At 36.7% G+C, this 72,089-nt stretch overlaps 2 protein-coding genes across 2 annotated transcripts; both read right to left on the reverse strand.

The window, feature by feature from the left end:
* Window positions 1–29,212: 29,212 nt before the first annotated feature.
* On the reverse strand, window positions 29,213–42,786 carry OR2M4 (olfactory receptor family 2 subfamily M member 4). The gene is made up of 2 exons (XM_055381279.2): window positions 42,623–42,786; window positions 29,213–34,992 (listed from the first exon to the last, which is right to left on the reverse strand). The coding sequence occupies exon 2, from the start codon at window positions 34,971–34,973 to the stop codon at window positions 34,038–34,040; it is 936 nt and encodes a 311-aa protein (XP_055237254.1). The 5' UTR covers window positions 34,974–34,992; window positions 42,623–42,786; the 3' UTR covers window positions 29,213–34,037.
* A 27,364-nt stretch (window positions 42,787–70,150) lies between these two features.
* On the reverse strand, window positions 70,151–71,089 carry LOC101136923 (olfactory receptor 2M3). The gene has a single exon (XM_004028736.3). It carries the CDS (start codon window positions 71,087–71,089, stop codon window positions 70,151–70,153), a length of 939 nt encoding a protein of 312 aa, XP_004028785.2.
* Window positions 71,090–72,089: the final 1,000 nt, after the last annotated feature.

The following is a 72,089-nucleotide window of genomic DNA, read 5'->3' on the forward strand; positions in this document are numbered from 1 at the left end:
GGTGAGAGACAATGAGAAACCACCTACTGGGTACTGTGCTTATTACCTGGGTATATCAAACCCCTGTGTCTTAACTGTATGACAAATGTACACATGTACCCCAGAAACTAGAAGTTTTAAAAAAAAATCCTCAATAAACAAGAGGGTTCAGGGAGTTTGTGTGTCAGCAAACACATTTGCATACCCTGAGAGTGGCACACTCCCAGTCCACAGAGATGTTGCCAAACGAAACGTACGTCAGCCTGCCTGATACAGCAAAGTCAAATGCCGACATGCAGATTGCCGCAAAAGAACAGGAGGAATTTATTACAGGGGGCCAAGCAAGGAGAAGTGGGCAGCTAATGCTTAAGATCTGAACTCTCTGATGGATGGCTTACAGGTAAGTTTTTAAAGGCAGGGAGACAGAGGTTACAGGCAAAGTCATAAATCAGTATATGGACATTGTATATGGGCTTAACCTGAAAAAATGGGACATCTCAAAGTGAGGGCCCACACATCTTACGTAGAGTCAAACATTTTCTGATTTGTGATTGGTTAACGAGGCAAAGTTTTGTCTAAAAAATTGGAATCAGCAGAAAAGAATGTTAGCTCTCATCCATGGGTGTGACTTCCTCCAGGCCTCTCAGGAAGAAATTCAGAAGAAAAAGTGGTGGTCTGAGTTCTGTCCTCAGTTCCTCCTTATCTGAGGTCTATGTGCCAGTAGAGCTATTTAGTGGGGTTCCAGGTTTCTGAAAAACAACTCATGAACATATGGAAAGATGTTATTTTAGTTTTTATAATGGAACTAAACATTCTGTGATTTATCTATGCATTCTGCATTAATAAAAGGAGTCTGACAGTGGTTTAAAGTTATAATGGAGGCAATGGAGGCCTGTGGTCAAGGAGTCAGTGGGCTGTGGCAATCACATGAGAAAGATTATTTAAATAGTATGTAAAATAAAGGGACTGCATACACTACATAGGAAGACAGTAATGCAACCAACAAGGCTTGGCACAGGCTTGGCACATGTTAGAGTCTTTGCCTATTTTGCCTGTTTTATTGTCCTATAATCTTTGTTATTCTCTCCCTTTAGCAATTCATGAAGAGAAAATTAAGTTTTTGCATTGATATAATAGGATATTTTTAAGAATTAAGTGAGCTAATTGTATTGAGAGATACCATTTTTAGCATTTATGTACTTTTCTTCAAGTGAAGTAGTATCTATGGATTACTTTGTATCCTACAACAATCCCATGATATAAGTACTGTTGTTTATTTCCCTGATAGCCAATGCTTAAATAAGCCATCTCAAAGACACTGGTGTTACTGTGTGTTTGTGTCTGCTCACATCTGAATGCTCGTATAGTGGATGTAGTAATTTAACCAGTCATTGGCACTGCCTTTGTGAAGGCCCTGAATGAGACCATCTGTGTGTGAGATGAGGTCTAAAATCCTGCAAATATACAAAGGCATGGCATTTGTGAATATTCTATGAATAAAAGTGGGAAATTAGCTCTTTGCGTCTTTGTGCTCTTCTCTTCATGAGTTGACAAGTTTTCTTCTTTGTATGGAGTTTCAAAAGGGTAAACACTAAAAAACTTTTTTTATGTTCAATATGTAACAGTCCTCAACCTGCAAAAGCTTTCTAAATGAAGTTGTTGACAATATCTCCTACTTTCTAAAAAAAGAAATTAATGCATGGAAAGGTAAATATTAAGGTTACCTTGACTTATTGACATACCTCCATTGATATGAACTCTGAATTGCATAAATCATGCTGAATCTTGACAGTTACTAACAATGAATGATCAAAACTGAGTAACACTCAACAACCTTATACATTATTGTGTCACCACCTTACTCCTGCCAAGACATAGGTAATTAGAGATATTTCTGTTGAAAAATTTGGGACACCTTCTAAAGATCTGGGGTTTGCAAAACAAAAAAAGAAGACTATTCTATTAATAAAGACACAAGCTAGATAGTGATGGCAGAAAGCTGTGGTTATCAAAGCCAAACTGTAACCAGAGACTGGATATCAAATTGTCTTAGAGAGTTTTATGATAAAGGCTATATTTCCCTTATGTAAAACACACTTAAGAAATAATATAAGTTTTAAACACACAGTGGGACATAACTAAGAGCTTCCAGGGACAGTGTATCTTCAGTATAAGTGTCTGAAAGTTAACCTGCCATTTCTGGCCATCCTGAATTTCAAAAGGGACTTGTTTTAGAACAAATGAAAGGAGTTTTCTGCTTCATCTGGAGCTTCAGGTTCCAAAGCAGTAATATATTTAAGATAGTACCTTAACCAGTGCATGCAGATCCTGAGCCCATGTCTCAAGAGAAGGTTATTGAGTAAACTGTTTTCTCCTTGGAAGACTCGAGGATGAAAGGAGAGAGTGTCATCTGTTTGAGACTAAGAGTTTGCTACTCTTGTTAATTATCTCCTTACCCAGTGTTAGGGTGAGAAAGGAGCAGAACTGCACAAATTCTGTCACTTATACCATCTAAAAAAATCTTCTCTTAGAATGGGTGAAATTTACACAAGTAAATGTAGTCATGGAAATTGCATTACTCATACCAGGTTCATTCACCATCAGAGAAATTATTTTAGAACATGTTGAGCTAAAAATGGTAAACTAAGCCTATAAAATTTTCTAACCAGAAAATTAAGCCTAATATACAGGAGAAAACTAAAACAACTAGCATTTGGCGTTTGAATATTTTTAATTTTAACCCTTCTAGTGGTGGTATCTTCACGTCATTTTAAAATATGCCATTACCTAGAGAATAATCAAGTTCAGTGCCTTCTTAGATGCTGACCAGTCATTGATATATGCAATTTTAAGAAGAGTATCTTTATATCTTTGGCCAAAATGTTTTTGTTTTTATTTATTTTACTCAGTTTTAAATTTTTTATTTATTCTGGACAAAAGTATTTTGTCAAACATCTATACTATAAATATTTTTTCCTGCTTTTTGGCTAGCCTGTTTGTTATTTTAATGGTATATTTTTCAGAGCAGAGATTTTGATTTTCGTAAAGTCCAATATATAATTTCGTTTTCTACAGTTAGTGGGTGTTTCTTATGTATTATCTCTATAAAAAATTATATACTTCAAGAATTAAAGGATGGCATCTATTTCTTTTAACATGAAATTAAGCATTTTAATGTGAACAACTCAGTGGCATTTAGTACATTTGCAATGTTGTACGACCATCATCACTAATTCCAAAACACTTCCATCACTCCAAAGTAAAAACCCTCATCCATTAAGCAGTTTTTCTCCCCATTTCAGCCCCTAGCAACTGCCAATCTGCATTTTCTCTCTCTGGATTTATCTATTGTAGATATTTTATGTAAATGGAATCATAAAAGATATGAGCTTTTATGTCTGGCTTCTTTCACTTTTTTTTTAAATTATTCTTTAAGTTCTAGGGTACATGTGCACAACGTGCAGGTTTGTTACATATGTATACATGTGTCATGTTGGTGTGCTGCACTCATTAACTCGTCATTTACATTAGGTATATCTCCTAGTGCTATCCCTCCCCGCTTCCCCCACCCCACAACAGGCCCCGGTGTGTGATGTTCCCCTTTCTGTGTCCAAGTGTTCTCATTGTTCAATTCCCACCTATGAGTGAGAACATGCTGTGTTTGGTTTTTTTGTCCTTGCGATAGTTTGCTGAGAATGATGGTTTCCAGCTTCATCCGTGTCCCTACAAAGGACATGAACTCATCCTTTTTTATGGCTGCATAGTATTCCATGGTATATATGTGCCACATTATTTTAATCCAGTCTATCATTGCTGGAAATTTGGGTTGGTTCCAAGTCTTTGCTATTGGAGGCAGTAGCCTCCATAAACATATGTGTGCATGTGTCTTTATAGCAGCCTCAATAAACATATGTGTGCATGTGTCTTTATAGCAGCATGACTTATAATCCTTGGGTATATAGGTGCTGGGAAAACTGGCTAGCCATATGTAGAAAGCTGAAACTGGATCCCTTCTTTACACCTTATACAAAAATTAATTCAAGATAGAGACTTAAATGTTAGACCTAAAACCATAGAAACCCTAGAAGAAAATCTAGGCAATACCATTCAGGACATAGGCATGGGCAAGGACTTCATGTCTAAAACACCAAAAGCAATGGTAACAAAAGCCAAAATTGACAAATGGGATCTAATTAAGCTAAAGAGCTTTTGCACAGCAAAAGAAACTACCATCAGAGTGAATAGGCAACCTGCAGAACGGGAAAAAAATTTTGCAATTTACTCATCTGACAAAGGGCTAATATCCAGAATCTACAAAGAACTCAAACAAATTTACAAAAAACAAAGAAACAACCCCATCAAAAAGTGGGCGAAGGATATGAAGAGACACTTCTTAAAGGAAGACATTTATGCAGCCAAAAGACACATGAAAAAATGCTCATCATCACCGGCCATCAGAGAAACGCAAATCAAAACCACAATGAGATACCATCTCACACCAGTTAGAATAGCGATCATTAAAAAGTCAGGAAACAACAGGTGCTGGTGAGGATGTGGAGAAATAGGAACACTTTTACACTGTTGGTGGGACTGTAAACTAGTTCAACCATTGTGGAAGACAGTGTGGCGATTCCTCAAGGATCTAGAACTAGAAATACCATTTGACCCAGCCATCCCATTACTAGGTATGTACCCAAAGGATTATAAGGCATCTTCTTTTTTAGAGCTTTATAGATTTAATATTTATATTAGACCACAGATCAATTTAGAGACATTTGTGGTTTTTAAGTGTATTATGTTTCAGTCAAAACATGTTATTTATCTACATATTAATTTTTCTATAATATTTCTAAGCAAATTTTATGGAATCAAGCATAAACATCTTGTATAGATTTTCATATATTTATTTTTATTTATTTTGTTATTTGGTTTAAGCAAAATGTTTATTTAAAAATTTTTAAATATAATTGTAGAATTAAGTGCAATGTATTTTGTTTTGGACTGTACTGTATGTTCTTTTTCACTTTTCCAGACTTGTTTACTTTTTCCATTAACTTTGAGTTTTTTTTTTCAATTAGGCTAAAAACTTCTAGATAAAAAGAAGAGAAAAAGAAAAAAATAACAATGAAAAGCCTAAAACAAACACACAAAAAATAATGATAATAATCACGTAATTTATCAAAATATTTAGTAACAAAAAAACTTGGTCTGTATGGTTTCAGTAGTATACTCAATCAGTTATATAATGGAAAATAAAACTACTGCTATTACACAACCATTTAAGAACATGGAATAGGAAGGAACATATCCCAACTCATGTTATTTAACTAAAAAAAATTGATATCATGGTATGAGAAATTACACTAAATAATACATATCAGTGTCCATTATTAATATACATGCTTCATTCCCCACTGGTTGGTTAAAAGGCTACCTCTAGAAGTGTGAGTGGAGACCATCTGAGGAACAGTTGTGAGGTGCCTCTCTGCCACAAGGTGTCAAATGAGACCGGGTGGAAAACCTGGGCTTGCATTCCTGCCAGGCTGTAACCATGTGACAGCTCTCTTCCTCCACCAGTAAGGTGTCAGAGAAGACTGAGTAAAATAGAAGGTTTAAATAAGATCCAAAGTTAGAAGCGCAATAACTGAAATGCTCAGAATACAATTGAAAATAGCTTCTTATACAAATAATAAGAAAATGACAACCTGAAAATCATGACTAAGAGAGGTTGATAGTGAAAACATAGGTGTTCAATTCATCTGACAAGGATTTTAATAGAGATATCATAAAAATGACAAAGTGATTAATTTTAAACACAGCTGAAATAAATAAATAGGAAGCCTCAACAAAGAAATAAAGCATGCCAATAAAGAAATAAAAGGTTGAAAACAGAATGAAATGGATATCTTAGAACTGCAAGATACATCACCCAAAATTAAAGATTTATATATTGGCTGAGCTAAACTACTAAATGGTAATAATATAGAAAATAATCAGTGAACATGAAGATAGCACAATAGGTATTTTTTCTTTCATTAATCAATAAAAGAAAGATAAAAAGTAAACTGAAGAAACAAATGAACAGAGACTCAGAAGTTTTGTGGAACTAAAACAAAAGACCTCATATCCATGTCATCAGAGCCTCAAAAAAGAATAGAAATAGTAGAGGCTAAAAAAGTCAAAAGTAATTTAAGAAAATAATGGCTGACAACTTCTCAAATTTAGTTAAGTGTAAATAAATAAACCTATAGATTCAACAAGGTAGCCACCAAACTAGAGAACATCAAACAAGAAAACACCTGGGAAATCTACACTACGACATATCATAATCAAATTTCTAAAAACTAAATACAACAAAGAAAGTAACAACAAAAAAAGTGACACTTTATATAAAGGGGATAAATTGCTTAACAGTGGATTTCATGAAAACAGTGGGAACTATGGAAATCATGGAAACCAGGAAGAACTGACACCACATCTCTCAAGTGTAGAAATAAAAGAAATGTAAATCTTGATTTTGATTCCAGAGCACATATTATTGAAGAATAAAGAGGAATTAAAGACATCTTAAATAAAGAAAAATTAATACAATTTAGTACAAGCCACACAAATTGACAAGGAAGAAGTGTTACTTTATAATTATATACATTGAAATATATATGTGATATTAGAGATATTTAATGATTGAGTTAAAATTTTAAATAAGTAATATTAGCAGTAAAAAATTAAATTTTCATTTACATTTGTATCAAAAATAGATAAAATACTTAGTATTTTTTTCATGTTGTATATGATTTCTATACCAAAAATTATAAAAGTTAGCTGATAGAAATTTAAGAAGTACATGAATTGAATGAATTTCAATTTAACCTTTATATATTCAATTTAGCAATATATTCAATTTAACAATCTATAGATTTAACCAATTCCAATTTAATTTCAGTACACTACTTAATAAAAATTAACAAAAAGTATTTTAAGATTTATTTGACACACATCCTAAGTAATTTCATCAGGAGAATTAAGATATTTTTTAAACCAATGATGATGGAACCACAATATAGTCATATACAATTTGTATCTTGCCCTCTACCTAATAACATTCACAAACTTAATTTGAGGTAAGTTATGCATCTAATTCAAGAGTTAAAGTCTACGTATTTTATAAAACAAACAAAAACATAGGGGACTGTCTTCATGATGTGGGGTAGGAAAAATATCTGTCCAACAAGGCAAAGAAAAGAAAGCCATAAATAAAAAGGTGATAAATTAAACATTATTTTAAAAGACTAGTAGAAAGAGTTAACAAGTAATGGAATGACAATAAAATAAAAATGAATGAATGTCTCACACGATCCCTTAACAAATGTAATGAAGATATATAAACGGCCCACAAGCACATGCAAAACATAGTCAACAGCATTCCTCATTAGGAACATGCAAATCGAAACCAAGTTGATATTTAATTCCACATAACCACAATAGCTAATACTTTAAAAATAATAATAGCAAATATTGTTAAAATGTAGAGAAGCCAGGGTTCTCACATATATTCCCAGGTAAGGTAAATTGTACAATCAATTTGAAAAATAGTCTGCTGATTTCTTATAAGTTAAATATAGGTCTTTCCTTTGAGCAATTCAACTCTTAGACAATGAAAAACATAAAAAATAGACAACATGTTGACAAAAGTACTTAAAAAAAGAATTTTTATAGGAGGTTCATTCATAATAGCTCCAAACTGGAAACAGCTCACCAACATGAGAATGAACTGATCAATATAATTATATTCATAGAACACTGTTCACAAATAAAGATAAAAATCTTTGTTTTGCACATTTCCCTCTCTCCAATCGTCTTCTTATATGAAAGAGTTCTTCTGATTTTTATCAGCATGAATTGGTATTGTGGAGAGATATGAAAGACATGTTGAAATACCAAAGGCAAGAAGACAAATTAATAAGTTTTGGAGTAGCTAAAAGAGAAATGAGGATATCAACCAAGTGCCAATAAAAAAATTAAAAGAAATAAAAAATAAATCCGGAGAGACTGGATGGAACTCAAACCAGAGAGTATAAGATGTTGAGTGTTTTGTTAAAAAAAGAGAGAGACATTTTGCCCACGATTCATACCTGTAAAACATGATACAGATATCCCTATGTGATAAAATATTCTTATGTCAGTAGAAAATATTTTTTTTTTGACTTGAGTATTTAAGATCTCTTGATCCTGCCTTTGTCTTTGTTGATAAATAAAGCTCATGTGTAATGTGGTTATGGGAAGTGAGTGCAAAATTGTACTTTTGGGCAAGAGATTGATTACCCAGATGATAGACTGGTTAGTAAATTGTTTTAACCAGATGATAGACTGGTTAGTAAAGTATCATTACTTTGTAAATATTTCTGAAAATATTTAATTTCTTTTCAGTTTCTGAAACTATCTGAACAAAACTCAGAATGTATCTTAACATCAGAAAGAAATACTCTGGGCTAAAAGAAGTAATATTGCTAGTGGTCAGAAAAGACATTGATTTCTCTTGGAGGAAATGAGATTTGAATATAGACATTTAGCAAGTAAGACAACAAAACAAAGTATTGAGAACATTTTAAAGAGGGAAAAGAACAGATAAAATACCTTTACAAAAGACATGAACAGACACTTCTCAAGAAGACTTACAAATGAAAAATTTCTAAACATCACTAATTTTCAGAGAAATGTATATCAAACCCACAATGAGATACCATCTCACACCAGTGAGAATGGCCATCACTAAAAAGTCAAAAAATACCAGATGCTGGGAAGGTTTCAGTGAAAAGGAAATACTTCTTATACATCGTTGGTGGGAATGCCATTACCAGCAATCCCATAATTAGGTGTATACCCAAAGGAAAATATATCATTTTACCAAAAAGACACATGCACATGTATGCTCATTGCAGCACTATTTACATTAGCAAAGCCAAAGAATCGATCTAGGGGCCCATCAATGGTGGATTGAATAAAGAAAATATGGTGCTTGTACACCATGGAATACTATGCCTCAGGGTATCCACAAATAAAGATCCTATAGTAAACACACAAAAAATATTTTTAGAAAGGATTCCAAGCATATCACTGTAGAAAACTATCAAAACACAGAGGAAGAAAGCAAGAGAGGAGGAAAGGAACAAAGAATCTGCAGAGCATCCCCCTTCCAAATGAATAAAATGGCACTAGTTTTGCTTATCAATAATTAATTTGAATGTAAATGGATTAAAGTTTCCAACAAAAAGACAAAAAGTGGCTGAATGAATCTTACCAAAAAAAGACCTAACTATGTATTATTTCAAAAGGCTTACTTCAACTTTAAAGATACATATGGAATGGAACTGAAGATATGAAGAGATATCCTATGCAACTGATATTAAGACAAAAATGGAAAAGGAGATAAAGGTCATTGCAATATGATAAAGAGTCAATTCATTAAGAGGATATAACAATTGTAAATATATATGCACTCAACATTGTAGCATTTAAATAGATAAAGCAAATATTTCAGAGAATCAGACTGCAGTACAACAATAGTAGGAGACTTTTAATACCCCAATTTTAATAATGGGCAACTCATCAAGATATAAAATCAGTAAGAAAATACTGGACTTGAATTACACTTTAGAACAAATGAAACTAATTGAGATATACACATACCAAAATGTATGTGTTGCAACAAACATAATTCTTAGAGGAAAGTTTATGAAAATAAATGCCTACATTTAATAAAATATCTCTAATAAACAAAATAATGTTAGACAACTAGAAAAAGAACAAACCAAGCCCAAAGTTAGCCAAAAGAAGAAAAGAACAAAGATCAGAGCAGAAATTATTGAAATAGAGAAAAAACAAAAACAATAGAAAATTTTAAAATAGAGTTAATTTTTTGAAAAGATAAACAAAATTTATAGACATTCAGCTAGACTAAGAAAAAAAGAGAGAGGATTCAAATGAAATGAGAAATGAAAGAGGAGACATTACAACTGATACCACAGAAATACAAAGCATCACAAGAAATTACTGTGGAAAATTATGTACCCACAAACTGGATAATCTGGAAGAAAGGGATGAATTCCCAGACACATGTCTTCTAACCAGAACTAAATGAGGAAGAAATAGAAAATCAAAAAAGACCAAAAACGAGTAAGAAGATTAAATCAGTAATTAAAAATTCTTCCAACAAGAAGCAGCTCAGAACTGATGTTTTTGTGGTAGAATTCCACCAAACATCTAAAAAAGAATTAACATCGGTTCTTCTCAAACTCTTCAAAAAACAGAAGAGGATAAAATATTTTCAAAGTCATGCTCTGAGGACACCTTTATTCTGACACCAAAGCCAAAAAAGAACACTTTAAAACTAGAAAATCCGATTTTAATATTCATCATGAACATAAATTCAAAAGTGCTTAATGAATTACTAGGAAACCAAATTCAACAGAAAATTAAGAGGATCATTCACTATGGTCAAGTGAGATTTTTCCTTGTGATCCAAGGCTGATTCAGAATATGCATGTATATAAATGTAATTGCCACATTAACAGAACAAAGGTTAAAAAACTATATTATATGATTATCTCAATAGTTGCAGGAAAAGAATTTGAAAAATTCAATATCCTTTCATAATAAAATATTCAAAAAATAGGCCAAGAAGGAAGGTATCTACATATAATTCAAGTCATATATAAAAAGCTGAGAGCCTCTATTGTATTGAAAGGTTAAAAAGTGAAAGTGTTTCCTCTAGTGTCAGGAAAAGACAAAGAGACAAAGATGCCCACTCTCACCACTTGTATTCAACATAGTCCTGGAGGTCTTAGCAAAAGCAATTAAGCAGAAGAAAGAAACAAAAAGCATCCAAATAAGAAAGAAGTAATTTTTTTTTGCTGTTTGCTAATGATGTCATTTTACCCATAGAATATTCTAAAGACGCCGCCAGCAAATTTTTAGAACTTAGAATACAGTGAACTTTCTCGTTACAAAAGCAACAGAAAAAAAATAATTTGTATACACTAACAGTGAACTATCTGAAAAACATATGAAGAAAACAATCCCCTTTGCAACAACATCAAAAAAGCTAAGGGTAAATGGACACTAAGATGGAAGAATAGACACCGGGGATTATCAGAGGGGCAAGGGAGGGAGGTGAGCAAAGACTGGGTACTATGCTCAGCACCTGGGTTACGGGATCAGTTGTACCCCCAAACCTCAGCATCATGCAATATACCAATGCAACAAACAAGCACATGTACCCCAAATCTAAAATAAAAGTTGAAATAAAAATAGGAATACATTTAAGCAGGGAAGATCTGTATGTTGAGAACTAAAAAACACTGATAAAGGAAATTGTAGATGATACAAGTAAATAGAAAGATATCTCATATTCATGTATTGGAATAATTAATATTTTTAAGTGCTCCATCAAACCACCCAACCAACGTGATCTACAGATTTAATGCAATCCCTATGAAAATTCCAATGACATTTTCTTTTCACAGAAATAGAGAATACTATGAAACTTGTATGGAACCAAAAAATCTTAATAGACAAAGCAATCTTCAGCAAAAGAAAGCTGGAGGCCTCACACTACCTGAACTTTAAAAATTCTACAAAGCAATGGTAACAAACAGAGCATGGTACTGGCATAAAAACAGCCAGCAACCAAAAGAATGTGACAGACAGGGCAGAATTAAACCTACACATTTACAGCCAATTGATATCAACAAAGTGTCCAAAGGAAAGGATAATCTTTTTTAAAAAAAGTTTTAATGTATTTTAAGTTCAGGGGTACCTGCGCAGGTTTGTTACATGGGACTTGTTTCATGGGGGTTCGTTGTACACATTATTTCATCATTATCATAACTAGTCCCCATTAGTTATTTTTCCTGACATCTCCCTCCTCCCACACTCCACCCTTTAAGAGGCCCCAGTGTGTGTTGTTTCCCTCTGTGTGTCCATGTGTTTCCATCATTCAGCTCTCACTTATAAGTGATGACATGTAGTATTTGGTTTTCTGTTCCTGTGTTCATTTGCTAAGGATAATAGCCTCCAGCTCCATCTATGTTGCTGTAAAGAACATGATTTTGTTTTTTGTGGCTGTACAGTACTCCATGGTGTATATGTACCACATTTTCTTTAACAAGTCTGTCACTGTTGGGCGTTTAGGTTGATTCCATGTCTTCGCTATTGGGAATAGTGCTGTGATGAACATACAAATGAAGCAGGTGAGTTCACTGTAGAACAATTTACACTCCTTTGGGTATACACCTAATATAGAGATGGCTAGGTGGAATGCTATTTCTGTTTTTAGGTCTTTGAGGAATGCCACACTGTTTTCCACAATGGTTGAACTAATTTACCATTACCTACCAACAGTGTATAATCGGTGCTTTTTCTCTGCAACCTTGCTAGCATCTGTAATTTTTTGACTTTTTAATAATAGCCATTCTAACTGGTGTTAGATGGTGTCTCATTGTGTTTTGATTTGCATTTCTCTAATGATCAGTGATGCTGAGCTTTATTAAATATGATTGTCAGCTGCATGTACGTCTTCTTTTGAAAAGCATCTGTTCTTGTCCTTTGCCTACATTTTTATGGGGTTATTTGTTGTTTTCTTGTAAATTTGTTTTCAGTTCTTTATAGATGCTGGATATTAGACCTTTGTCAGATGCATAGTTTGCAGAAATGTTCTCCCATTTCGTAGGTTGTGTGTTTATTCTGCTGAGAGTTTATTTTGCTGTGCAGATGCTCGTTAGTTCAATTAGGTTCCATTTGTCAATTTTTGCTTTTGTTGCAAATACTTTTCACATCTTCATCATGAAATATTTGCTCATTCCTATGTCCTGAATGGTATTACCTAGGTTGTTTTCCAGGGTGTTTTTGGGTTTTACATTTAAGTCTTTGATCCATCTTGCATTAATTTTTATATATGGTGTAAGAAATGGGTCCAGTTTTAATCTTCTGCATATAGCTAGCCAGTTATCCCAGCACTATTTATTGAATAGGGAATCCTTTACTCATTGTTTGTTTTTGTCAGGTTTGCCAAAGAGCAGATAGTTGTAGTGTCTGGTCTAATTTCTGGGTTCTCTGTTCTGTTCCATTGTTCTATGTGTTTGTTTTTGTACCACTACCATGCTCTTTTGGTTACTGTAACCATGCAATGTAGTTTGAAGTCAGGTAGCATGATACCTCCAGCTTTGTTCTTTTTGCTTAGGATTGTCTTGAGTATATGGGCTCTTTTTCGGTTTTATTTGAATTTTCTGCATATCTCTAGCCAGTTCTCCCAGCACCAATTATTAAACAGGGAATATTTTTCCCATTGCTTCTTTTTGTCAGGTTTGTCAAAGATCAGATGATTTTAGGTGTATGGTCTTATTTCTGGGTTCTCTATTCTGTTCCATTGGTCTATGCCTCTGTTTTTGTAACAGGATCTATGCTGTTTTGGTTACTGTAGCCCAGTACCATAGTTTGAAGTTAGATCGCGTGATGCCTCCAGCTTTTTTCTTTTTTCTTAGGATTGCCTTGGCCTTTTGAGCTTCTATTTGGGTTCCATATAATTTTTTAAATAGTTAGTTTTGTTTTTTTAGTCCTGTGAAGAATGTCAATGGTAGCACTGACTCTGTAAATTGCTTTGGGCAATATGGTAATTTTAATTATTTTGATTCTTACTATTCATGAGCATGGAATTTTTTTTCATTTGCTTGTGTCATCTATAATTCCTTTAAGCAGTGGTTTGTAGTTCTCTTTGTTGAGTCTTTCACCTCCCTTGTTAGCTCTATCCCTAGGTATTTTCTTCTTTTTGTGGCAATTGTGAATGGAAATGCATTCCTGATTTGGCTCTCGGCTTGACTGTTGTTGGTGTATTAAAATGCTGGTGACTTCTGCATACTGAGTTTCTATCCTGAGACTTTGCTGAAGTTGTTTATCAATGTAAGAAGATTTTAGGCTGAGGCTATGGAGTTTTCTAGATACAAGATCATGCCATCTGCAAACAGAGATAGTTTGACTTCCTCTCTTCCTATTTAGATGCCCTTTATTTCTTTCTCTTGCCTGATTGTTTGGGACAGAACTTCCCAAACAATCTCCTATGTTGAATAGGAGTGGTGAGAGAGGGCGTCTTTGTCTTGTTCCAGTTTTTAAGGAGAATACTAACAGCTTTAGACCCTTTAGTATGATATTGGCTGTGGGTTTGTCATAGATGGCTCTTATTATTTTGAGCTATGTTTCTTCAATACCTAGTTTATTGAGAGTTTTTAACATGAATGGATGTTGAATTTTATTGAATGCCTTTTCTGCATCTATTGAGATAATCATGTGGTTTTTGTCTTTAGTTCCATCTGTGTGATGAATCACATTTATTGATCTGTGTATGTTGATCCAACCTTGCATTCCAGGGATAATGCCTACTTGACCATGATGAATGAACTTTTTGATGTGCTACTGGATTCAGTTTGCCAGTACTTTGTTAAAAATTTATAAACACCTCTATGCACATAAACTAGAAAATCTAGAAGAAATGGATGAATTCCTGGACACATACCCACCCCCAAGACTGAACCAGGAAAAAAATTGAATCCCTGAACAGACCAAAAATGAGTTCTGAAATTGAGGCATTAATAGATAGCCTACTTCAACAAAATAGAGGGCATATATACCAAGCCCAGAGGTAACATCATATGTAATGGTGGAAAGCTGAAATATTTTCTTCTAAGATCAGGAACAAGAGAATGATGTTTGCTCTTGCCACTTCTATTTAACACAGTACTATAAGTCCTAGTTAGAGGCTAGGAAAAAATAGGAAATAAAAATCATCAAAATCTGAAAGGAAGACATAAAATTGTCTCTGTTTGCAGATGACATGTATATAGAAAAACCTCAAAGAATCCATTAATAAAACTGTTAGAGCTAGGAAATGAATTCAGTAAAAAGAAAAAATCAACATGCAAAAATTAGTTCTCTTTTTTTTTAATTTTCTTTTTTTTATTTCTCTTTTATTATTATACTTTAAGTTTTAGGGTACATGTGCACAATGTGCAGGTTAGTTACATATGTATACATGTGACATGCTGGTGCGCTGCACCCACTAACTCGTCATCTAACATTAGGTATATCTCCCAATGCTATCCCTTCCCCCTCCCCCCACCCCACAACAGTCCCCAGAGTGTGATGTTCCCCTTCCTGTGTCCATGTGTTCTCATTGTTCAATTCCCACCTATGAGTGAGAATATGTGGTGTTTGGTTTTTTGTTCTTGCAATAGTTTACTGAGAATGATGATTTCCAATTTCATCCATGTCCCTACAAAGGACATGAACTCATCATTTTTTATGGCTGCATAGTATTCCATGGTGTATATGTGCCACATTTTCTTAATCCAGTCTATCATTGTTGGACATTTGGGTTGGTTCCAAGTCTTTGCTACTGTGAACAACGCCGCAATAAACATACATGTACATGTGTCTTTATAGCAGCATGATTTATAGTCCTTTGGGTATATACCCAGTAATGGGATGGCTGGGTCAAATGGTATTTCTACTTCTAGATCCCTGAGGAATGGCCACACTGACTTCCAGAAGGGTTGAACTAGTTTACAGTCTCACCAACAGTGTAAAAGTGTTCCTATTTCTCCACATCCTCTCCAACAACAGGAAACCTGTTGTTGCCTGACTTTTTAATGATTGCCATTCTAACTGGTGTGAGATGGTATCTCATTGTGGTTTTGATTTGCATTTCTCTGATGGCCAGTGATGGTGAGCATTTTTTCATGTGTTTTTTGGCTGAATAAATGTCTTCTTTTGAGAAGTGTCTGTTCATGTCCTTTGCCCACTTTTTGATGGGGTTGTTAGTTTTTTTCTTGTAAATTTGTTTGAGTTCATTGTAGATTCTGGATATTAGCCCTTTGTCAGATGAGTAGGTTGTGAAAATTTTCTCCCATTTTGTATGTTGCCTGTTCACTGTGATGGTAGTTTCTTTTGCTGTGCAGAAGCTCTTTAGTTTAATTAGATCCCATTTGTCAATTTTGGCTTTTGTTGCCATTGCTTTTGGTGTTTTAGACATGAAGTCCTTGCCTGTGCCTATGTCCTGAATGGTAATGCCTAGGTTTTCTTCTAGGGTTTTTGTGGTTTTAGGTCTAATGTTTAAGTCTTTAATCCATCTTGAATTGATTTTTGTATAAGGTGTAAGGAAGGGATCCAGTTTCAGCTTTCTATATATGGCTAGCCAGTTTTCCCAGCACCATTTATTAAATAAGGAATCCTTTCCCCATTGCTTGTTTTTCTCAGGTTTGTCAAAGATCAGATAGTTGTAGATATGCGGCGTTATTTCTCAGGGCTCTGTTCTGTTCCATTGATCTATATCTCTGTTTTGGTACCAGTACCATGCTGTTTTGGTTACTATAGCCTTGTAGTATAGTTTGAAGTCAGGTAGTGTGATGCCTCCAGCTTTGTTCTTTTGGCTCAGGATTGACTTGGCGATGCGGGCTCTTTTTTCATTCCATATGAACTTTAAAGTAGTTTTTTCCAATTCTGTGAAGAAAGGCATTGGTAGCTTGATGGGGATGGCATTGAATCTGTAAATTACCTTGGGCAGTATGGCCATTTTCATGATATCGATTCTTCCTACCTATGAGCATGGAATGTTCTTCCATTTCTTTGTATCCTCTTTTATTTCCTTGAGCAGTGGTTTGTAGTTCTCCTTGAAGAGGTCCTTCACGTCCCTTGTAAGTTGGATTCCTAGGTATTTTATTCTCTTTGAAGCAATTGTGAATGGGAGTTCACTCATGATTTGGCTCTCTGTTTGTCTGTTATTGGTGTATAAGAATGCTTGTGATTTTTGCACATTGATTTCGTATCCTGAGACTTTGCTGAAATTGCTTATCAGCTTAAGGAGATTTTGGGCTGAGACAATGGGGTTTTCTAGATATACAATCATGTCATCTGCAAACAGGGACAATTTGACTTCCTCTTTTCCTAATTGAATACCCTTTATTTCCTTCTCCTGCCTAATTGCCCTGGCCAGAACTTCCAACACTATGTTGAATAGGAGTGGTGAGAGAGGGAATCCCTGTCTTGTGCCAGTTTTCAAAGGGAATGCTTCCAGTTTTTGCCCATTCAGTATGATATTGGCTGTGGGTTTGTCATAGATAGCTCTTATTATTTTGAGATATGTCCCATCAATACCTAATTTATTGAGAGTTTTTAGCATGAAGAGTTGTTGAATTTTGTCAAAGGCCTTTTCTGCATCTGTTGAGATAATCATGTGGTTTTTGTCTTTGGCTCTGTTTATATGCTGGATTACATTGATTGATTTGTGTATATTGAACCAGCCTTGCATCCCAGCAATGAAGCCCACTTGATCATGGTGGATAAGCTTTTTGATGTGCTGCTGGATTCGGTTTGCCAGTATTTTATTGAAGATTTTTGCATCAATGTTCATCAAGGATATTGGTCTAAAATTCTCTTTTTTCGTTGTGTCTCTGCCCGGCTTTGGTATCAGGATGATGCTGGCCTCATAAAATGAGTTAGGGAGGATTCCCTCTTTTTCTATTGATTGGAATAGTTTCAGAAGGAATGGTACCAGTTCCTCCTTGTACCTCTGGTAGAATTCGACTGTGAATCCATCTGGTCCGGGACTCTTTTTGATTGGTAAGCTATTGATTATTGCCACAATTTCAGAGCCTGTTATTGGTCTATTCAGAGATTCAACTTCTTCCTGGTTTAGTCTTGGGAGGGTGTATGTGTCGAGGAATTTATCCATTTCTTCTAGATTTTCTAGTTGATTTGCATAGAGGTGTTTGTAGTATTCTCTGATGGTAGTTTGTATTTCTGTGGGATTGGTGGTGATATCCCCTTTACCATTTGTTATTGCGTCTATTTGATTCTTCTCTCTTTTTTTTTTTATTAGTCTTGCTAGCGGTCTATCAATTTTGTTGATCCTTTCAAAAAACCAGCTCCTGGATTCGTTAATTTTTTTGAAGGGTTTTTTGTGTCTCTATTTCCTTCAGTTCTGCTCTGATTTTAGTTATTTCTTGCCTTCTGCTAGCTTTTCAATGTGTTTGCTCTTGCTTTTCTAGTTCTTTTAATTGTGATGTTAGGGTGTCAATTTTGGATCTTTCCTGCTTTCTCTTGTGGGCATTTAGTGCTATAAATTTCCCTCTACACACTGCTTTGAATGTGTCCCAGAGATCCTGGTATGTTGCGTCTTTGTTCTTGTTGGTTTCAAAGAACATCTTTATTTCTGCCTTCATTTCGTTATATACCCAGTAGTCATTCAGGAGCAGGTTGTTCAGTTTCCATGTAGTTGAGCGGTTTTGAGTGAGATTCTTAATCCTTAGTTCTAGTTTGATTGCACTGTGGTCTGAGGGATAGTTTGTTATAATTTCTGTTCTTTTACATTTGCTGAGGAGAGCTTTACTTCCAACTATGTGGTCAATTTTGGAATAGGTGTGGTGTGGTGCTGAAAAAAATGTATATTCTGTTGATTTGGGGTGGAGAGTTCTGTAGATTTCTATTAGGTCCTCTTGGTGCAGAGCTGAGTTCAATTCCTGGGTATCCTTGTTGACTTTCTGTCTTGTTGATCTGTCTAATGTTGACAGTGGGGTGTTAAAGTCTCCCTTTATTAATGTGTGGGAGTCTAAGTCTCTTTGTAGGTCACTCAGGACTTGCTTTATGAATCTGGGTGCTCCTGTATTGGGTGCACATATATTTAGAATAGTTAGCTCTTCTTGTTGAATTGATCCCTTTACCATTGTGTGATGGCCTTCTTTGTCTCTTTTGATCTTTGTTGGTTTAAAGTCTGTTTTATCAGAGACTAGGATTGCAACCCCGCCCTTTTTTTTTTTTTTTCCTTTTGCTTGGTAGATTTGCCTCCATCCTTTTATTTTGAGTCTATGTGTGTCTCTGCCTGTGAGATGGGTTTCCTGAATACAGCACACTGATGGGTCTTGACTCTTTATCCAATTTGCCAGTCTGTGTCTTTTAATCGGAGCGTTTAGTCCATTTATATTTAAAGTTAATATTGTTATGTGTGAATTTGATCCTGTCATTATGATGTTAGCTGGTTATTTTGCTCGTTAATTGATGCAGTTTCTTCCTAGTCTCGATGGCCTTTACATTTTGGCATGATTTTCCAGCGGCTTGTACCGGTCGTTCCTTTCCATGTTTAGCACTTCCTTCAGGAGCTCTTTTAGGGCAGGCCTTGTGGTGACAAAATCTCTCAGCATTTGCTTGTCTGTAAAGTATTTTATTTCTCCTTCAGTTATGAAGCTTAGTTTGGCTGGATATGAAATTCTGGATTGAAAATTCTTTTCTTTAAGAATGTTGAATATTGTCCCCCACTCTCTTCTGGCTTGTAGAGTTTCTGCCGAGAGATCCGCTGTTAGTCTGATGGGCTTCCCTTTGAGGGTAACCCGACCTTTCTCTCTGGCTGCCCTTAACATTTTTTCCTTCATTTCAACTTTGGTGAATCTGACAATTATGTGTCTTGGAGTTGCTCTTCTCGAGGAGTATCTTTGTGGCGTTCTCTGTATTTCCTGAATCTGAGTGTTGGCCTGCCTTGCTAGATTGGGGAAGTTTTCCTGGATAATATCCTGAAGAGTGTTTTCCAACTTGGTTCCATTCCTCCCGTCACTTTCAGGTACACCAATCAGAGGTAGATTTGGTCTTTTCACATAGTCCCGTATTTCTTGGAGGCTCTGCTTTTTTCTTTTTATTCTTTTTTCTCTAAACTTCCCTTCTCGCTTCATTTCATTCATTTCATCCTCCATCACTGATACCCTTTCTTCCAGTTGATCTCATCGGCTCCTGAGTCTTCTGCATTCTTCATGTCGTTCTCGAGCCTTGGCTTTCAGCTCCATCAGCTCCTTTAAGCACTTCTCTGTATTGGTTATTCTAGTTATACATTCGTCTAAATTTTTTTCAAAGTTTTCAACTTCTTTGCCTTTGGTTTGAATGTCCTCCCATAGCTCAGAGTAATTTGGTCGTCTGAAGCCTTCTTCTCTCAGCTCGTCAAAGTCATTCTCCGTCCAGCTTTGTTCCATTGCTGGTGAGGAACTGCGTTCCTTTGGAGAAGGAGAGGCGCTCTGCTTTTTAGAGTTTCCAGTTTTTTTGCTCTGTTTTTTCCCCATCTTTGTGGTTTTATCTACTTTTGGTCTTTGATGATGGTGATGTACAGATGGGTTTTTGGTGTGGGTGTCATTTCTGTTGGTTAGTTTTCCTTCTAACAGACAGGACCCTCAGCTGCAGGTCTGTTGGAGTACCCAGCCGTGTGAGGTGTCAGTCTGCCCCTGCTGGGGGGTGCCTCCCAGTTAGGCTGCTCAGGGGTCAGGGGTCAGGGACCCACTTGAGGAGGCAGTCTGCCTGTTCTCAGATCTCCAGCTGCGTGCTGGCAGAACCACTGCTGTCTTCAAAGCTGTCAGACAGGGACATTTAAGTCTTCAGAGGTTACTGCTGTCTTTTTGTTTGTCTGTGCCCTACCCCCAGAGGTGGAGCCTACAGCATTAGGCAGGCCTCCTTGAGCTGTGGTGGGCTCCACCCAGTTCAAGCTTCCTGGCTGCTTTGTTTACCTAAGCAAGCCTGGGTAATGGCGGGTGCCCCTCCCCCAGCCTCGCTGCCACCTTGCAGTTTGATCTCAGATTGCTGTGCTAGCAATCGGCGAGACTCCGTGGGCGTAGGACCCTCCAAGCCAGGTGCCGGATATAATCTCCTGGTGTGCCGTATTTTAAGCCCGTTGGAAAAGCGCAGTATTTGGGTGGGAGTGACCCGATTTTCCAGGTTCCGTCTGTCACCACTTTCTTTGACTAGGAAAGGGAGCTCCCTGACCCCTTGCGCTTCCTGAGTGACGCAATGTCTCGCCCTGCTTCGGCTCGCACATGGTGCATGCACCCACTGACCTGCGACCGCTGTCTGGCCCTCCCTAGTAAGATGAACCTGGTACCTCAGATGGAAATGCAGAAATCACCCGTCTTCTGCGTCGCTCACACTTGGAGCCATAGACCAGAGCTCTTCCTATTTGGCCATCTTGGCTCCTCCCTAGTTGTGTTTTTATATGCTGAAAACAAGCAGTCTATTCAACTAGTGGTGATGAGAAACAGTATATCCATATGCAAAATAGTGAAGTCAGGCTTTTATCTTACACCATGTAAAGATTAATTCAAGTAGATAAAATCTTTAATATAAGAACCAAAAGGACAAAACTCTTAGAAGAAAACAAAGGGAAAAATCATGACATTGTATTTGGCAATAATTTTTTGTATGTAAAAACCAGAAGTATAGGCATTAAAGGAAGAAAACAAAATTTATTTCATCAAAATTAACATTTTGCACATCAAAGGACACTTTCAGAAAAGTAAAAAGGCAGCTCTCTCATAATGGGAAAAATAGTTGCAAAATACATAGCTGATAAGAAATTAAATCTACAATATATTTTTAAAACTTACAATCAAATAACAACAAAATAGACAACCCAACTGAAAAATAGGCAAAGAGCTTGAATAGGCATTTCTTTAAAAAGATAAGCATGTGACCAATAAGGATGTGAAAAAAAGTTGTGCATCACTAATCATTGGGTAAATGCAAATCAAAACCTCAGTGAGATACCACTTTATACCTATTAAAATGGTTATTATTAAAATAAACAAAGAAAATCAGAAGCAGAAAGTGTTGGGGAAGATGTGCAGAAATTGGGACTTCTGTGCATTGCCCCTGCAGCCACTGTGGAAACCAAATGGTACATCCTTTAAAAAGTGAAAGAATTATCATGTTATCCAGCAATTCCACTTCTTGGCTTATGCACAAAAGAATTGAAAGCTTGAATTTGAACAGATATTTGCATACCTATGTTTATAGCATCATTATTCACAATAGTCAAAAGATAAAAAACGACCTAAATATTCCTTAATGGATGAAGGGAGAAACAAAATGTATATACATGCAATGGAACATTATATAACCTTAAAAAAGAATAAAATTCTGGTTCATGCTACAACATAGATAAAACTTAGATGAAGTGAAGCTATGCATAAAAGGAAACATATGGCATACTAGAATATTCAAATTCATAGAGATAGAAAGATAACTTGACTGGTATGAGACTCATTTCTCTGCCAAGCATCACCATGGCAACCACACAAGTTTGTCTCCTTTGGGTTTTCTAATAAAGGGTTCTTATTAGTCTCTGAGAATTTCCCCGAATTTATCTAATAGAATAAGGCTCCAATTAGCTACAACTTCGGAGTGAATAAAATAAAGTTTTAACTCTTGCTAATGAGAGGCTATTTAATAAGACTCTGTGGGTGTTCAGCTTTGACAAACTCATTAAAAGTTTTCATATCACAATCCCAGAAGCCTGATTTAACAAGCCCCGGAACAGCATTCTTCCAATTAACTCCCTTCTTCCCCGTGCTTGGAGCAGAGAAACAGTTGCCTGTGATTAGTGATTTGCTGTCTTTGTTAGTGATCAACCCCATCTCCATTATTATAAGGGAAAACAAAATAATTAAAGTTTTGTAGAGTTTATCAATGCTTTCAGGGCAGTGGAAGTGCCCTTCGACTTCTGTGTACTAACTTTGTTAATGATCTGTTGAGTAATAGAAGACCTCAGAATCTTTCTTAAACATTTTTAGAATAAATATAAATTAAAATATATGTATATATATAAAGGATATTATAATAAGTGCAACAAACCTAATAGTGGTTGAGAGAGATTGTGTGGCAAACTCTGAAAGCTAAAAAGTTGTTGAGATGATATTAATTCTAGTCTCTCTTCGCTTCTTAATATTTTAATGTGCAAGCATTTAAGAATATTATAAATAATAACCCACTAGATAATCTTTCAGGCAATAATTTTATTTATATCTATATTTGTACAAAAAGGGGTGAGAGGTATTAAACCATTTTTTTCTGAGATCCTTTTCATCCCTAATTACTGCTGTAGTATATTACTGATAATATTTTACTTTCAATGATAGGTAGCCATGAGAGTGCTAAGGCATTGTAGATTAGTATAAATCATAAGCATACTGATCCAAAGACTCAGAAGCTCATCTTCACACAATGATTCTCATAGCCACTCACTTAGATGCCTCCCTGAAGGAAATATATACGGTGATCAATGCCAGGAAAAAAAGACCCTTTATTTTTATTTTGTGTTATTTTTTATTGATGCAAATATTTGAATACTTATGGGATACATGTGACATTCTGTTACATGCATAGAATGTATAATGATAATGTCAGGGTATTTGGGATGTCTGTCACCTCGAGTATTTATCATTTCTAGGGTTTGGGAATATTTCAAGTTCTCTCTTCTAGCTATTTTGAAATGTATAATGCATTGTTTTTAAGTATAGTCACTGTACTCTGTTATTGGGCATTAGAACATATTCCTTCTATTTAACTGTATGCTTGTACCCACTAATCAACTTCTCTTCATCTCCTTCTACACACACTCTTCCGAGTCTCTGGTATCTATCATTTTATCTTCTAACTCCATGAGATCATCTTTTTTAGTTCCCATATATGAGTGAGAATATGTGAGATTTGCAAAAGACCCTTTTAAAATCTCATTATTTTTGTCCGTTTTTCTTCACTGCTCAATTTAGTTGCTTATGGAGCTTTTTGAAATATCCTGTGTTCCCTCTATGTACTTCCTGCCTAAATTCACAGGCAAGCTCATGTCTTTATAGATGTGGCCACAGGAAGGCTCACACACTAAGAGGAAGGTAAAGGAAGGCCTCTCCATAAAAAAACATAAAACAAAACAACGCAAAATTGTTTTGTTTGTTTTGAAACTTGTGTTTCAAACACTGGTTGGATCACTCAGTTTACCATGTCACAATTCTATTTGTATTCATACTGAAATAGGCATCTAAGTGTCACAATTGCCTGTCATTATGGAAGCAAAGACTCTTTAAATATCCTTTAAGTGGTAGTTAAATTTTGGTTATCTAAAAAGTACATTTGAACCTTTCACCCAACATAAAATCTAAGAACTCAATAGCAATTTACATATAACAAGTGGCCTCACCTTACTCCATTTCACTGCTTCTACTGTCAAAATTTTGAGCATCCTAAACCCAATGTTCCATATCCTCTCATTCTCATGTTCATTTAGCTTTATGTAGATGTTAAACATCTTTTGTTTGGATTCTTTAATGATTCATAAAATTTTAGAAAAGCTATTGTGCAGCAAGTAATCTTCCTGAGCTTGCTTTCTGGTATTATTAAGATTCAGTCTATTTTTTTATTGCTCAAATATATTGCTTTCAGCTATTGTAAAATATTCCATTTTGTGAATACAAGAAAAATTATTTATCATATTATTTAGACACAGAAATTTTATATATGCACCATAGAAACAAACCTTTTGAACATGCCTTTGTGTGACTCCTAGTATACTGGAAGAAGTTTCTTGGGTTCTATGGAGAGAAACAGAATGGTTGGACTGTTTGGAATGTAAAAGTCCAATATAAGACATGGTGCTGATTTCTTTTCCAAAGTGCTAATATCAGTTTTCATTCTAATCAGCAATGCTAAATTGTTTTGCTAAGAAACATACTCAACAACATTCAGTATTGTTTGAGTTTTCTATTTTTTCTGCTGGAATGGGGATAAAATACCATTCTTGACAATTATGTCAGAAGTTTGCTGGCCATGTGTGTCTGTTTTTCTGTGAAATAACTGCTCATGTATTTTTCTTATTTTTCAGTATATATATATATATGAAGTTGAATCAAATAATATTATTAAATATAGGTATATATTTATTTAGTATACTGTTTCATCTTAGTGCATAACTAGAATTTCCACCTATTTGAGGTATCTATCAATGGACAAAGTTTAAAATTTTTAACTTGGTCAAATTTGTCAATGATTGTATTTATAGTTATTACTTTATATGACTTGCTTAAGAAATTGATGTCTGCTCGTGAATATTTGCCTATAATTTAAAACAAATATTTGTTGTGCTTTCAATATGTGTTTTTAATACAGTTGAGGTTGATTTTTGTACATTGTTCAGTAGGAACTAAATTTAATATATCTCCCTATAAGTAATATTTTCTCAATAATTTTATTAAAATTAAGTAGATTTACATGTGTTCAAAAAGTGGTATTATTTGAGGCCGATTAATTGTAATAAAAATTAGTCACAATAATGTATAATGTCTTACATCCAAATGAAGCTTACTTCTTGTTTTTGTAGCAGTGTTGGAAGTGTGGACATGTACTGCTTGTTGGTGCAGCTTCAGGGACCTAGGAAGACAGAGTCCCTGCCTGGGTTTCCTTGGGACATCTCCATTGAACAGCCACAGTGAAAAATATAATGTGCAAGAAAGCATCTCGGGGAGTGTTTCTCTTTTTCCTCCGTTTCTTCCTCCCTTCCTCCCTCTGTCACTCCCTTTTTTCTTTTGCTGAAATACCCATATTTCTTTTAAAAATTTTTAATTTTTTAAAAATAGAGCACCACATCAAAGAAAAAAAAATTAAGGAACTACCATGGATCCAGAAAATCTTGTTTCATATTTATCCACCCAACAAATCTACATGCATTTAATGTTTGTGGAGTTTTGTTTTGTTTTGAGATGGAGTCCTGCTCTGTTCCCCAGTGCAGTGGTACGATCTCAGCTCACTGCAACCTCTGCCTCCCGGGTTCAAGCGATTTTCCTGCCTCAGCGTCCTGAGTAGCTGATTATAGGTGTGTGCCACCATGTCTGGCTAATTTTTGTATTTTTAGTAGAGATGGGTTTCACCTTGTTGGTCCGGGTGGTCTTGAACTCCTGACATTGTGATCTGCCTGCCTTGGCCTCCCAAAGTGTTGGGATTACAGGCGTGAATCACCGTGCCTGGCCATTTGTTTAGACATCTTATCACTTCTTCATTATACCTAATCTTGAATTCATAGTTTCTTCCTTTGTACTTAACCACAATACCTTATCACACAAATACAATTAACGGTATTTCCACAATGTCATCTAATAGGACATCTGTAAGCACATTTCTTAATAATCTCAATAATCTCATGTCTTACAATTGACTTATTTGGATGAAGACACCCACCCACACACAAAAAACTCCGCATGTTGCACTTGGTTGGTATGCCAATTGAGGTTTCTAATTACACATGAATTTCCAGCCGGCACTCTGAGCAGCAACCACATTCCTTCAATCTCCATAGAAGGTCACTCTGTCTATGCGTACACAGACTAGAAGTGCCAGAGAATAAAAATCGCCAGCAGAGAAGCCCCCAAACAACCCCTGGTGAAAATCAAGTTCTGTCTCCTCTCTCACAGGCAAGAATGATTCTCAAGGGTGTGCATTTTATATACTTTCTCAGAAGTGAGCCACAGGATTAGGTTGGATTTGCCCTCTGTAGTAGCTTACTCAATAAAACACACTTTTTTAACTTCCTTTCCTTCTCTGTATTAATTCTTTATAAATATAGACTTTTCCAGATAAAGAAAAGCTGAGGGATTTCATCAACACCAGACCTGTCTTACAAGAAATGCTAGAGAGAGTTCTTCAACATGAAAGAAAAAAAGTATTAATGAGCAACAGGAAAGCATCTGAAGGTACAAATCTCTCTGGTAATGGTGAGTACACAGGAAAAGACAGACTATTATAATACTGTAATTGTGGTGTGTAAACTACTCATATCTTAAGCAGAAAGATGAAAAGATGAACCAATCAAAAATGATAACTACAACAACTTTGTAAGACATAGACAGTACAATAAGATATAAACTGAAACAACAAAAAGTTACAAAGTGAAGGTATGAAGTTAAAGTGTAGAGGTTTTTTTTTAAGTTCCTTTTTGCTTGCTTCTTGTTTGATTGTGAAATCAGGGTTACGTTGGTCATGAATTTTAAATAATGGGAGATAAGATATTACTTGCAAGGCTCACAATAATTTGAAATGTAAAAATATACAAGCACAGGCAACTGAAGCAAAAATGGACAAATAAGATCACATCAATTTAAAAAGCTTCTGCATAGCATAGGAAAGAATAAAGTGAAGAGAAAACCCACAGAATGAAAGAACAAATTTTCAAACTACTCATCTGACAAGGGATTAATAACCAGAATATATAAGGAGCTCAAACAACTCTATAGGAAAAAATGAATTAATCCAATTTAAAAATGGGTGAGAGTTGAATCGACATTTCTCAAAAGAAGACATACAAATGGCAAACAGGTATATGAAAAGGTGCTCAACATGTTGATCACAAGAAACGTGTAAATTAAAACTACAGTGAGATATCATCTCACCCCAGGCAAAATGACTTTCATATAAAAGAAAGGCAATACCAAATTATGCCAGAATGTGGAGAAAAGGGAGCCCTCCTACACTGCTGGTGGGAATGTGAATTAGTACAACCACCATAAAGGACAGTTTGGAGGTTCCTCAAAAAACTAAAAACAGAGTTACCATATGATTCAGCAATTCTACTGCTAGGCATACATCCAAAAGAAAGGGAATCAGTATATTGAAGAGATATCTGCACTCCATGTTTACTGGAGCAGTATTCACAATAACCAAGATTTGCAAGCAAACTGTGTCTGTCAACAGATGAATGGATAAAGAAAATGTGGTACATATACACAATGGAGTACTATTCAGCCACAAAAAAGAATGAGATCCTGTCATTTGCAACAACATGGATGGAACTGGAGGTTATTATATCAAATGAAATAAGCCAGACACAGAGAGACAGACTTCAAATGTTCTCCCTTATTGGTGGGAGTTAAAAATTAAAACAACTGGGCTCATGGAGATAGAGAGCAGAAGGATGGTTATCACAGGCTGAGAAGGGTAGTGGGGGTGGGGATTAGGAAGAATAAGTGGGGATATTTAATGGGTACAAAATATAATTAGAAAGCATGAATGCCTTAGTGTTTGATAGCACAACGGAGTGACTATAGCCAATGATAATTGTGCATTTAAAAATAACTAAAAGTATAATTGGATATTTTGTAACATAAAGGACAAATGCCTGGGATGATGGATACCTCAATTATCTGATATGATTATTATGCACTGCATGCATGTATCAAAATATCTCATGTACCCCATAAATATATACACCTACTATGTACTCACAGAAAGTAAAAATTAAAAATAAAAAGGTCTAAAATATTTCATGTGGATAGCATGACTTTACTCCAGAATTTTACTGATTTCATCTGAATTATCCCATGGAAACATACAATAAATGCCACACAATGTAATTTCCCAATAATAATAGCTCTAATACTACAGATTCTAACACTTGCATGGTCCAAGTTTCAGAGTTGCTTGCACTGCATCCTGGATTGCAGTGAATCCTCTTTCTGTTATTGGAGTTACTCAAAGTCAGTATCTTTTTGCGTAACCCACTATATAGGTTTAATAATAATCCAGGTGTGGTATATGCTGCCGTCAAAACCCAAACAGGTATACCAAGTATTGTCTATCTATCTGTTATCTATCTATCCATCTATCTATTTATCTATCTATCTATCTATCATGTATCTATCTTTTGATGAGAGGGCAAGATGCAGTAATCTTTCCTTTGCTTTGGATATCCCATGAGACTTTAAGTGGCATGTAACTTCCTACAACCTTTATTTTTGTGGAAGACCGCTGATATTGGTAAGGTATATCTTGCACCTTTGGATAACAAATGTATTACAATGTCTCCAGTGTGCTAGCTATTTCTTTTTCTTACAGCTCAGTCCAATTAGCATATTGTCATCTAAATTTAGTACTTTTTTTTATGCAGCATGTCCAGGTAGCTTGTGTTTCTTTCACTTACATCATGACAGAGGACAGGAGGATAGGCATAGACCGAGGTATTATAAATAGAAGATGTCTGATCCTTATGAATGTGAGTTGTTCTTGATATTCTTTCCTCAGAGTGATAGAAAAGAGCTCATTTACCAAATCAATAGTAGGTGCATAAGACCATCTTAATTTGCTCTAGAAAAGATACTGAGTCTAACATAGGAACTTCTACTTACTGGAGTTTCAGGAATTGTGTGGGTTTTGAAGAGGTTAAAGTAGTAAATTAATAGAAATACAATGGAAATCACCGTATCTTAGTCATCTAGATAAACATACTTCAAAAGAAATATAATATGCCACCCAGGTAATTTAAAAATATACTAGTGACCACAGTTTTAAAAGTTAAGATGAAATGTTAAATTATTTTTTTAAACGATTTCATCTCTTATTTTAGACACAGTGGGTACATGTGCGTGTTTGTTACATGGGTATATTTCATCACGCTGAGGTTTGGGGTATAGATCCCATCACCCAGTTGTGAGCATAGTATCCCATAGGTAGTTTTGCAACCCCCACTCCCCTTCCTTCCTTCCCCATTTGGTAGTCCACAGTGTCTATTGTTTCCATCTTTACATCCTTGAGTACCCAGCGTTTAGCTCCTACATATAAGTGAGAACATGCAGTATTTGGTTTTTTGTTACTGCATTAATTCACTTAGGATAATGGCCTCCATTTGCATCCATGTTGCTGCAAAGGACATGATTTTGTTCTTTTTTATGGCTATGTAGTACTCTGTGGTGTTTATGTGCTACATTTTCTTTATCCAATCCACCATTGATGGGCACGTAGGTTGATTCCTTGCTATTGGGAATAACACTGCAATGAATGAATGAGTAATTTGTCTTTGGGGTAGAACAATTTATTTTCTTTTGGATGTATCCCCAGTAATAGCATTCCTGGGTCAAGTAGCAGCCCTGTTTTAAGTTCTTCGAGAAATCTCCAAACTGCTTTCCACCGTGGCTCAACTATAATTTACATTCCCACCAACAGTGTATATGTGTTCCTTTTCTCCACAGCTTCACTAGTATTTGTTATTATTTGACTTTATTAATGGTCATTTTGACTGGACTGGTGTGAGATGGTCTCTCATTTAGGTTTTGATTTGCATTTCTCTCATAACTAACTATGATGACCGTTTTTTCATGTTTGTTGGCTGCTCATATGCCTTCTTTGGAGAAATGTATGGTCATGTGCTTTGCCCACTTTTTAATGGGATTATTTAATGGGGTTTTGCTTGTTGACTTAAGTTCCGTATAGAATCTGGATGTTAGACCTTTGTTGGATGCACGTTTTGCTAATATCTTCTCCCATTCTGTAGATTGTCTGTTTACTCTGCTGATAATTTCTGTTGCTGTGAAGAAGCTCTTTAATTAGGTCTAGCTTGTCAATTTTTGTTGCTAATGTTTTTGGGAAATTAGCCAAAAATTATTTGCCAAACCTAATATCAAGAACGGCATTTCCTAAGTTTTCTTCTAGGATTTTCTTACGTTTAAGTCTTTAATCCATCTCGAGTTAATTTCTGTATATGCTGAAAGGTAGCTCTCTCTGCTGTGGCCTCTGCCTGAGGGAGGGCTGTAGCCCGAAACATCTAACAAAAGAAATGCAGGCGAGGTGCTAGTAATTGGAAGGGCCTCCTCCAAGGCTCAGGAGTCGTCCTGGTAAGGAGTCATCTCTCTCAACCCCCACCGGACAGCGTGCCTGCGAATGCCAGGAAACACGAAAGAGCCAAGTGGCCCATCAGGAGCCTCTCTACGGGCATTACTCTCAGGCGCTATCTACTGGATTACAGCCCAAACTTCAACACCAAAAATTAAGTTAAAACTAATATGTCCAAAATATTGTTTCAACAGGTAAGCAACCTTAAAAATTAATAATGATATATTTTACATTTTATGTATAAACTTTTTAAAATAAAGCGTTTACTTTACATTTTCAGCTCATAATTCAGACACTAATTTTTTTTCAAAAATACTTGGTCTGCATTTAAATTTAATAAAATTTACAGTTCAAAAATTAGATTCACATATACGCAATGTCCCAAACATACTCAAAACATTTTTCATCACTAAATTGAGTAAACAATATAACTTCTTCCAAGTCGGTATTATTAACATCAAATTCAAAAATTTAACATATAAACTAAAAAGTAACTTTAAATTCATCAATATCAAAATTATTTTCAAATGTTTCTTGTAGATTTTGCAATTTACATAATTGCATATTAAAATTACTTTTTTCTGCATATTATGTGTAAAATCATAAAATGTACAAAATCATTATCGATTCATATCATAAAATGTTTCCATTTCAAGCTCAATTTTCATACTTCTCTTAGTAGATCACAGATAAGTCTTTCTTTTCTGGTTGTTCTAAATTTACCTGTTTCACATAAGGTGTGATATTGCTGACAAAATGTAAATCACACTTCTATTTGTTATCATGATTACTGAAATGCTTGCTATATGTTTTGATTAAAGAAGATCCGGAGTGGGAGTGAAAGTACAGTAAATCTTTGTAAAACTCGGGGCTGGGCGCTGTGGCTGACGCATGTAATCCAGGCACTTTGGGAGGCCAAGGCGGGCGGATCACGAGGTCAAGAGATTGAGACCACCCTGGCCAACATGGTGAAATACCATCTCTACTAAAAATACAAAAATTAGCCAGGTGTGGTAGCATGCGCCTGTAGTCCTGGCTACTCGGGAGGCTGAGGCAGGAGAATCACTTGGACCCAGGAGGTGGAGGTTGCAGTGAGCCAAGATCCCACCATTGCACTCCAGCCTGGTGACAGAGCAAGACTCCGTCTCAAAAAAAAACCTTGTAAAACTCTTTCTGGCTCAACCAGTGAACACTGACTGGCAAAGATATGTCATTAAATTCACTGTTTTGTATTATAAAATTTAATTCATTGAATTAATAAAATTGAATTCATTGGTGAAGAATCAGCATATACAAGTATAAATTGAATAAATTGAGCAACTGTACCCACGACACATATATTCTGCTTCCAAAAACTGAGCATAAACATTTCCAGTGTGTATCATAAAGTGGAATGAAACACATAGGGACATAGTATTATCTTCTTTTAAAATCCCAATAAATCTAAATTTTTGACTTGACATAGCTAGGGCGACATTTGCTATGATAAAAACTACTTTTTATATTTAACAGAAATTATTTATTTATTTATTTACTGAGATAGAGTTTTGCTCTTGTTGCCCAGGCTGGAGTGCAATGGCATGATCTCGGCTCACAGCAACCTCCACTTCCCAAGTTTAAGTGATTCTCCTGCCTCAGCCTCGCCAGTAGCTGGGATTACAGGCATGGGCCACCACGCCCGGCTGATTTTGTATTTTTTTAGTCGAGATGAAATTTCTCCATGTTGGTCAGGCTGGCCTTGAACTCCCAACCTCAGATAATCTGCCCGCCTCGGCCTCCCAAAGTGCTGGGATTACAGGCATGAGCCACTGCACCCGGCCCAGAAATTATTTTTTTAAGGATAAAATTAGCCTCTGTTTTAATTTTTAAAATTTGCTAGCACATTTTTAAATTAGAAAACATTTGATTATACTATACTTAAAAATAAGCATGTCAATCTAAATAATAATTATGAATATTACTGTGGTGAGTACAAAAATTTCAATTGAATCAATCCATTGGTGCTTACGAAGCAAAATATTAAGCAACAGTGTTAGTCCCTTCTTGCCCAGGGTGTATATAGAAATGTCGTCTGGGATGGAGGTCCTGGAATAAGGGCCTCATAGCTTTGACGAGTGCATTTTCTTGCTGTGGCTAAACTGGTATCCAAGATGTGAGACAAAGTCCTCTCCACTCTTTCTTCTCCTCTTCTCAAGTGGAAGAACTCTTTTGGAGCCATGAGCTGTGCAGCCTGAGGTTAGGCAAGGGTGATGCCAGCACAACCTTAGTTGCCCCAGCTGGTGTCTCTGTAGTTCATGTGCCCCCCGCACAGTCCACTATCTCGGGGCCCAATTCAGCACTAGGACTCACCTAAGAGTTGCAGTACTTATGGCATAGACCGCCTCTTAGGTTTACTTAGAGCCTCAGCGCATTTTAGCCCTCAGTGTCAAGGTTTGTGGAAACACAACTTTTGACCACTGGGATCAGTAATTCCCCTCTGACAAGGGCTGGTTTAAAGGCTCTGCCTGTGTCCAGGCATCAGCTGAATTTTATCTGGTTTTCCTTTCTGCTCTTACAGGACAGCACTGAGCTCAAAGCCTCACAATTGCTGTGTTCTTTTTCACCAGAGCCCAGAGACACTCTTAGCACACTGTTCCTTCTGTCAGTGGTGAGAGAGGGGTGGCATTGTCTGTTCAAGTTGTTTTTTCTACCTCTTCACTGCCTCTTCAGTGATATAAAGTTAAAACCAGGTACTATGAGGGCTCACCTGATTTTTGGCTCTCATGAATGTGTTGTTCGTGTGTGGATTATTGTTAAATTGCTGTCCTTGCATGTGAACAATCAGTGGAGCCTTCTATTCCATCATCTTGCTCTGCCTTCAGATTCTGATGGTTAATATAAGGATTATAAGGAATAAAAGCAGACATGATACAGATGTTGACTGTGCAGCCCAACCAAATAGATATTTTATGTGGACTCCTTAAAATATTTAATTTTATTAGCATAAAGATCACACACATATATACTTAAGTGTGTGTATGTTTATACAAGTTTCTAGGAAATATTTTATGCAGACATAAAACTTGATTGAAGAAAGTGTTGATACTAACTCCGCACTTTTAAATACTTGGGAGTCAAGTAAAGAAGAATCAGTATTAAAATAGTCATTCTTGGGTTTGAGGATGGGCAAATTAAAAACAAGTACTAATAGGTAAGTAATTTGTGAACAAAGAAGCATCTCTCCAAAAACAGAGGATCAACTCCAACCTTTGCTTTTTGATACAGCTAAGACCCTTCAGACTTATACCTGGCTTCAAAAGTAAGCATCCTAAAATCAAGTACCACCCATGTGTGACACCTAATAATATAATTGTCATTCACAGGGATTAAACCACTTATACTAACATCCAAATCTAGCTTAGTATACAAACGATGTATATGTAATAATATACTGAATAGATAATTTTGAAAAGAAGTGGAAAATATTAATACAAATTACCAGAAATAGAAATAGAATAATTTAAGAGATTCCAGTTTTTTTGAATGAGTGTTGACCACAGTAGGCACTCAAAAAGATTTTGATAAGGTCATATTAACTTTCTTTTCTTCAGGACCTTCTGTAGTGCCCCGAACACTTCTTTGTTGCGGAGGCTATAAATGAGAGGGTTCAGCATAGGGGTGAGAATAGTGTAGAAGGCCGACACCATCTTGTCCTGGTCTGGCGTATGTTTAGAAGCTGGTCTCATGTACATGAACATAGCAGCACCGTAGTAGAGTCCGACCACAGACAGGTGGGAGGAGCAGGTAGTGAAGGCCTTGCGACGACTTTCCCCAGAGCCCATGTGGATGACGGCTCGAAGGACATGGGAATAGGAAAGTAGGATAACTGAAACTGGAAAGATTAGCATTACCACACAACAAATGACAAGTAGTCTTTCAAATGCAGATGTTTCTGTGCAGGATAGAGGTAAAAGGGCAGCAACATCACAGAAAAAGTGATGAATTTCCAGAGAGCTGCAGTAAGAAAATGACAGGACAGCTGCAAGCACTATAATCCCATCAAGAGACCCCAAGGTCCAGGAAGCAACAGTCATGAAGACACAGAGTTTCGGATTCATGAGGATGGTGTACTGAAGAGGGTGACATATAGCCACATAGCGGTCATAAGCCATGACAGCCAACAAGAAACATTCAGCTCCAAGCAGGGACACATAGAAGAATATCTGAGTTCCACAACCTGCCAGAGAGATAGATTTCTTCCCAGACAAGTAGCTGAAGATCATCTTGGGTAGAGTGGTGCAGATGAGCATGAGGTCCATAAGGGACAGTTGACTGAGGAGGAAGTACATGGGGGTGTGGAGCTGTTTCTCTATGTAGATGAGGAGAACCATGGAAATATTTTCCATCAATGCCAGTGAGAAGATGCCCAGGACCAGAGAAAAAAGGAAGGTATGGGTGGGGCTGTGATTGAAGATTCCCAGCAGGATGAAGATGGAGTTGAAGGTCTGGTTTTCCCACACCATCCTGGATAATTTGCCTTATCTGAGAATTCCAAAGAAGGTACAAGCTTATTTATCAATTCAGTTTTCAAATACATACTGTGACATACTCTACTGGGCAGTTTATATGCATGCATAAGGCCTTCTCACCAACGTTCAGTTACCTTCCTTTAGTCATGGTAAATTGTGTGGATTAGTCCATTGCTTTTACAATTATTTCCTCATCCAACTTTCACAGAGTATACATGGAGTACATTTGGACATTTACTTTACAGACAAGAATGCTGAAGTGTATAAGAGCTTTCCTACTTACCCACATGTACAGTCAATAGAAAACCTAGGAGAAAAATCATTGTATGCCTTTATTGCTAAATTTTAGGATCATACCTCATAAAAGAAAATTCCTTACAGAATTTTTTCTCCTTCTGTCCTAATATTTCTCCAGGTTAGTAGTCTCGTTGACAACATGTTTTTTTTTCCCTACCATCCTACCTGCAGCGCAGTGAAGGATTATATGAGATCAATGACATTACTCCTTGGGGACACCTGTACACTTTAATTCAGAGAAGGGTATAGTACTCTATGTTTTAACTTTTCTATCTCAGACCAAGTCGTGAAGTCTTGTCTTATTTAATCAAAACACCCATTAAAATATTTTTCTAAGGAAGAATAAATCATCCACTTATCTTCTGAGGATAATTGTTTTCCTTCCAATTCTGTGTGGAAAAGAAGCTGCATTTTTTGTTTGTTTATTTGCTTGTTTTGTTTCTATTTTTAATTTTATTAAGTTGATACATTAAAGTTGTAAATATCTATGGGGGCACATTTTGACATTTCAAAACATATATTTTGCATAATGATCAAATCAGGGTATTTAGTGTGACCATCACCTCATGCGTTTATCATTTTTTTGTAGTGAGGATATTCGAAAACCTTTGTACTTTTGAAAAAATTGATTTCTTCTTTTTACAATAAAGTGTTTTTTTTTTTTGTTTTTTTGTTTTTTTTTTTTTTGAGACGGAGTCTCGCTTTGTTGCCCAGGCTGGAGTGCAGTGGCGCGATCTCGGCTCACTGCAAGCTCCGCCTCCCGGGTTCACGCCATTCTCCTGCCTCAGCCTCCCACGTAGCTGGGACTACAGGCGCCCGCCACCACGCCCAGCTAATTTTTTTTTTTGTATTTTTTTAGTAGAGACGGGGTTTCACTGTGTTAGCCAGGATGGTCTCGATCTCCTGACCTTGTGATCCGCCCGCCTCGGCCTCCCAAAGTGCTGGGATTACAGGCGTGAGCCACCGCGCCCGGCCAAGTGTTATAAATCAAATCAGATAAACATCTAGGGACAAAAGAAAACCCTTCTGTGGTCTTTAACTGCTTCACTGCAATGTGCTACTTTGGAGACTTAGGGGGCATGTTCTACCACAGTGAGCAAAGGCTCGACTGTATGAAACGTGGCTCATCTTGTGCCGGTTTTCAGAGGGAATGCTTCCAGGTTTTGCTCATTCAGTATGATATTGGCTATGAGTTTGTCATAAATAGCTCTTATTAATTTGATGTATGTTCCATCAATACCTAGTTTATTGAGAGTTTGTTTTTTTTGGGGGGGGGGTGGGGACAGAGTCTCACTCTGTTGTCAGGCTGGAGTGCAATGGCGCAATCTTGGCTCAGTGAAAACTCTGCCTCCTGGTTTCAAGCAATTTTCCCACCTCAGCCTCCCAAGTAGCTGAGATTACAGGCGCCCACCACTACACCTGGCTAATTTTTGTATTTTAGTAGAGATAGGGTTACACCATGTTGGTCAGGCTCGTCTCAAACTCCTGACCTCAGGTGATCCACCCACCTCAGCCTCCCAAAGTGCTGGGATTACACGCATGAGCCACCGTGCCTGGCTACTGAGAGTTTTTAACACGAAGCGATGTTGGATTTTATCTAAGGCCTTTTCTGTGTCTATTGAGATAATCATGTGGTTGTTGTCATTGGTTGTTTATGTGATGAATTATGTTTATTGTTTATTGTATGTTGAACGAGGGATGAAGCTGACTTGATCGTGGTAGATAATATTTTTGATGTGGGGCTGGATTTGGTTTGCTAGTATTTTACTGAGAATTTTTGCCTCCATATTTACCAGGGATATTGGCCTGAAGTGTTCCGTTTTTGTTGTGTCTCTGCCAGGTTTTGGTATCAGGATGATGCTGGCCTCATAAATGAGTTAGGAAGAAGTCCCCCTTTTTCAATTGTTTGGAATAGTTTCAGAAGAATGGTACCAGCTCCTCTTTGTACCTCTGATAGAATTCGGTTGTGAATCCATCTGGTCCTGGGCATTTTTTGGTTGGTAGGCCATTTAGTACTGCCTCAATTTGAGAACTTGTTACTGATGTATTCAAGGATTCAATTTCTTCCTGATTTAGTCTTAGGAGGGTGTATGTGTCCATGAATTTATCCATTTTTTCTAGATTTTCTAGTTTTTTGTGTAGAGGTGTTAATAGTAGTCTCAGATGGTAGTTTGTATTTCTGTGGGGTCAGTGGTGATATCCCCTTTATCATTTTTTATTGGGTCTATCTGATTATTCTCTCTTTTCTTCTTTATTAGCCTAGCCAGCAGTCTATTTTATTTCATTTTATTTTTCAAAAAATCAATTCTTGGATTCATTAATTTTTTTCAAGGCTTTTTTTGTGTCTCTATCTCCTTCAGTTTCACTCTGATCTTAGTTATTTCTTGTCTTCTGCTAGCCTTTGGATTTGTTTGCTCATGCTTCCCTAGTTCTTTTAGTTGTGATGTTAGGGTGTCAGTCTTTCTTACTTTCTGATGTGGGCATTTAGTGCTCTAAGTTTCCCTCTTAACACTGCTTTAGCTGCATCCCAGAGATTTTGATACATCGTCTCTTTGTTCTCATTGGTTTCAAAGAACTCCTTGATTTCTGTCTCAATTTATTTATCCAGGACTCATTTGGGAGCAGGTTGTTCAATTTCTATGTAGTTGTGTGGTTTTGAGTGAGTTTCTTGGTCTTGAGTTCGAATTTGGTTATGCTTTGGTCTGAGAGACTGTTTGGTATGATTTCAGCTCTTTTGCATTTGTTGAGGAGTGCTTTATTACCAATTATGTAATCTATTTTAGAGTAAGTGCTATGTGGGTGCTATGTGGCACTGATAAAAATGTATACTATGTTACTTTGTACTGGAGAGTTCTGTAGATACCCTCTCTCACCACTCCTATTCAACATAGTATTGGAAGTTATGGTCGGGGCATTCAGGCAAGAGAGAAACAAAGGGTATTCAAATAGGAAGAGAGGAAGTCAAATTGTCTCTGTTTGCAGATAGCAATCCTATGCCTAGAAAACCCCATTGTCTCAGCCCAAAAGTTCTTTAAGCTGACAAGCAACTTCAACAACGTCTCAGGATACAAAATCAGTGTCCAAAAATTACAAGCATTCCTATGCACCAACAACAGACAAGCAGAGAGCCAATTCATGAATGAACTTCCATTTACAATTGCTACAAAGAGAATAAAATACCTAGGAATACAGCTAACAAGGGATGTGAAGGGCCCCTTCAAAGAGAACTGCAAACCACTGCTCAAGGAAATAAGAGAAGACACTAACAAATGGAAAAATATTCCATGCTAATGGATGGGAAGAATCAATATCATGAAAATGGCTATACTGCTCAATGTATGCCCTTTAATGCTATTCCCATCAAACTACCATGGACGTTTTTCACAGAATTAGATAAACTACTTTAAAAGTCCTATGGAACCAAAAAGAAGCCCACGTAGCCAAGTCAATCCTAAGCAAAAAGAACAAAGCTGGAGGCATCACACTACCCGACATCAAACTTTACTACAAGGCTACAGTAACAAAAACAGCATGGTACTGGTACCAAAACAGACACATAGACCAATAGAACAGAATAGAGATCTCAGAAATAAGACCTGACATCTACAACCATCTGATCTTTGACAAACCTGACAAAAACAAGCAATGGGGAAAGGATTCCCTATTTAGTAAATGGTGCTGGGAAAACTGGCTAGCCATATGTAGAAAACTGAAACTGGACCTTTATCTTACACCTTATACAAAAATAAGCTCAAGATGGATTAAAGACTTAAATGTAAAATTCCAAACCATAAAAACCCTAGAAGAAAATCTAGGCAATATGATTCACGAAATAGGCATGGGCAAAGATTTTATCATAAAATCACCTAAAGCAATTGCAATAAGAGCTAAAATTGAAAAATAGAGTCTAATTAAACTAAAGGGCTTCTGCACAGCAAAATAAACTATCATCAGAGCTAACAGGCAACCTACAGAATGGGAGAAAAATTTTGGAATCTACCCATATGACAAAGGTGTAATATCCAGGATTTACAAGGAACTTACATTTATAAGAAAAAACAACCCCATCGAAAAGTAGGCAAAGGACACGAACAGACACTTCTCAAAGAAGACATATATGTGCCCAACATACCTATAAAAAAAAAAAGGCTCAACATCACTGATCATTAGAGAAATGCACATCAAAACCACAATGAGATACCATCTCATAAAGAAAATGTGGCACATATACAACATGGAAAACTATGCAGCCATAAAAAGGAAGGAGATCATGTCCTTTGCAGGGACATGAATGAAGGTGCTTCAGTTTGCTAAGAATAATTCATCAGGGAAAACAGGCAACCTATAGAATGGGAACTGAAAACAAAACACTGCATGTTCTCACTCATAGGTGGGAACTGAACAGTTGAAACACATGGACACAGCGGTGGGGGAACAACACGCCCTGGGACCTGTTAAGGGGGTTGAGGGGACAGAGAGCATCAGGACTAATACTTAATGCATGTGAGGCTTAATACCTAGGTGACGGGTTGATAGGTGCAGCAAACCACCATGGCACACATTTACCTATGTAACAAACCTGCATGTTCTGCACATGTATCCTGGAACCTATAATAAAATACAAATTAAAAAAAAAAAAAGAAATATTTGACTCAGCCCAGTTCAAGATGGGCAGAACTCAGGATGTAGTCGTGTGGAGCAGGGAGCACTACAAGAAATGCATCTGGAGAAATATAAAGAATCAGAGTATTTAAATACATTTCAATTTTGTTTCTAATTAAGCAAATATCAAAGAGGAAATTTATGTTGTGGACTAAAGATGTGAAGTGAAGTAAAATGATTTTGCATTGAGAAAATATCTTGGACATTGCACATTTGATGCTTTGAACAGGTTAAATCTGCGAGCCTGAAGATCATGGAGCAAACACCTTCTTTATCCAAGGGAGCCAGGGTAAACCCCAGGCAATAACAGTGGAAGAAGAAGATGGTGGAAATAAAATCAACCATCAGGTCTTTGTAAAAAGCTCTCAGTTGTTATCTCTAGCCCCTCCCCCGCCTTTTTTTCAAACATGGCTCTAAAACATCATATTGTAAAACAGTACCCTGGAGTCCCAAATTAATTATATCCCAAATAAAACTCAATCCAAAGCTAGTCCTGCTGTTATTTCTGCCTGATATACATAACTGCCACCAAATTTTTTTTGAATTTCCAGATTTCAAAGCTTGAAATGATGAAATGTCTTTGTTGTTATTTCCTACTACTATTTTTCAAAATTTATTTAGCTGTATAGAAACATCAATATTTTTGCATACTCATATAATTTTTTTTTTGATACTGACTATTTTCTGAAGATTATTTACCATTGTGAGTGTTTATCCTTGGTGTTTATTTTTTATTCCATTAAGAAATACTAAGCAGGTAGTAGTTTTCAAATTTATTCTGTGGAATTCAATGAAATTATAAAGAAATCCAATTATCTCCTCTTTTTTCTTGGACATATCCATGACTCATCCCATAAGTAGACATATAGCAAGCTTTCCTACTTCATATCAGCAAGCTATATATTCAAATTTGTACATCAAACCAAGTATATTATACACCCTTAAGGCCAGAGCAGATTCTGTTACATCTTAATGGTATGTGGCATATGCCTATCACAACACTTTATTTATAAAGTGAAAACTAGTTTGAAATCCTTTTGCTGCTAACACCTTCCCCAGGAAATGTTCTGTTTATATCTTGGTACTCTAAATGAACTTCTGCTGATTATAATTAATGGTAAAATCCCTTTTAAAGCAGGAAAACTAAATAACAGAGACCCCTTTACTTATGTTCATGACACACAAAAAGTAACATGGCTTTATTTTATATTAACTAAATTAAACTGTTATGTCAATATTCCAAAATAAAATTTACATTATCCATTTTAACGTTTAGAAATAGAAGAATGTGATAAATAACAAGATATAGCAAATGTTGAACTAGAGAATAACTCCTCAGCTGGTGACACATTCATTCATTTGTATGATTACTATGTTCTAGGTACTTCGTTTATTTTAATCCTGCATAGATGTAGAGGGAATCCAAATTTCCTACAAGAATATATAAAAATATTGATGCCTCTCTAAATGAATACAAAATCTAGCCTCATTTTGAAGGTATCAACATAAAGAAGGAGCAGTACCTTTCTTTGCTCTTCCATTTTAAGAATAGAATTGTGTTACAATGTCACATGAAATTGTAAAATCCTCACATTGCTAGAACTATTTTGATTCTTCCATATGATTTTATGTCAATTATTAATGAAAAATGGAGAAGAATGAGGAAGATGATAGAAGGCACTTGACTAAGTGAGAGGAAGAATTAAGTGTCTGGAAGAGAGGTGAAGGCATATGAGGAAAATAAGTGCTAAAATTAGAGCTAAAATAGAAATAAAAAGAAAACAAAATAATATTAAAAGGGCCTGAAGTGATAAGAAATTTTGGAATATTAATGGCGATCAGAGAAGGAGAAACAACATAAACTATGAAGAGATCTAAGTGGGCACAAAGTCTTTGGAAAGAAGCTCAACCCCACTGAGTCCAGCTTTTCCCTAGACCTTGTGATTTTTACCAACCTGAAGATTTCCAACCACATATTGTAGCATATTCAATGTGTCCAGATTTCAAGAATGTCTCACACACTGTGGAATTTAACTAAATCAGATTTTATTAAATTTTTCTTTACTTCATCTTTATAACATTGATTGTCAGAATTTTATGAATTAGTATATTTCATGAAAAATTAAGAACACAAATAAGAAAACTGGGTACTTTGTGGGAGTGAATCACTTCCCCAATAATTTCTAAACTAAAAATTTACACTGGGTGGTATGTAGAAAATTTTTAAGTCCAAATTTTCATGTACGTTTGAAGCAGTAGATAGACACCACTTGGTATATGATTGTTTCTGTAAATTCATGTTGAGGTGTAGATCTACCAGGTAGAAGATAGTTATGTTTCTCATAAAGGCTTCAATAAATATTCAACAAATTAAAATAACCATTAAGAATACTATGTCTCTCTTTCTTCTTTTCCTTCATTTTTAGTATGAAACAGAAAGAGAGTCCAGGATTGCAGGAGAAATGATGACATTTCCAGGATACTCCACAATTAGGTAGTTGTGAAGAACTACCTAATTGTAATAATCAGATTGAGGAAGGCTTACACTTGTGTAATTCTGTATAGTGTTCCAAAAGCTTTTTAATGCACATGAACTCATGATTTTCCTCAATAAAGTCATATAAGGTCAGCACAAGACATAACGGAATTTTTTTTTTTTAAAGAGTGTTATATGTCTTACTCACAGGTGGTGATCAAGGGGAAAATTCGCCAAATCAATTCTGGGTTCTTTATACTCTGGAATATAATAATCACTGCCTGAGCTGTATTACAACCTTTTCTTCTTTCTCTTCTAGAAAAGATTCAAAAGCAGCAACTCCAGTAGTCCAAATGACCCACTTGTCTGAAGGCCTATCCACCCCACAGCATCATGGACCTTAAATTCTATACCTCCACAAAATGTTAAATCCCTTGACATCAATTATAGATGGCATGCCTTCTTTCAGAATTTCTCCTAGGAAACAAAATCCATGTGGACCCCAAGGCTCTAGTTACTTTTTTGCCAATACTGTCATTCTTTACTTGCTATAAAGTCATAAATGGCTGCCTACTTTTCTTTAGGAAGTAAATTGTGTTAATGATAAACTTAAATCTTTACAGATTATTAAAATGCGATTAAAATTAAAACAGGAAATATTTATACAAAGTAAATGAAATCTGTCAACCTGCCTTCTCAATTGTGTTAACATTTTTAACTTATTTCTAGTATATTGTATCAAATACTTAAGCTGGGCCGGGTGCAGTGGTTCATGCCTGTAATCCCAGCACTTTGGAAGTCCGAGGCAGACAGATCACAAGGTCAGGAGATGGAGACCATCCTGGCTAACACGGTGAAACCCCATCTCTACTTAAAATACAAAAAAAAAAAAAAATAGCCAGGCTTGGTGGCACGTGGCTATAGTCCCAGCTTCTCAGGAGGCTGAGGCAGGAGACTCGCTTGAACTCGAGAGGTGGAGGTTGCAGTGAACCGAGATCGTGCCACTGTACTCCAGCCTGGTGACAGAGTGAGACTCCGTCAAAAAAACAAAAACAAAAACAAAAACAAAAAAACACCAAATGCTTAAGCTGATATAAATGTAAATAAGCTCTTAGATGCCTAAACGTATGCAAGCATGTGATTGACAATTTAAAGGGGCACTAAAGACTTGTATGTGGCCTATATCTTTAAGATATGTCCTTTGCATTTTCCAGTAAATTCACTGTACTAATTCAAAACAAGTCTACATTTGGTCTTGCTTCTTTCCACTCTCGAAAGCTTTCATTTGTCTGCAGCAATGACTTTTTTTAAAGTTTAAGTTCTGGGATACGTGTGCAGAACATGTGAGTTTGTTACATGTGCCATGGTAGCTTGCTGCACACATCAACCCATCATCTAGACTTTTTAAAAATTTATTTATTTTTATTTATTATTATTATTTTTTTGAGACGGATTCTCGCTCTGTTGCCAGGCTGGAGTGGAGTGGCACGATCTCGGCTCACTGCAACCTCCGCCTCCCGGGTTCAAGTGATTCCCCTGCCTCAGCCTCCCGAGTAGCTGGGACTACAGATGCATGCCACCATGCCTGGCTAATTTTTTTTTTTTTTTTTTTTTGGTATTTTAGTAGAGATGTGATTTCACAATGTTGGCCAGGATGGTCTTGATCTCCTGGCCATGTGATCCAGCCTCCCAAAGTACTGGGATTACGGGTGTGAGCCACCACGCCTGGCCATCATCTAGGTTTTAAGCCTTGCATGCAACTCCTGGGGAAGGCATGAGTTGAACAGGTGGTGAGTAGCCAGCTTTCAATGTGGATCTCCAGAATTCTGGCAGCACAAGACTCTATGATTCTCAAAGATACTTGAGATGCAAGGAGAGCTACTTAGAGAGATGACAGGGGCAGGACTCCATCCTGCGTAAAGCCCAGACAGTTTGGCATTGAAGTGACTGCAGTGGATCACAGTCAGGGATGCCCATCCCCCCAGGCTCACCAGACTCTTCTATAAGGCTTTGGGCAACTGTCAGAACTGGACAGAGCAGATTGGTCTTGCCTGTGGGACAGGGCCAGTCTAATCTGAAGGCTCTTCATCTGCCAGCCTCTTCTGGGTCCCCAGCCTGGCCATGCCTGCTTGCAGCACAGCTTTGGATGCCCAACATATGTGCTTCCTGGGGGCTTTCATCGTCACCACTTTGCCACAGACTGCTCCTGTCAGAGAGCTCCTGCGGACTGGCCCTACAGACATGCACCAGCTGACCTATAGCTCCCCCAGCTGAAGCCTTCCGCTACTGCTTTGCTGGGACACGCCCACTGCTTTCTAAGGGAGTTCATCTCCCATCCCTTGCAGGCACAGGTATGCATGTACTCCCTGCCACCCCACTCTACCAGCATGAGTGTACCCTGCCTCCCAGTATTCACAGATGCACAGACAGCCTGTTGCACCCCTACCACTAACACATCTGTGTGCACTGATGCTAGCAACCCCCACCACTGCCAGAGGCCCACCACCACTTATCTGCCACAAAAGCCACTGTGAAAGTGTGCACAGACACCACTGCCCTGCTCCTGCTGGTTCCCTAGCTCTGAAGATGCACAGTTACCGCACTGCACCTCTGTCATGACAATCAGAGCAAGTGCAAGTCTGAACACCAGCAGCCTCACCCCCACTATGCCACAACCAGCATGAGCACGCACAGGAGCACTGCCACCCTGCTTCTGCTGATATCCTGCCCCAGTTGATGTTCATGCCTCCCACTGCACTACCAAAAATGCTGATACATGCAAGCAAGAACTAATCCCAATGCTACCACCCTGACTAAGTGCTTTGGCCAGCATGCACCATTGGAGTGTTGTGCCAGTGGACAAGAAGCACCTAAGCCCCTCCAGTGCAGTAGGTTTCTAATATCAAAAGGCCAGAGATCAAAGCTAGGGCCCAGCTCCAGACCCCCAGAGTTAGAACACACAGCCCAAAGGTACTCCATTGAAACTTGGCCCCTAAAAGCTTCCAGAAACAAAGCCATATCATTGAACCCACCATGTACCACAATCAAACTCCCAAGGACATCAAAGAAGATCAAAGCAAAAAAAAAAAAAAAAAAAAAAAAACACCATCCAAAGGACAGCAACTTCAAAGACTAAGGGAACATGAGCCCAACCAGACTGGAAAAACAAACAAACAAACAAAAAACAGTATAAGAACTCTGGCAACTAAAAAATGCCAGAGTGTCTTCTTGTCTCAAAATGACTGCATTAACACCCTAGCTATGGTTCTTAAGCATGTTGAAATGGCTGAAATGACAGACAAAAAATATGGATAGGAATGGAGACCATTGAGATTCAGGAGAAAATCAACACCCAATTCAAAGAATCTAAGGAACACAATACAATGATATAGGAATGAAAAGATGAAGTGGTAATTTTAAGAAAGAACAAATTGATCTGATAGAGCTATAAAACTCACTCCCAGAATTTCATGATACAATCTCAAGTATTAACTGCAGAACTGATGAAGCTGAGGAAAGAATCTCAGAGCACAAAAACTGGTTGAAAAAATAAAGAAAAAATAATAAAAAATAGCGAACAAAACCTCTGTGAAATATAGGATTATGTAAAGAGATCAAATCCACAAATTACTGACATTCATGAAAAAGAGGGAGACAAAGCAAGCAACTGGAAAAAATATTTAATAATATCATCTATATAAATTTCCCCAATCATACTAGAGAGGCCAATATTCAAATTTAGGATATTCAGAGAACCCCTGCATGATACTATACAAGATGACCATCCTCAAGACATATAGTTATCATATTCTCCAAATTCAAAATGAAATAAAAAATGTTAAAGGCAGCCAGACAGAAGGGGTAGGTCACCTACAAAGGGAACTCCATAATGCTAACAGAAGACCTCTTGGCAAAAACCTTATCAGCCAGAAAAATTTGGGGCCTATATTTGGTATACAAAAAGAAAAGGAATTCCCAGCAAGAATTTCATATCCAGCCAAACTAAACTGCATACATGAAGAAAATAAGAGTCATTTCAGACAAGCAAACACTAAGAAAATTTGTTACCATGAGACCTGTCTTACAAGAAATCATTAAAGGACTGCTAAATATGGAAATGAAAGACCATGAAAATGCACACAAGTACATAGACCACTGAAACTATAAAGCAACTACACAATTGAGTCTGCATAATAACAAGTTAACAATGTGATGACAGGATCAAATCTGCAGATATCAATATTAACTTTGAATGTAAATAAGCTAAGTGCCCCAATTTAAAGACACAAAGTGTTAAGTTGGATAAAGAAGTAAAACCCAATGTATGCTGTCTTCAAGAGACAAACATCACTTGATGGCACCCATAGGCTCAAAATAAAGGAATGGAGAAAAGTCTACCAAACATACAGAAAAAAAGAGGAGAGCCTGGGATCTGTACTCAACTCCTGGCCTAATATACCTAACACACATCTACAGAACTCTGTAACCAAAAAAAAAACAGTATATACATTATTCTCATCTGCACATGTTTATCTACATCCCTTCATATGTCTCTAACTACTGTTAGTGGGGAACATCTACTCCAATTTCAGACAAAACAGTCTATAAACCAAGAAAGATAAAAAAACACAAAGAAGTGCATTACATAATGATGAAGGGTTTAATTCAACAAGAGGACCTATCTACGTTAAATATTACACAATCTATACGAGAGTACACAGATTTATAAAACAAATAGAGACATATGAAGAGATGTAGATGAACATACAATGATACTGGGAGACATTGACTCCCCACTGACAGTATTCAAGCCAGGAAATTAACAAAGATACCTGGGATCTGAACTCAATACTTGGCCAAATAGACCTAACACACATCTACAGAACTCTCCAGCCAAAGAAACATAATATACATTCTTCTCATCTGCACATGACACATACTTTAAAACTTGATGACATAATTAGTCATAATATAATTCTCACCAAACTGCAAAAAACTGAAGTCATACCAATCATACTGTTGGACCACAGAAAAATAAAAACATAAACTAATATTTAGAAAACCACTCAAAACATACTATCACATGGAAATTAAACTCCTGAATGACTTTTGGGTAAGCAATGAAATTAAGGCAGAAAGCAAGAAATTCTTTGAAAGTAGTGAAAACAAAGGTAAAATATACCATAATCTCTGGGACACAGCAGCATTAAGAGTAAATTTTATAATGCTGAACTTCCACATCAAAAAAGTTAAAGAGATCTCAAATTAAAAACCTAACATTACACCTACAGCAAGTAGAAAAACAAGAGCAAACTATCCCAAAGCAAGCAAAACACAAGAAATAAAATCAGTGCTGAACTGAATGATACTGATATTTTTAAAAAACATACAAAATATCAAGAAATCCATGAATTAGTTTTTTGAAATAACAAATGAGATTGATAGACCATTAGCTAGACTAATAAGGAAAAATTTGAGAAGATTCAAATAAACAAAATAAGAAATCACAAAGGGGATAATATCACTGACCCCACAGAAATACAAAAATCCCTCAGAGACTATTATGAACACCTCTATGCATATAAATTAGAAAACTTACAAGAAATGGATACATTCCTGAAAACATACGACCTCTCAAAATTGAACCAGGAAGAAATGGAAACCCTGAACAGACCAATACTGAGCTCCAAAAGTTGAGTCAGTGATAAACAGCCTACCAAATAGAAAAGTCCCATGCCCAGATTTGATTCACAGACAAATTCTACCAGATGCATAAAGAAGAGCTGGTACCATTCTTATTGAAACTATTCCAAAACATTGAAGAGAGGGGAATGGTCCCTAATTCATTGTTTCAGGACAGCATTATTCTGATACCAAAACCTGAGGGAGACACACATACAAAAAGAAAACTTTAGGATGATATCCTTGATGAAAATGAATGCAAACATTTTCAACAAAATACTAGCAAACTGAATCCAGCTAATCCACCACAATCAAGTAGGCTTTATTCCAGGAATGGGCAGTTGGTTAAACATATGCAAATCAATAAATGTGATTCATCACATAAACAGAACTGAAAGCAGAAAGCATATAATCATTTCAATAGATGCAGAAAAGGCTTTTGATAAAATTCAACATCCTTTATGACAAACATCATCAACAAACTGACATTGAAGGAACATAATTCAAAATTATAATATCCATCTATGACAAATGCACAGGCAACATCATACTGAATGGGCAAAAGCTGGAAGCATTCTCCTTGAAAACCAGCACAAGACACAGATGCCCTCTATCACCACTGCTATTCAACACAGAACTAGAATTCCTAGTCACAGCAATCAGGCAAGAGAAAGAAATAAAAGGCATCTAAATGGGAAAAGAGGAAGCCAAGTTGTCTCTGTTTGCAGACGATATGATTCTATACTTAGAATACCCCATAGTCTCTCCCCAAAAGTTTATTGATCCCATAAACAACTTCAACAATGTTTCAGGGTACAAAATCAATGTACATACATTAGCAGCATTTCTATAAACCAATAATGCCCCAGCTAAGAGCCAAATCAAGAGTACAGTTCCATTCACAATAGCCACAAAAAGAATAAAATACAGCTAGCCAGAGAGGTGAAAGAAATCTACAACAAAAATTACATCACTGCTGAAAGAAATCAGAGATGATATAAACAAATGGAAAAACATTCCATGCTTATGAATAGGAAGAATCAATATAGTTTAAATGGTCATACTGCTCAAAGTAATTTACAGATTTAATGCTATTCCTATTAAACTACTGATGACATTCTTCACAGAATTAGAAAAAAACATTGTGCCAGGTGCAGTGGCTCACGCCTGTAATCCCAGCATTTTGGGAGGCCAAGGTGGGCAGATCACCTGAGGTCAGGAGTTCGAGACCAGCCCAGACAACATGGCAAAACCGCATCTCTACTAAAAACTAAAAACAAATTAGCCAGGCGTGGTGGTGTGCACCTGTAATCTCAGCTACTCAGGAGTCTGAGGCAGGAAAATCTCTTGAACCCTGGAGATAGAGATTGCAGTGAGCCAAGATTGTGCCATTGCACTCCAGCCTGAGTGACAAGAGTGAAAATCTGAAAAAAAAAATTCTAAAATTTATATGGAACCAAAAAAGCTCAAATAGCAATAGTAACCTTAAGCAAAATGAGAAAATCTGGAGGTATGACATCACCTGATTTTAAACTATACTACAAGGCTGCGGTAAGCAAAATAGCATAATAACTGCTACCAAAAAAAAAAAAGACATATAGATCAATGGAACAGTATATAGAGCCCAGAAATAAATTGCACCTACAACCATCTGATCTTCAAAAAAGTCAACGGAAACAAGCAATCAGGAAAGGACACCCTATTCAATAAGTGGTGCTGGCACAGCTGGCTAGCCATATGCAGAAGACTGATACTGGACCCTTTTCGCACCATTATACACAAATAAACTCAAGGCGGATTAAAGACTTAAATGTAGAACCTAAAATGATTAGTACTCTGAAAAATGTCCTAGGAAATACCATTTTGGACAGAAGCCCTGGCAAATATTTCCTGAGGAACATACCAAAAGCAATTGTACATAATCAAAAATTGACAAATGGGACTCCATTAAACTAAAGACCTTCTGGACAGCAAAAGAAACTATTAACGGAGTTAATAGACAAACTACAGAAAGGAAGAAAATATTTGAAAACTATGCACTCAACAAAGTCTAATATACAGTATTTATAAGTATTATAACAAACAAATTAACAAGCAAAAAACAACTCCATTAAAAGTTGGCAAAGGATATAAATAGACATTTTACGAAAGAAGACATAAGTGTTGCCAACAAGCATATGAAAACATGCTCAACATCAATAATCATTAGAGAAATGCAAATAAAAACCACAAAGAGATATCATCTCACACCAGTCAAAACAACTATTTTTAAAAAGTCTATACATAACACATGCTGGTGAGATTGTAGAGAAAAGGGAGTACTTACACACTGCTGGTGGGAATGTAAATTAGTTCAGCCATTGTGGAAAGGAGTTTGGTGATTTCTCAAACAACTTAAAACAGAACTACCATTTGACCCAGCAATCCCGTTACTGTGTATGTACTCAAAGGAATAGAACTCATTTGGCCATAAAGTCACCTGCACATGTATGTCCATCGCAGCACTATTCACAATAACAAAGATATTGAATAAACTTAGATATTCATCAATGGTAGACTGCATAAAGAAAATTTGGTACATATATACCATATAATACTACACAACCATAAAAAAGAATGAGATCATATCCCTTGCAGCAACATGGAAGGAGCTGGATGCCATTATCCTAAGTGAACTAACAGAGGAACTGAAAACCAAATATTGCATGTTCTCACTTATATGTGGGAGCTAAACATAGAGTACATACGGACACAAATGAGTGTGGCAGCTAGGAGGGAGGTTGAGGGTCAAATAACGTCCTTTCAGGTAATATATGTATTAACTGGGTGATGAAATAACCTGTACATCAAACTCCTATAACACAAAATTTACCGATATAAACAAGCTGCGCATGTACCCCGACCTAAAATAAAAGTTAAAAACATAATGTGGAAGTACCAATATTTCCTTCCATTTCTAACAATTTGAGGATTTCATGTTGAAAATAAAATTCTTAGTTCTTACAAGTTTCTAGTTGGATCCTTTCTTTAATTGTTACTGCTTTTTCATTATGAAATATCTATCATTGATAATTTTATTTCATTTTACATTGCATTTTATGTTTTATTAAAATAGCTGGACTGAATTTCTTGTTAACATTTGCCCAACTAAAATATTTCTCTGTAATTTTATGGGACTTTATTTTAAACTTACGTAACTACATCTTAAAAATCAGTCTTTGGCAGCTTTATCTTCTAATGGTTCACCTTATCCAAGCTTATATTTACAGTTTTTCCTGCAATCTTATGTTATGTGTGTGAGTTTGCATGTTACATCTCCATTCCCTTGGCTTCTAATTGTTTAGTTTTACTTTGCCTATGCCTCTAGCTGTTCCACCAACATGTTTCAAATTGTTTCCTTGACTCTGAATTTGAGTACCACATAATTTAGTGAACCTCTGATTTCTTTTTTTATAGACAGAGAAAATCATAACACATCCGTTATGACATGTCAAACTTTGTAACCTTTTAAAGTTTTTTTCCTATGGGAATGATTGTGTACTGTGTCTGGGGCCACAGATAGAATTTGAAGGATACTCTGAAGCTTAGCATGTCAAATTTTTGAACAAATCTTTCTTTCTGAGTCACCTTCATCAATTGTCAATGTATTTCATTTCTGCTCTTCATGCCCCTTTCAAAATAAACTCTGTAATATGGAATTTCATTAAAATTGCTTTAAAATGAGTATAATATTAAGTTTTCTCAGTATAGGGCACTTATGGTTCCTTGCAGGAGGAAGAGACTGGGTGTTTCTGTGTAGCCCAGGGACTTTTGTGTTGTGAATATGAGAATATTCTGCAGATCCTGCTCTAGCTTCAGGCACAGAATGCAGTCACTGAACAATCTTGTAATCTGGGTTTAGGGTTAAGACTTCTGCAGTCTTCTGAACATGGAGGACAGAGCTCTATGTGGCCCAGGCACAGCTGTCTATCCAGACTCCCTCTGCAAGGCTGCACACCTTCTTCATGCTGGCACCTGTAGGAAGTGAACTCTCTTGTCAAATCCCCACATTTTCTGTATGCAGCCACCTGCCCAGACTCTCGTGGCAAGTCCTGGTGTGCATTGTATGCAGCTGCCTATGGCCCAAAGGTTCAGGCCAATCAGTGTTTCTTCGGCAAGGCCCCAGCCTCCCAACTTTGCCTGTGTGGTTTGTGTCCTCTGAAGGTCTCTAATTGCATACACAGGCTATGGGTTGCTGATTACTTGCCCTCCTAAGAATTTCATATTGCTTGTCCAGAAAGATGCAGTTTAGAGATTGTTTTGGTCATGGCTTCAGGATTAAGCATGATGGTTAGCTCCTTTTCAATGGGAAATGGGATACTAGTAATTCATGGTGTGCAGTGGCATCACAATTAATCAAGATATCACTCATGGTTTATTGTAATAAAATGCCAATGGAGCACTTGCATTGGACACTTAGATGGCTACTGGACCTGACCCTGAGGGCAGTAATAATGACCGTAAGGACAGTTATGTGTATTGGATTCTTTTAAGTTTGCTTATGTATGTCTAGAGGGAAAACGACAAGCTCAGCTCCATTAACTTGCACTTCAATTCATGACTGGAAAATCAGACAGCTTCCATGTTAGCACCAAAAGTATCTATTTACAATGTTGCCTGAAACAAAACATAAAATTTAATTGTGTAAATTGCAAAGGTACAACAACAGTCAAATTCATTCTAGCCACATGTTTTGTGTGTGCAAGTTAAGTGGGAAAAAATGAAAATGCCCCAATTAAAAGACACAGATGAGCAAATTGGTTAAAGAGTCAAGAACCATCAGTGCGCTGTATTCAGGAGACCCATCTCACATGCAAAGACACACATGGGCTCAAAATAAAGGGATCGAGGAATATTTACCAAGCAAATGGAAAGCATAAAAAGCAGGGGTTGCAATCCTAGTCTCTGATAAAAACAGACTGTAAACCCACGAAGTTCAAAAAAGACAAAGGAGGGCATTACATAATGGTAAAGGGATCAATGCAATAAGGAGAGCTAATATTCTAAATATAAATGCATGCAATACAGGAGCACCCAGATGATAAAGCAAGTTCTTAGATACCTACAAAGAGACTTAGACTCCCAGACAATAATAGTAGGAGACTTTAACACCCTACTGTCAATATTAGACAGATCCACAAGACAGAAAATTAACAAGGATATTCAGGATTTGAACTCAGCTCTGGACCAAGTAGACCTGACAGACATCTACAGAACTCTCAACCCCAAATCAACAGAATATACATTCTTCTTAGTGCCACATAACACTTATTCTAAAATCGACTACATAACTGGAAGTAAAACACTCCTCAGCAAATGCAAAAAGAATGAAAATTGTAACAAACAGGCTCTCAGACAACAGTGCAATCAAATTAGAATTCAAGATTAGGAAACTCACTCAAAACCACACTACTACATGAAAACTGAACAACCTGCTCCTGAATGACTACTGGGTAAACAATGAAATTAAGGCAGAAATAAAGAAGCTTTTTGAAACCAATGAGAACAGAGAGACAATGTACCAGAACCTCTGGAACATAGCTAAAGCAGTGTTTAGAGGGAAATTTATAGCACTAAATGCCCATATCAGAAATTAAGAAAGATTTACAATCAACACACAAACATCAAAATTTAAAAAAAACTAGAGAAGCAAGAGCAAACTAATACAAAAGCTAGCAGAAGACAAGAAATAACTAAGATCAGAGCAGAACTGAAGGAGATAGAGACAAAAAATCCTTCAAAAGAATCAATGAATCTAGGAACTGGTTTTTTGAAAAGATTAACAAAATAGATAGACCACTAGCCAAACTAATAAAGAAGAAAAGAGAGAAGAATCAAATAGACACAATAAAAAGTAGTAAAAGAGATATCACCACTGATCCCACAGAAATACACACTACCATCAGAGAATACTGTAAACACCTCTATGCAAATAAACTAGAAAATCTAGAAGAAATGGATACATTCCTGGACACAAGAACACCCCCCAGAATAAACCAGGAAGAGGTCAAATCCTTGAATAGACCAATAACATTTTCTGAAATTGCGGCAGTAATTAATAGCCTAACAACCAAAAGAAGCCCAAGATCAGACAGATTCACAGCCTAAAAATTGAATAGAGACATTTGGTTATACTAAGGTATAACTGACAATTCTGAAATCCCAAGTCATTTTAATCCACCTGCTATAGTCTGAATGCCTGTGTCCTCAAAAAATTCACGTCGAAATTCTAACCCCCAAGATGATGGTAATAGGATGTGTATTTGGGAGGAGTTGATTAGATCATGAACGAGGAGAACTCATGATTGGCATTTGCACACGTATAAAAGAGACACAAGAGAACTAGCTGTCTCTTCTACCACGTGAAGATAGAGCAAGAAGGCTCTGAGTGTGAACTAGGAAGTACACCCTCAAAAGACACCAAATCTGCCAGCACCTTCCTCCAGAACTGCAAGGTTTACATTTCTGTTGTTTATAAGCTACCCAGTTTATGGTATTTTGTTATCCAGCAGCCCAGCTGGACAAAGACACTCCTTTTCCAGTGAAAGCAGCTTGCCCTCTGATATCTGAGTAGCCTTCTTTAGCTGGAAAACATGCAATACCTGTTGGGAAGGCCATTGAAAGTAAACTATCATCATCCTTAAGGCCTAACACAATTACTTCTTGTTGACACTAGACACATAACTAGAGTCAAATTTCAACATGTTCCAAGAGATAAGCTCACACCATGATCTAAGAGAAAGTAGTTAATGCACTAAAATCATTGCAATATTGTGTGAAGCAGGTAGCTAGGCAATGTGTGTGTGAATAAACTCTCAGGACGGTAAACCAAATAGAGAAAAATATAACACTAGATGGGTATAGATGAGTTGATGTGGGTAAGTTACTGTCTTCGAGCTTTTCCCAACATGGCCTGAGGCCATTTACTAGAGTAACCATACATTAGGGGAAGAAAGTAGCCACAACTTTGAAGGATTACTAAACGCCAGCTGTGAATGATGCTAATTTCTGGTATGTCAAAATGTCATTGTGGTTGACCAGTCAAAGTAGAGACTTATGATGGTCAGGGGATACATGGAGTTGTATCTCACGTGTGACTCACGGTGAGACCTGTTGGTCCACAGAACCACCCTGTTGCTATTTCCCCAGTTCCTGAATGTATAATTGGGATAAGCATATTTGGTAAATATCATACTGGTAGAATCCTGAAGTTGAGAATTTGACCCATGGGATGAGGGATATTATAATGCAAAAGGCAAAATGAAACCACCTAGAACTTCACCTTTCTGCCAAGACAGAAAACTAGAAGCAACGTGTCTCCCTAGGGGAGTTGCAGAGATTAATGCTACTTTCAAAGACATAAAAACAGGTGAAGCAGTGATAACATTCACATCTCATTCAGTTCATCATTGCAGCCTGTGCAGAAGTCAGATGGATATTAGAATATGACTGTGGGCTATCATCAACTTAACCAAAGGGTAAATCCAATAAAACCTGCTGTCTCAAATATTCTGTCTTTTCTGCAGTCAATTATAACAACTCCTGCTACTTGGTATGTGGCCATTAACTTGTTTTCTGTTTTCTCTATAACAATATATAACTACCACAACAGGCAGTTTGCTTTTACCTGTTGGGGCCAGCAATATATATGCTATATCAGGGCTACACAAATTTCTCTACTGTTTGCCATAATATTGTCTGCTGAAATCTTTATTTCCTTGATATTCCAAAGATCATCACATTGGTTTACTATATTGATGAACTTATGCTGATTGGTTCTATTTAGTAGAAAGTAGCAAGGACTTTAAATGCTTTAATAAGGTGTATTGAAGTAAAAGGCTAGAAAATAGCCCCAGACAATTTAAAGAATTCACCATCTCAGTAAAGGTTACAGTGATCTAAAACATAAGGAGATATTCCCTCCAAGGTAGAAAAAAAGTTGATTTACCTACCAGGACCTACCATAAAGACATAGGCAAATATTTTGGGTTTTGGAAGCAGCATAGACCATATTTGAGTGTTTTACATTGATCCATCTACAGAGTCACTGTAAGGCTGTCTGTTTTGAGTGGAGACTAGAGCAAGGAAAGTCTCTGCTGAAGAATCAGGCTGCAGCACAACTGCTCTACACATCAGTGGTGAATGATTTTGCTGACAGTCAAGAACCTCGGGGGAAAAAAATCAGAAGATTGGTGGCAAGGAAGTTTGATGAGGAAGTATGTGGGTAAACCTCTCATAATTGGCATGGATTGTGAATACATCTGTGTTTTATACAGTCCAAAAGCATCTGTCCTAGAAGAAACTCTTATCCACCATTGAATGAAATTATGCACTGTATAAAACTTAGTCAGCTTCTTTTTCTGGTCAATGATCCCTGAACAAAATGACCACAGTGGCATGGATGAAGACTATGCCTGAGCTCAACATTCTAAACTTTCCCTTATCAAAATAACCTGCTTACTCCTATTACTGAGTGCTTATTCTGCAAAAAGCAGAGAACAACACTGAGTTCCTTACATCATATTATTACCCTGGATAAGAGACCCACACCACAGTAGAGGAAACAAATATTTGTCCTCACTGGAATAAACACATATTTTGGATATGTGTTTGCCTTCCTTGATGATAATGCTCTGCCAGCACCACTATTGTGGATTCACAGAATGTCTAATCCACTAACATGGTATTCTATGGAGAACTGACTTGGATGAAGGGAAATATTTCACAGCATAGGAAGTGCAACAATGGGATTATGGTCATGGAATCAACTTGTCTTACCATACACCTCATTGCTTAGAGGAAGTTGGCCTAATGGAAGGGTGGAGTTGATTATAAAAATTTAATTGCGGCACCGCTCAGGAAACAACCCCTTGATCAGATGGGGTTCTGCTTTACAGGGTATAGTTTTTGCTTGTAGAATTCTGCCTCCTTCCTGGCCAGAATCCATGAGTCTGAGAATGAAGTAATAGAAACGGTGTGGCTCCTCTCAACATCACATTTAATTACCCATTTGCAGAATATTTACTTTCTGTCCTAGACATGTTGACCTCTGTTGGTTTAAAGGTTTGGTTCCATAAGGGGAAAATTATTCCATTGTGAATGCAGCTATAGTAGCCCTGAATTAGAAGATGAAACTGACATTCAACCATTTAATGCTCCTTATGCCACTAAACCAACAAAAAAAAAGAGAGCTTCATTTATGAAGTGGAGTGATTGTTTCTGCTTACCTAGGCAAAATTTTAGTTGCTGCTATACAATTAAAGGAAGAAATTCTTTATGTTGAGCCCAGGTAATTCCCTAGGGTAACTTTTAGTATTTTTATGTCCGATAATAAAATCAATGTAAAATCACATAAATAAAAAAAAAATGCAGGGTGACTGAAATTGCAGAATGTTTCAAAATAAAGGTTTGGGTCACTTTACCTAGTAAAGAATGGAGTATAGCTGAGGTGCTAGCTCAGGGGAATAATGGAACAGAAATTGAAGAAAGAAACCGTAGATATAAAATATGAACTCATGCCCAGTTACAGAAATAAGAACTGTGGTGGCATTTCATATTTTCTCTGTGCTTGTTACTTTCAGGTGTTCATTTGCATATACTAATCATTCTGTTATTTCTCTTTTATTTATTTATTTATTTTTATTATACTTTAAGTTCTGGGATACATGTGCAGAATGTGCAGGTTTGTTTCATAAGTATGCACATGCCATGGTGGTTTGCTGCATGCATCAATCCGTCATCTACATTAGGTATTTCTGCTAATGCTATCTCTCCCCTAGCCCCCCATCCCCCGACAGGCCCTGGTGTGTGATATTCCCCTCCCTGTATCTGTATGCTCTCATTGTTCAACTCCCACTTATGAATCAGAACATGTGGTGTTTGGTTTTCTGTTCCTGCATTAGTTTGCTGAGAATGATGCTTTCGAGCTTCATCCATGTCCCTGCAAAGGACATGAACTCATCCTTTTTTATGGCTGCATAGTATTCCATGGTGTATAGGTGCTACATTTTCTTAATCCAGTCTATCATTGATGGGCTTTTGGGTTGGTTCCAAGTCTTTGCTATTGTGAACAGTGTCACAATAAACATACATGTGCATGTGACTTTATAGTAGAATGATTTATAATTTTTTGAGTCTATACCCAGTAATGGGATTGCTGGGTCAAATGGTATTTCTGGTTCTAGATGCTTAAAGAATTGTCACATTGTCTTCCACAATAGTTGAACTAATTTACACTCCCAGCAACAGTGGAAAAGCATTCCTATTTCTCCACATCTTCTCCAGCATCTGTTGTTTCCTGATGTTTTAACGATCCTTATTCTAACTGGCGTGAGATGGTATCCCTTTGTGGTTTTGATTTGCATTTCTCTAATGACCAGTGACAATGAGCTTTTTTAAATATGTTTCTTGGCCACATAAATGTCTTCTTTTGAGAAGTGTCTGTTCATATCCTTTGCCCACTTTTTGATTTTTTTTTCTTGTAAATTTGTTTAAGTTCCTTGTAGATTCTGGATATTAGCTCTTTGTCAGATGGATAGATTGCAAAAACGTTCTCCCATTCCGTAGGTTGCCTGTTCACTCTGATGATGGTTTCTTTTGCTGTGCAGAAGCTCTTCAGTTTAATTAGATCCCATTTGTCAATGTTGGCTTTTGTTGCCATTGCTTGTGGTGTTTTAGTCACAAATTCTTTGCCCATGCCTATGTCCTGAATGGTATTGCCTAGGTTTTCTTCTAGGGTTTTATGGTTTTTGGTTTTACATTGAAGACTTTAATCCATCTAGTATATCCTTCCTCAGGAAGAAACCTAGAACACTGTCTACATCAGCCTGGCCATATCCTTTCTGCAGTGCTGTTGCCACAGAAACAAAGCCCTGTGTAACGTGCATGAGGCTGTTACCCAGAAGACCACTTGATGAGCAGTAGTTCCTTCTGTGTTCACTGCTGTCATTCTATTTAGCATCTGTATTCGGAAGTCCTTCTACCTCCACTGGCACCTAGACTTAACTCTATGCTCAGGTCACTGTTTGTTGCTTACCTGCTCCCTGGCCTGCTCTCTGGACAGTTTCCTACTTTTTTCCTAGCAGCTCTATACCAGCTTTGCCCCGGCTAAACCAGCAAACTTTACTGCTTTGAACCATCCTTTCTCCACTGAGCTGTGCGCCTTTTCCAACTTTGTCCTTGGGTACTCTCCCTTGCCCTAAGTCAAGAAATTCCTAATTTTTTTTTTATTATACTTTAAGTTTTAGGGTACATGTGCACATTGTGCAGGTTAGTTACATATGTATACATGTGCCATGCTGTCACCCACTTAACTCGTCATTTAGCATTAGGTATATCTCCCAATGCTATCCCTCCCCCCTCCCCCCACCCCACAACAGTCCCCAGAGTGTGATATTCCCCTTCCTGTGTCCATGTGATCTCATTGTTCAATTCCCACCTATGAGTGAGAATATGCGGTGTTTGGTTTTTTGTTCTTGCGATAGTTTACTGAACTCAAACAAATTTACAAGAAAAAAACAAACAACCCCATCAAAAAGTGGGCGAAGGACATGAACAGACACTTCTCAAAAGAAGACATTTATGCAGCCAAAAAACACATGAAAAAATGCTCATCATCACTGGCCATCAGAGAAATGCAAATCAAAACCACTATGAGATATCATCTCACACCAGTTAGAATGGCAATCATTAAAAAGTCAGGAAACAACAGGTGCTGGAGAGGATGTGGAGAAATAGGAACACTTTTACACTGTTGGTGGGACTGTAAACTAGTTCAACCATTGTGGAAGTCAGTGTGGCGATTCCTCAGGGATCTAGAACTAGAAATACCATTTGACCCAGCCATCCCATTACTGGGTATATACCCAAAGGACTATAAATCATGCTGCTATAAAGACACATGCACACGTATGTTTATTGCGGTATTATTCACAATAGCAAAGACTTGGAACCAACCCAAATGTCCAACAATGATAGACTGGATTAAGAAAATGTGGCACATATACACCATGGAATACTATGCAGCCATAAAAAATGATGAGTTCATGTCCTTGGTAGGGACATGGATGAAATTGGAAACCATCATTCTCAGAAATTCCTAATTTTATACTGAGTTTTAAAATAACATACATTATACTTACACTTTATTATAGCTAATAATTCTATATATTAAATGTCTCCTTTTTAAAATCCCTGTGTAGTTCCTGTCTCCTGAGTGAACCCAAACTGCCATAGGAACTTGTTCTAATCCCATCTCCAAGGAACTATTATATGGCCAGGTATACCAGTAAGATTTTAGAACTAAAATGTCAGCTATGTAACCCCAAATAATGGATGCTTTATGTATGTATGTATGTATGTATGTGTGTGTGCATATGGTACATGTAGTAGAGCCTGCAGGTAGCAGTCTATAGTACAAGTTTAAAAAGCATAAAAATAATATAAGGCTGATACAAAGATATGTGTGTTAATTGAGCTATTGTTGAATTAATATCATACCTATATTCCTCAAAATAAACCAATATTGAGGTTTTACCTTCTTATATATTTTACTTCCATTATTTTGTTTGTGATTTAAATTGATATAAATATAAATGGCCTAATTAAATCATCAAATATATATATGTGTGTGTGTAAACGTGTGTGTGTGTGTGTGTATATATATATATACTGTTAACTGAAGAAAAAATATTACACATTATCATGATTAGGGTGTAAACAATAATATTTGCAGGTAATCTTGAATGTCCACTAATAAAATTCCATTTGTAATCAGCAGGACTGATGGAAGTAGGAGTTTGGTGTGTAGGATGAGACAGGAGCAGGGGCTGAAGATGTAAGGGAAAATGGAGATTAGTATTGTTTATAGGTGATATTAAGAGAAAATTTTCTGAACATAAAGAGATACAGCCTCTAGATTTAGAAACAGACTCTGATGGTTTAGTACCAAGCAATTCTAACCATTTTAGTGAACACCAAAGAAACAGAGATATTGAGAAAGAAAGAAGGAACTGCAAAGGGAGCTTACCCTTCACTGTAATCAGAGTGATGGTAATTACTTTAAGAAGCAATAATTTATTGAACAAGTTTTTATTGTTCTTAGTGGTTTTAGAAATATCAAAATGTATACTAGATAATTCACACCCACAACAGATATATAATCCTTTAAAATATGAATAAAACAAAATGATGTAAAAAGATGTTAAATTATTAGTAACAGTGAGTTCAAAAGAGAAATGAGTTCACATAGGACGTTGTAAAACAACACTCTGTAGAATAAATATTGTCCTGTCTGCTGAAAATAGGTGAGACTGGAAACAAAGACAGGAGCCTGGTTTCTGTTTTTCATAGCCAGCATAAATTTAAATAGTGTCTTTATTCATTTTCCTTATCAGTAATTTCAATTAACTTAGAAAAAAATTATGTTTAAAATGATAAAACAATAACTTTTGGAAAATGCTTCTTTAATACCAGACCAAGAAAAAGAAAAAAAAACTAAGTTAGAAAATAATTTGGATAATTTAGAAACCATATGAGTTTTTAAAAATCAGTTTTTGGCCTGAATTAAATTATCTATACTTCAGTATAACCATAGATCTGTGGATATAAATGAATCTATCTTAATAAAAAGTGCATTATATTTAGAAGCAGGTTTTACAAAATTTATTTTACTTATTTGGCCAAGTGATTTAAGATAACTACAATTATGCATTTTGCTTAATTGTTAAAAAGATAAGGATTATTGAATATTTTCTTTCTTTCTTTCTACCTAATATATAAATGGTTGTGATGCATATTCTAGAGTCATTAATGTATAGCATTATGAATTAATATTTAAAATATTTGATGGCTATTAGTATACTTCTTGTTTCAGGTACAGGTTCACTATTTCAAGGTAAGGCACATGTACTGTAGTCATGTAATAAAGTCTAAATGCTATTCTCTTAATGTATTACTTTGAGCCACTGTGGAAATATCTATTTGACCACTTAATCTATATGCTGGACATGATTTTCTTTAAAAGGACTTCAAAGACTGGAAATATATTATAGGATTTTACATTGTTCCATAAACTCTAATCCTATTCAAAGAGCAGAAATGCTAAAACAATTGACCAATTTTAGAAAAATTTGATCCTCTTGTGAATCAATAATATAAATAAAGCCTGTGCCACTAAGATTAAATGATTTTCCTTATAGGGAATGTGACAGGAATAGAGTTACTACAATTTTATTTTATGGCAAAACCCCATCTCTACTGAAAAATACAAAAATTAGCTCAGCCCATGCCACTTGGCCAAATTAGGAAATTAAATTTTGTAATATCTGCTTCTAAGAATAATGCACTTTTGATGGAGATAGATTTAGCATGGGCCCTGAGAGATTAGCAGGCCCCTGTAGTCTCAGCTACTTGGGAGGCTGAGGCAGGGAGAATTGCTTGAACCCGGAAGGAGGAGGTTGCAGTGAGCCAAGATCGCACCACCGCACTCCAGCCTGGGCCCCAGAGCAAGACTCTGTAATTAAAAAAAAAAAAAATTACTATTATGTAAAAAGATACTGACATTTGAAAATTCAGAAACATTTACTTATATTCTAAATTTCAATATAAGTCCTGTAATTATTAATAAAATGTTTAAGTATCAGTGTGCAATTTAGGGGCACATGTAAATTATCTATCCACTGAGAATTTAAATAATGAAACAATTTCTCTGTTGGATCACTGTGTGAAGCTTAGATGAATTTTAACAACTTGAAAGAAATTTGGATCTGGGATCCCATAATAAAAGTTAACTTTTTGTGATAGAAGTAATTAGAGATAAAATGTTAAGATGTCATCTGGGTTGAAGTTACAGCAGCATCTCCAAGAGTCCCCCCAAAATAAAAATGTCACTATAAAATACAGACTAAAAATGTAAAAGTCCAGTGTATTAACTTTTACTCCAAAGTGAGTTTCAAGAGTCTCAATAAAATTTTGAGTTTATACCCTGGGAAAAGAAGATTTGTTTGCTACCTTGGTGCATACTTCAACATTTATGATACTGAATAAACAGAAAACTTTAATGTCCTGACTAGGATTAAGATGGTGGATAGGAGGCAGGACTAGCTTGCAGCTCCCACTCAGATGGACAGAGTGTCTCAAGTGTCCATGTGAAGAGACCACCAAACAGGCTTTGTGTGAGCAACAAGGCTGTTTATTTCACCTGGGTGCAGGTGGGCTGAGTCCGAAAAGAGAATCAGCAAAGTGTGGTGGGATTATCATTAGTTCTTACAGGTTTTGGGATAGGCAGTGGAGTTAGGAGCAATGTTTTGGGGGCAGGTGGTGGATCTCACAAAGTACACTCTCAAGGGTGGGGAGAATTACAAAGAACCTTATTAAGAGTGGGGGAGATTACAAAGAACCTTCTTAAGGGTGGGGGAGATTACAAAGTACACTGATCAGTTAGGGTGGGGCAGAAACAAATCACAATGGTGGAATGTCATCAGTTAAGGCTATTTTCACTTCTTTTGTGGATCTTCAGTTGCTTCAGGCCATCTGGATGTATACGTGCAGGTCACAAGGGATATGATGGCTTGGCTTGGGCTCAGAGGCCTGACACAGAATACCGTATGGAAACTCACATTGTGAACTTTTGTGCCAAGAACTACTGCAGTAACATACCAGGAAAGCTGAGAGAATCCACAGATCCCTTGAAGCAACTGGATCACCACTGCAGGCTCCCTGAGACAACGAAAACCTGTGAGTCTGTTTGCGTTCTCAACAGAGAGGTTCATGGTCTGGGGCAAATTCTCAGCCCTGGTCACCAGCTGCCTGGAAATAGACTTGGTGCTGTTGTGGGGGCACGGTGGGAGTACAACTGGTCTTTAGGACTGTGGGCTGTGTGGGAGCTGAGTGAAGCTGGTGACTGCCGGCTTTCTTCCACTTTTCTGGTGACCTATGTGTTGCAGCAGAGGCAGCCATAATCTCCCTAGGAATATAACTCCAGTGGACTGGAAACCACACCCCCATCCCCCACAGCAGCAGCAGCAGCAAGCCCCACCCAAGAAGAGGCTGAACTCAGACACAGCCATCCCTGCCCTGACCTGGTGGTCTTTCTCTCCCCACCTTGGTAGCCAAAGACAAAGGTCATAATCTCTTGTTACCTCTATGGCCTCACCCATCACCTGAGAAACCTGAATACTTGACCAGGTGTCCCTAGGGCAAGTTTGCATCCTCCCTAAGGGCCACTGATGGACTCTGGAAAGCACTACCTCCTGGCCGAAGGCCAATAAAACAACCAGCACAATAAACAAAAACACAACCAAAGACCCTAGCAGAGTTTCTTTCACTCCCCTGCTACATCGACTGGAGCAGGAACTGGTATCCATGGCTGCAACACCTGAAGACAGATCATATTACAGGATCTTTGCAGACACTCCCCAGTACCAGTCTGGAACCTGGTAGCTCCACTGTGTGGCTAGACAGCCACTACAGTTTGGCTCTCAGGAAGCCTCATTCCTAGGGGAATGAGAACACCACATCAAGGGAGCACTCAGTGGGACAAAAGACACTGAACAGCAGAACTTGAATCCCAGGTCTTCCCTCTGACATAGTCTACCCAAATAAGAAGGAACCAGAAAAAAAAATCCTGTAATATGATAAAACAAGGTTCTTTAATACCCCCAAAAGATCACACCAGTTCACCACCAATGGATCCAAACCAAGAGGAAATCTCTGAATTGCCAGAAAAAGTATTGCCAATTATTAAGCTAATCAAAGAGGCACCAGACAAAAGTGAAGTCTAACGTAAAGAAATAAAAATCATGATACAGAAAATAAAAGAAAAATTCTTCAGTGAAATAAACAGCATAAATAAAAACACTCACAACTTCTAAAAATCAAGGACACACTTAGAGAAATGTGAAATGCACTGGAAATTCTCACCAATAAAATCCAACAAGCAGAAGAAAGAACCTCAGAGCTTGAAGACAAGGCTTTCAAATTAACCCAATTCATTCAAGACAAGAAAAAAAAAATTAAAAACAAAGCCTCCAAGAAGTTTGATACTATGTCAAACGTCCAGACCTAAGAATAATTGGTGTCTTCGGGAAGAAGAGAAATCTAAAAGTTTGGAAAATATATTTGAAGGAATAATAGAGGAAAATTACTACCAGCCTTGCTGGATCTAAACATCCAAATTCAAGAAGCTCAAAGAACACCTGGGAAATTCATGACAAAAAGATCATTCCCTAGGTACATAACAAGTTATCTAAAGTCAAGGCAAAGGAAAAAATGTCAGCCGTGAGAGAAAAGCATCAGGTAACCTGTAAAGAAAAACCTATCAGATTGATAGCAGATTTATTAGCAGATTTATTAGCAGAAGCCCTACAAGCTAGAAGGGATTGGCGCCCTATCATCAGCCTCCTTAAACAAAATAATTATTAGCTAAGAATTTTGTATCCAGCGAAGCTAAGCTTCAGAAATGAAGGAAAGGCACCATCTTTTTCAGACAAACAAATGCTGAGAGAATTCAACACTATCAAGCCTGCATAACAAGAACTGCTGAAAGGAGCTCTAAACCTTGAAACAAATTCTTGGAATACACCAAATAGAGCCTCCTTAAAGCATAAATATTACAGGACCTATATAACAATAACATAATGAAAACAAACAAAAAAACTTCAGATATTCGGGTAACAAATAGCACGATGTATAGAATAGTACCTCACATCTCAATTCCGACATTGATGTTAGTGGCCTAAATGCTCCACTTAAAAAATACAGAATGGTAGAATGGATAAGAATTCACCAACCAAGTTTGTGCATCTTCAGGAAACTCACCAAACACATAAGGACTCACATAAACTTAAGTTAAAGGGGTGAAAGAACATATTCCATGCAAATTGACACCAAAAGCAAGCAGGAATAGATATTCTTATATTAGAAAAAAAAAAACTTTAAAGCAAGAGCAGTTAAACAAAGACAAAGAGGGACATTTTGTAATGATAAAAGGGCTAGTCTAACAGGAAAATATTACAATCCAAAATATATTTGCACATAACAGTGGAACTCTCAAATTTATAAAACAATTACTACTAGACCTAAGAAAGGAGGTAGATGACAATGCAATAATAGTGGGGGACTTCAATACTCCACTGAGAGCACTAGACAGGTCTTTAAGACAGAAAGTCAAAAAAGAAACAATGGACTTAAACTATACACTACAAGAAATGGGATTAACAGATATTTACAGAACATTCCACTAAGCAACTGCAGAGTATACATTCTATTCATCAGCACACAGAACATTCTCCAAGATAGACCATATGATAGGCCAAAAAACAAGTCTCAGTGAATTTAAGAAAATCAAAATTATATCAAGTACTGCCTCAGACCACAGTAGAATAAAATTGAAAATCAACTCCAAAAGGAACCCTCAAAACCTTGCAAATACATGGAAATTAAATAACCTGCTTCTGGATGATTATTGGGACAACATTGCAATCAAGAGGGAAATTTAAAAATTCTTTGAACTGGATGATAGTAGTGACAAAACCTAGCAAAACTTCTGGGATACAGCAAAAGCAGTGCTAAGGGGAAAGTTCATTCCATTAGATGCCTACATCAAAAAGTCTGAGACAGCACAAAGAGATAATCTTAGGTCGCACTTCACAGAACAGGAGAAACAAGAACAACCCAAACCCAAACCCAGAAGAAGAAAAGAAATAATGAAGATCAGAGCAGAACTAAATGAAATTGAAACAAAAAAAAATACAAAAGATAAATGAAACAAAAAGCTAGTTCTTTAAAAAGATGAATAAAGTTGATAGACCATTAGCAAGATTAACCAAAAAAGAATAGAGAAGATGCAAATAAACACAATTAGAAATGAAACAGGAGATATTACAACTGATTCCATAGAAATACAAATGATTAATCAAGGCTACTATGAACACCTTTGTGCAGATAAACTAAAAAACCTGGAAGAGATAACTAAATTCCTGGAACTATACAACCCTCCTGGATTAAAAAAGGAAGATATAGAATCTCTGATCAGACCAGTAACAAGCAGCATGACTGAAATTGTAATAAAAAAAATTGCCAAAAAAAAGTCCAGGACCAGACAGATTCACAGCTGAATTCTATCAGACATTCAAAGAAGAAGTAATACCAATCCTATTGACACTATTCCAAAGGATAAAGAGGGAATCCTTTGTAAATCATTCTGTGAAGCCACTGTCACCCTAATACCAAAACCAGCGAAAGACATAACAAAAAAAGAAAACTACAGACTACAGACCAATATCCCTGATGAACATAGATGCAAAAATCCTCAACATAATACTAGAGAACTGAATCCCACAGCATATCGAAAAGCTAATCCACCCATAATTAAGTGAGTTTCATACCAGGGATGTAGGGATGGTTTAAGATACATAAGTCAATAAATATGATACACCACATAAACAGAATTAAAAACAAAAATCACATGATCATCTCAATAGACAGAGAAAAAGCATTTGATGAAATCCCACATCCCTTTACATTTAAAACTCTAAGCAAAATCAACACAGAAGGGACATAGAGGTGACATTAAGGTAATCAAAGCCTTCTATGAGAAATCCACAGCAAACATTATACTGAAAGGGGAAAATTGGAAAGCATTCCCCCTGAGAACTGGAACAAGACAAGGATGTCCACTTTCACCACATCTGTTCAAGATAGTACTGAAAGTCCTAGCTAGAGCAATCAGACAAGAGAAAGAAATAAAGGACATCCAAAATGGTAAAGAGAAAGGAAAACTGTCGCTGTTTGCTGATGATATGATAGAATACATAGAAAACCCTAATGGCTCATCTAAAAAGCTCCTAGAACTGGTAAATAAATTCAACAGTTTCAGGACACACAATTAATGTACACAAATCAGTAGCTCTGCTATATACTAATGGCAACCAGCTGAGAATCAAATCAAGAACTCAACCCTTTCATGATAGAAGCAAATAATATAACAACAACAACACAAAATATTAAGGAGTATACCTAACCAAGGATGTGAAAGACTTCTACAAGGAAAAATACAAAACACTGCTGAAAAAAATCACTGACAACACAAATAAATGGAAATACATCCCATACTCATGGATGGGTAGAAACAATATTGTAAAAATGACCATGCTGCCAAAAGCAATTTACAAATTCAATGCAATTCCCACTAAAATATCACCATCCTTCTTAACAGAACTAGAAAGAACAATCCTAAAATTCATATGGAATAAAAAATTCCTGCATAGCCATAGCAAGAATAAGCAAAAAGAACAAATCTGGAGGCACCACATACCCAACTTCAAATTATACTATAAAGCCATAGTCACCAAAACAGCATGGTACTGGATAAAAATAGAGACATAGACAGACAAAACAGAATAGAGAACCCAGAAATAAGCCAAAATACTTACAGCCATCTGATCTTCAACAATGCAAACAAAAACATGAAGCGGGGGAAAGAACACCATATTCAACAAATGGTGCTGGGCTAACTGGCAGGCCACATGTAGAAGAATGAAACTGGATCCTCATCGCTCACCTTATACAAAAATCAACTCAAGATGGATAAAAACCTTAAATCTAAGTCCTGAAAACATAAAGATTCCAGAAGATAACATCAGAGAAATCCTTGTAGACATTGGCTTAGGCAAGAGTTTCATGACCAAGAACCCAAAAACTAATGCAATAAAAACAAAGATAAATAGCTGGGAACTAATTAAACTAAAGACCTTTTGCACTGCAAAAGGAATGGTCAGCAGCATAAATAGACAACCTACAGAGTGGGAGAAAATCTTCACAATTTATACATCTGAGAAGAGATTAATTTCCAGAATCTACAAAGAACTCAAACAAATCAGCAAGAAGAAAACAAATGATCCCATCAAAAAGTGGGCCTAGGACATGAATAGACAATTCTCAAAAGGAGATATACAAATAGCCAACAAGCATCTAGAAAAATGCTCGACATCACTAATTATCAGGGAAATGCAAATCAAAACCACAATGCAATACCACCTCACTTCTGCAAGAATGGCCATAATCAATCAAACAATAATAGATGTTGGTGTGGATGTGGTCAAAAGGGAACTTTTACACTGCTGGTGGGAATGCAAACTAGTACAACCACTGTAAAAAACAGTGTGAACATTCCTTAAAGAACTAAAAGTGGATCTACCTTTTGATCTAGCAATACCACTACTAACTACACAGACGAAAAGAAGTTATTATACAAAAAAGATACCTGCACGTGCATGTATAAAGCAGCACAATTTGCAATTGCAAAAATATGGAACCAGTCCAAATGCCCATCAATCAACGAGTGGATAAAGAAAAGGTTATATATATATATGTGTGTATATATATACATATACATATATATATATCTATATACACAGATACCATGGAATACTACTCAGTCATAAAAAAATACAAAATAATGGCATTCACAGCAACTGGGATGGAATTAGAGACTATTATTCTAAGTAAAGTAACTCAGGAATGAAAAACCAAACATCATATGTTCACATTCATATGTTGAAACTAAACTATGAGACAAAAAGTCATAAGAATGATACACTGGACTTTGGGGACATGAGGGAAATACAGGGAATGACAAGGGATAAAAGACCACACATTGGGTTCAGTGAACACTGCTTGGGTGATGGGTGCACCAAAATCTCAGAAATCGTCACTAAAGAACTTATTCATAAAACCAAACACTACCTGTTCTCCAAAAACCTATTGAAATTAAAAATAATTTTTAAAACTTTAATATTCTTATTGGAAATGACTTACATTGTGGTCATAGCAGAACTGAATATAAAATAATAAATAGTTATAATAGTTTATCTGAAATAAATTATATAGGTGCCCATAAATATGTCATTACAGATTTATGTATGCAATGAATCCCATTTTCAAGGCTTAATGGAAAAAGAGGACCATTTAAAAAAAGGATTTAGCACACAGCAAAACATGAAGTTCATTAGGTAACTCACTCTCCAGACTTGCCCTTTCCTAAGATCTTCATGAACGCTCTGGTCACCTCCTTGTTGCGGAGGCTGTAGATGAGGGGATTCAGCATGGGAGTGAGGATGGTGTAGAATACAGATACCATGTTGTCCTGTGTTGGGGAACGATCAGATGTGGGCCGTATGTACATGAACAAAGCTGCTCCATAGTACATTCCCACCACCATGAGGTGAGAGGAACAGGTCGTGAAAGCTTTGCGACGACCCTCTCCAGATCCCATGTGAATGACAGCCAGAATAACTCGAGCATAGGAAGCGATGATGATTGCAACAGGGAAAACAATCATTACTATACAGCAGATGAAAAGAACCTTTTCAAATATTGATGTGTCATTGCATGAGAGGATTAGTAGGGAAGGGAAGTCACAGAAGAAGTGGGCTATTTCCCGAGACCCACAGTAGGAGAAGGAAAATGTCGCTACAGCATCAATGATTCCATCTGTAGAGCCCAGGATCCAGGAGAAGGCAGTCATAAGTCCACAAATTTTAGGGCTCATGAGATTGGTGTATCTTAGAGGGTGGCAAATGGCAGTGTAGCGGTCATAAGCCATAACAGCCAAAAGAAAGCATTCAGAGCCAAGCAGTGATGTATAAAAGAAAATTTGTGTGGCACAACCAGCCATAGAAATGGACTTGCTGCCAGACAGGTAGTTGAAGGCCATCTTGGGTACAGTGGTGCAGATGAGCATGAGGTCCATGAGGGACAGTTGGCTGAGGAGGAAGTACATGGGGGTGTAGAGCTGGGTGTCCAGGTAGATGAGGAGAACCATGACAGAGTTTCCCATGAAGGCCACTGAAAAGATGGCCAGGACCAGAAAGAAGAGGAAGGTGTGGGTGGGGCTGTGATTGAAGATTCCCAGGAGGATGAAGTCAGAGTTGAAGGTCGAATTCTCCCATGCCATGATGTGTATGCTTTTTACCTAGTACCACAAAACCAGCTTATTAATTTGGTAAAACTTTACTCAATGCCTTATAAATCATGTGATTGTGTTAACTTCTGTAGTTGGATGATCAATACAGCATGAATAGAAGTAGGAAACTCAAAGGTCAAGAAATATAGAATCTGAATGAAATATGTTCTTTCAACACTGTCTCACTTATAAAATTATAGAGCTTGTCCTAAGGTTTTCTTCTGAGCATCCCTTTTCTCCATTGAAAAATTAGAATTATAGTATCTAATAAATAATCGATGGAGTTTTTTTAAAAAGTCTCCAAGGGAAATAGATAGTTCCTATAAAATTAGAAGTCTTTTACAGACACATTGATAGAGAAATTCAGCTTCAGTCAGCATGTGACCATCACAATACTAGAAATGGAGAATAAATGTGTGCCTTTGCTCACATAATAGTAGACATTTTTACTAGGAGTGTTAACAAAATCTGTTTGTCTATTACTTTACAGTTTAGAGTGTTTGATGTACACTTTGTAGTAAGTTTTTTATATAGTAATTGGATACACTGAAAAGATTTTCAATTATACAAATCTAAAACCTAGGCCATTTTTTCCATAGCCCAGTGTTACGGATTGAGTTGTATTTCTTCCCAAAAAGATACTCAGCATGTGAGCTTGTTTGGAAATACATAAACAGTGTAACTAGTTAAGGTGAGATCATATTAGATTAGAGTGGGTTTCTCTAATCAATTATGACTCATGTTCTGATAAAAGGATGGCCTTGTGAAGACTGAGACACTGGGGATTACCGTGTGATAGGGGAGGCAGGGATTAGAGTGATGCATCTGCAAACCAAGAAATGTCAACAACTGTTAGTTATGACAAGAAACTAGGAGAGAGGAATGGGACAGATTCATCTGCTTAGAGCCCTCAGAAGTAACCAACCCTGGTGACATCCTGATTTCAGATTTCTAGCCTCCAAAACTGCGAGAGAATAAAATTCTGTTGTTT

Source organism: Gorilla gorilla, chromosome 1 (assembly GCF_029281585.2).
Source record: "Gorilla gorilla gorilla isolate KB3781 chromosome 1, NHGRI_mGorGor1-v2.1_pri, whole genome shotgun sequence".
NCBI classification, from domain to species: Eukaryota; Metazoa; Chordata; class Mammalia; order Primates; family Hominidae; genus Gorilla; species Gorilla gorilla.

What these genes read in the sequence shown, in the direction of transcription:
- LOC101136923 (XM_004028736.3), bottom strand. Translation starts at nt 71,089, where the DNA reads ATGGCATGGGAGAATTCGACCTTCAACTCTGACTTCATCCTCCTGGGA.
- OR2M4 (XM_055381279.2), bottom strand. Translation starts at nt 34,973, where the DNA reads ATGGTGTGGGAAAACCAGACCTTCAACTCCATCTTCATCCTGCTGGGA.